The sequence below is a fragment of the Hordeum vulgare genome, chromosome 1H, assembly GCF_904849725.1.
Source record: "Hordeum vulgare subsp. vulgare chromosome 1H, MorexV3_pseudomolecules_assembly, whole genome shotgun sequence".
In the NCBI taxonomy this organism is placed as follows: Eukaryota; Viridiplantae; Streptophyta; class Magnoliopsida; order Poales; family Poaceae; genus Hordeum; species Hordeum vulgare.
The window spans coordinates 508508670-508580758 of record NC_058518.1 but is presented as its reverse complement, the minus strand read 5'-3'; the positions used below and the strand labels follow the sequence as shown (position 1 = coordinate 508580758).

Below are 72089 nucleotides of genomic sequence, written 5' to 3'. Positions count from 1 at the left end.
CGGGCCGCTTCATCCCACAATACCGCCGGAAAAGAATAAGACTAGTAGCGGCAAGCAATTGACAAATCATCACCCACAACCTTTTGTGTTCTACTCGTGCATAGAATCTACGCATAGAAAACCTGGCTCCGATGCCACTGTTGGGTAATGTAGCATAAATTCAAAAAAATTCCTATGCATCTTCAGATCTTCCTATGGAGAGACCAGCAACGACAGAGGGGTGAGTGTATCTTCATACCTTTGAAGATCGTTAAGCGGAAGCATTGCTAGAACGCGGTTGATGGAGTCGTACTCGCGGTGATTCAGGTTAGTTCCATAAACCCAAAAGTTTTTCGATGAGAGTCCACCATACCTACCTATTTGCGGTATCTACCTGCCGTTCCAAGTAAATTTGCATGTGCCACTCTCTAAACCTTCAAGAAATAATCTGTTTTGCATGCCCCAACCGCTCATGTGGTGACAGGGGGCTATTGGTATCTTCCATGCTAGGAGTGTTATCCTCGATATGTGTTTATTCACTGTCATTCACGAGAAAGGGGCCGGTAATTGGAATGCCCAGTTCCACGCTTAAATCGAAAACATAACTGTAAAACAAGACTCCCCCTGAATTGATGATAGTATGGACGGTACCCGAGGATTCGGCTAGCCGTGGAGTGTGATTGATTGGTGGTGGGGGAGTTAAAACTTTACTTTTTGTTTGGGAACTGCCTATAGCATGAGTAGCATGGAAGATATTGAGAACTCTTGGTCATTGCATTGACAATGAAAGCATGCCACCCAAAATTATTATCTCTGTTTTCAAATCTTGAGCTCTGGCACCTCTGCAAATCGATGCTTCCCTCTGCGAAGGGCCTGTCTATTTATGTTCCTGTCGAGTCATCCTCTTCTTATATAAGCACCAATTAGAGAGCACCTCTGTCATTTTTATGTTTTGCTTTTGATTGATATTGAGTATGACTATGACTGGATCTTCGTTGCTACGAATTACAATGTTTAGTCAGCCCTTGATCTTTGAAAGTGCTCTGCATTTATGTTTTGCGATCTCAGAAAGAGCTAGTGAGATACCACCTATTCATATTACTTCATGCTTGTTTTGATTGAAGTGTTGGTATTTGAAACTCATTATTATTTGCTCGTTAGCTGATTATGCCATTGATATTAGTTTACCGTGAGACCTTTGTGTCACTTGCTTATGTGGTTAACTTGTGATCTTGCTGAAATTCTGGTTATGAGTTAGACATAGTTGCAACAACAAGATCAAACAGAGTTTGTCAAAGTTTTTCTTTCTCTCTCAGTTTGTCAACTGAGTTGCTTGAGGACAAGCAAGGTTTTAAGCTTGGGGGAGTTGATACGTCTCCATCGTATCTACTTTTCCAAACTCTTTTGCCCTTGTTTTGGACTCTAATTTGCATGATTTGAATGGAACTAACCTGGACTGACGTTGTTTTCAGCAGAAATGCCTTGGTGTTGTTTTTTGTGCAGAAATCAAAGTTCTTAGAACGTCCTAAAAATTTACGGGGAATATTTTTGGAAAATATGAAAAATACCTACGCAAAGATCCACCTAAGGAGGTGGGCCAGTGGGCCACAAGCCCTGCCACCGCCACCCCCTGGTGGCGGATGGTAAGCTTGTGGGGCCCACGTGGCTCTGCCGCCCCCAATCTCAGCTCTATAAGTTCACTTTCGTCCCAGAAAAATCAAGAGAGAAGATTTCGTCGCGTTTGCGATACGGAGGCGCCGCCACAACCTGTTCTTCATCTGGAGGGCAGATCTGGAGTCCGTTTTGGGCTCCGGAGAGGGGAAATCGTCGCCATCATCATCATCAACCTTCTTCCCTCTCCAATTCCATGAAGCTCTTCGTCGTTCGTGAGTAATCTATTCGTAGGATCGCTGGGCGGTGATGAGTAGGATGAGATCTATCATGTAATCGAGTTAGTTTTGACGGGGATTGATCCCTAGTATCCACTATATTCTGAGATTGATGTTGCTACTACTTTGCCATGCTTAATGCTTGTCACTAGGGCCCGAGTGCCATGATTTCAGATCTGAAATTATTATGTTGTCACCAATATATGTGTGGTTTAGATCCGATCTTGCAAGTTGTAGTTACCTACTATGTGTTATGATCCGGCAACCCCAGAGTGACAATAACTGGAACCACTCCCGGTGATGACCATAGTTTGAGGAGTTCATGTGTTCACCAAGTGCTAATGCGTTGGTCCGGTTCTTTATTAAAAGGAGAACCTTAATATCCCGTAGTTTCCTTTTGGACCCCGATGCGACGGGAGGGATGGACAATAGATGTCATGGCTGTTTGGATTATGACTACCTTTGCCATATCTTACCACATTATTTTTGCCACACTTGCCACACTTGCCTTACTTGAGTTGCTCAAATTGTTAGCCACACATTGGCTTGCCTAAGGGAATCTTGCCACACTTTTTGTGTATATGACATGTGGGGTTTAGTACTCATTAAAAAAATGCTTTCCTTAGGTGTGGCTAGAACTAAACACCCACCTAACTTGGTCAAACTTGCCTAAGGTAAGTTGTGGAAAAGTGTGGCAAAGTGTGGCTAGGAACCGAACATCCCCGTCATGAAAGTTCTTTTCGCTAAGCACGTATGACGACACACGAAATGCATGCCTACATCACATTGACGAACGGGAGCTAGCCACATATCTCTCCGTGTTATAACTGTTGCATGATGAATATCATCCAAACAAATCACCGACCCATTGCCTACGAGTTTGTCCTACTGCTGCTGTTACTTGTCTTGCTCTGCTGCTGTTACTTGTCTTGCTCTGCTGCTGTTACTTGTCTTGCTCTGCTGCTACTGTTGCTACTACTGTCGCTTGCTACTATTGCTACTTGCTACTGGTGTCACTATTGCTGTTCCTTGCCGCTGCTATTACTCGTTACATTGTTGCTACCTGCTACAATCTTGATTCGTTCGACGTTGATGGGAAAAGACAATTTCCGTCAACGGGCAACTTGGCGCCATTGATACAATCATTAGGAATAGTCTGCCGTCAACAGATCATTTCTGACACCGTTGTTACCATACTACTTTGCTTGCAGATACTAATCTTTCAGGTGTGGTTGAATCTGACACATGCAACTGCTAATACTTGAGAGTATCCTCTCACCTCCTATAGGCGTACCAACAAATTTGGGTCGAATACTCTACCCTCGAAAACTGCTGCGATCCCACGCGCTGATGGCCGTCAACAACATTCTTCTAGTTTCGATTGCCGGAGAGTGCAAGCAGCATTCTTCTGGTGCCGTTGCAGGGGAAGGTCCGCTGTCACGGAATCATAGAGGTGTCGGGATGCACGTGGCAAAAGTCGTGTCAAAGCACCCTAGACCTTCCATCACAGGGTTTTGGGTAGGTTCTCACTCTACACCAATCACCGTTGTCTAACAACATGATTTCCATCACAGGGTTGCCGTACCACTCTGGTGCAGAGCGTGCCCTTGTGGACCTTCATGGTTCAGTAGTAACTTGATCCGAAGCTTCATGATCATTATCATTAACTTCCTCTTCAGTTGGTGTAGGCGCCACAGGAACAACTTCCCGTGTTGTGCTACTATCCTGTTCGAGAGGGAGTGTAATTACCTCATCAAGTTCTACGTTCCTCCCACTTACTTCTTTCGAGAGAAACTCTTTCTCTAGAAAGGATCCGTTCTTGTCAACAAAGGTCTTACCTTCGGATCTAAGATAGAAGGTATACCCAATAGTTTCCTTAGGGTATCCTATGAATACACATTTCTCCGCTTTGGGTTCGAGCTTTTCTGGTTGAAGTTTCTTCACATAAGCATCGCAGCCCCAAACTTTAAGAAACGACAACTTAGGTTTCTTGCCAAATCATAGTTCATACGGTGTCGTCTCAACGGATTTAGATGGTGCCCTATTTAAAGTGAATGCTGCAGTTTCTAATGCGTATCCACAAAATGATAGCGAAGTCGGTAAGAGACATCATAGATCGTACCATATCTAATAAAGTGCGATTACGACGTTCAGACACTCTGTTGCGTTGCGGTGTGCCAGGCAGCATCAGTTGTGAAATGATTCCACACTTCCTTAGGTGTGTGCGAAACTCGTGACTCAAATATTCTCCTCCACGATCAGATCGTAGATACTTAATTTTTCTGTCACGTTGATTCTCGATCTAACTCTAAAATTCCTTGAACCTTTCAAATGTCTTAGATTTGTGCTTCATCAAGTAGATATACCCATACCTACTCAAATCATCGGTGAGATTGAGAACATAACGATAGCCACCGCGAGCTTCAACGTTCATTGGACCACACACATCAGTATGTATTATTTCCAATAAGTCGGTTGCTCTCTCCATTATTCCTGAGAACGGAGTCTTAGCCATCTTGCCCATTAGACACGGTTCGCATGTGTCAAATGATTCAAAGTCAAGAGACTCTAATAGTCCATCAGTATGGAGCTTCTTCATGCGCTTAACGCCGATATGACCAAGGCGGCAGTGCCACAAGTATGTGGGACTATCATTATAAACTTTACATCTTTTGGTACTCACGCTATGAATATGCGTAACATCACGATCGAGATTCATCAAGAATAAACCATTCACCAGCGAAGCATGACCATAAAACATATCACTCATATAAATAGAACAACCATTATTCTCTGACTTAAATGAGTAGCCGTCTCGCATTAAGCAAGACCCTGGTACAATATTCATGCTCAAAGCTGATACTAAATAACAATTATTAAGGTTTAAAACTAATCTCGACGGTAGATGTAGAGGTAGCGTGCCGACGGTGATCACATCAACCTTGGAGCCATTCCCGACGCGCATGGTCACCTCGTCCTTGGCCAGTCTCCGCTTATTCCGCAGTTCCTGCTTTGAGTTGCAAATATGAGCAACAACACCGGTATCAAATACCCAGGAGCTACTACGAGCGCTGGTGAGGTACACATCAATAACATGTATATCACATATACCTTTAACGTTGCTGGCCTTCTTGTCTACTAAGTATTTGGGGCAGTTCCGCTTGTAGTGGCCTTTACCCTTCCAATAGAAGCACTCAGTCTCAGGCTTGGGTCCATTCTTTTTCTTCTTCCCGGCATCTGGCTTTCTGGGCGCGGCAACGGCTTTGCCGTCTTTCTTGAAGTTCTTCTTACCCTTGCCCTTCTTGAAACTAGTGGTCTTGTTGACCATCAACACTTGATGCTCTTTCTTGATTTCTACTTCTGCAGACTTGAGCATCGAGTACAACTCGGGAATGGTCTTCTCCATCCCTTGCATGTTGTAGTTCAGCACAAAACCTTTGTAGCTTGGTGGGAGAGACTGGAGGATTCTGTCAATTATAGCATCATCCAGAAGTTCGACTCCAAGTGAAGTCACACGACCGTGTAACCTAGACATTTTGAGTATGTGCTCACTGACAGAACTGTTCTCCTCCGTCTTACAGCTAAAGAACTTGTCGGAGACTTCATATCTCTCGACACGGACATGAGCTTGAAAAACTAGCTTCAGCTCTTGGAACATCTCATATGCACCGTGTTGCTCAAAACGCCTTTGGAGCCCCGTTTCGAAACTGTATAACATGCCACACCTAACCAGAGAGTAGTCATCACTCCGCGTTTGGCAGACATTCAGAATGTCCTGGGTTGTTGCGGGAGCGGGAGGGTCACCAGCGGCGCATCAAGGACATAAGCCTTTTTAGCTGCTTCAAGGATTAGCTTCAAGTTGCGAACCCAGTCCGCATAGTTGCTACCATCATCTTTCAGCTTGTTTTTCTCTAGGAATGCGTTGAAATTGAGGTTGACGTTGGCCATCTACAATATTTATAAAGACAACTTTTAGACTAAGTTCATGACAATTAAGTTCATTTAATCAAATTAAGTATGAACTTCCACTTAAATCGACACCCCTCTAGTCATCTAAGTGATACATGATCCATGTTGACTAACCCGTGTCCGATCATCACGTGAGACGGACTAGTCACCATGGTGAGAAAATTCATGCTGATCGTATTCAACCATACGTTCGACCTTTCGTTCTCTTGTATTTGAGGTCATGTCTGTACATGCTAAGCTCGTCGAGTCAACCTAGGTGTTTCGCGTGTGTAAATCTGGCTTACACCCGTTGTATGCGAACGTTAGAATCTATCACACCCGATCATCACGTGGTGCTTCGAGACAACGATCCTTCGCAACGGTGCACACTTAGGGGAATACGTTCTCGAAATTTTAAGAGGAATCATCTTATTATGCTACCGTCGTTCTAAGCAATAAGATGAAAAACATGATAAACATCACAATGCAATCATATAGTGACATGATATGGGCATTATCATCTTTGCTCTTTTGATCTCCATCTTCAGGCATCGCATGATCATCATCGTCACCGGCGTGACACCATGATCTCCATCATCATGATCTCCATCATCGTGTCTCCGTGAAGTCGTCACGCCAACTACTACTATCACTACTATTATAGCTAACCGTTAGCAATGAAGTAAAAGTAGTAAGCACATGGCATTGCATCTCATACAATAAAGTAAGACAACTCCTATGGCTCCTGCCAGTTTTCATACTCATCGAAATGCAAGTCATGAAACCTACTACAATAACATGATCATCTCATACATCATACATGCAACATCACAACTTTGGCCATATCACATCACATGTCAAACTCTGCAAAAACAAGTTAGACGTCCTCTAATTGTTGTTGCAAGTTTTACGTGGCTGATTTGGGTTTCTAGCAAGAACGCTTCCTTACCTACGTGACGGCCACAACGATGATATGCCAAAGCTATTTACCCTTCATAAGGACCCTTTTCATCAAATCCAATCCGACTAGAGTAGGAGAGACAAACACCCGCTAGCCACCTTTATGCACGGTGTACATGTCTGTCGGTGGAACCAGTCTAACGTAAGCGTACGTGTAATGTCGGTCTGGGCCGCTTCATCCCACAATACCGCCGGAAAAGAATAAGACTAGTAGCGGCAAGCAATTGACAAATCATCACCCACAACCTTTTGTGTTCTACTCGTGCATAGAATCTACGCATAGAAAACCTGGCTCCGATGCCACTGTTGGGTAACGTAGCATAAATTCAAAAAAATTCCAACGCATCTTCAGATCTTCCTATGGAGAGACCAGCAACGAGAGAGGGGTGAGTGCATCTTCATACCTTTGAAGATCGTTAAGCGGAAGCATTGCTAGAACGTGGTTGATGGAGTCGTACTCGCGGTGATTCAGGTTAGTTCCATAAACCCAAAAGTTTTTCAATGAGAGTCCACCATACCTACCTATTTGCGGTATCTACCTGCCGTTCCAAGTAAATTTGCATGTGCCACTCTCTGAACGTTCAAGAAATAATCTGTTTTGCATGCCCGAACCACTCATGTGGTGACAGGGGGCTATTGGTATCTTCCATGCTAGGAGTGTTATCCTCGACATGTGTTTATTCACTGTCATTCACGAGAAAGGGGCCGGTAATTGGAATGCCCAGTTCCATGCTTAAATCAAAAACATAACTGTAAAACAAGACTCCCCCCGAATTGATGATAGTATGGACGGTACCCGAGGATCTGGAGTCCGTTTTGGGCTCCGGAGAGGGGAAATCGTCGCCATCGTCATCATCAACCTTCTTCTCTCTCCAATTCCATGAAGCTCTTCGTCGTTCGTGGGTAATCTATTCGTAGGATCGCTGGGCGGTGATGAGTAGGATGAGATCTATCATGTAATCGAGTTAGTTTTGACGGGGATTGATCCCTAGTATCCACTATATTCTGAGATTGATGTTGCTACTACTTTGCCATGCTTAATGCTTGTCACTAGGGCCCGAGTGCCATGATTTCAGATCTGAAATTATTATGTTGTCACCAATATATGTGTGTTTTAGATCCGATCTTGCAAGTTGTAGTTATCTACTATGTGTTATGATCCGGCAACCCCAGAGTGACAATAACCGGAACCACTCCCGGTGATGACCATAGTTTGAGGAGTTCATGTGTTCACCAAGTGCTAATGCGTTGGTCCGGTTCTTTATTAAAAGGAGAACCTTAATATCCCGTAGTTTCCTTTTGGACCCCGATGCGACGGGAGGGATGGACAATAGATGTCATGGATGTTTGGATTGTGACTATCTTTGCCATATCTTACCACATTATTTTTGCCACACTTGCCACACTTGCCTTACTTGAGTTGCTCAAATTGTTAGCCACACATTGGCTTGCCTAAGGGAATCTTGCCACACTTTTTGTGTCTATGACAGGTGGGGTTTAGTACTCATTAAAAAATGCTTGCCTTAGGTGTGGCTAGAACTAAACACCCACCTAACTTGGTCAAACTTGCCTAAGGTAAGTTGTGGCAAAGTGTGGCAAAGTGTGGCTAGGAACCGAACAGCCCCGTCATGAAAGTTCTTTTCCCTAAGCACGTATGACGACACACGGAATGCATGCCTACATCACATTGACGAACGGGAGCTAGCCACATATCTCTCCGTGTTATAACTGTTGCATGATGAATATGATCCAAACAAATCACTGACCTATTGCCTACGAGTTTGTCCTACTGCTGCTGTTACTTGTCTTGCTCTGCTGCTGTTACTTGTCTTGCTCTGCTGATACTGTTGCTACTACTGTCGCTTGCTACTGTTGCTACTTGCTACTGCTGTCACTACTGTTGTTCCTTGCCGCTGCTATTGCTCGTTACATTGTTGCTACCTGCTACAATCTTGATTCGTTCGACGTTGATGGGAAAAGACAATTTCCGTCAACGGGCAACTTGGCGCCATTGATACAATCGTTAGGAATAGTCTGCCGTCAACATATCGTTTCTGACACCGTTGTTACCATACTACTTTGCTTGCAGATACTAATCTTTCAGGTGTGGTTGAATCTGACACGTGCAGCTGCTAATACTTGAGAGTATCCTCTCACCTCCTATAGGCGTACCAACAAATTTGGGTCGAATACTCTACCCTCGAAAACTGTTGCGATCCCACGCGCTGGTGGGCCGTCAACAACATTCTTCTAGTTTCGATTGCCGGAGAGTGCAAGCAGCATTCTTCTGGTGCCGTTGCAGGGGAAGGTCTGCTGTCACGGAATCATAGAGGTGTCGGGATGCACGTGGCAAAAGTCGTGTCAAAACACCCTAGACCTTCGGTATATAAAGGAGGAGGGGAGGGACCTTGCCTTCAGGCTCAAGGGAGCCTCAAGGGTTCGGCCGAAGGGGGTGGAGGAGTCCCTCTCCAATTCGGTTTGGAGGGGGAGGAGTCCTCCTCTTTTGTCCCACCTCCTCTTTTTTTTTCCTTTTCTCCCTTGTTGGTTTTTTCCTTCTTCCTGCGCAAGGGCCCTCTTGGGCTTGCCCACCAGCCCACTAAGTGCTGGTGTGCCCCCACAAAGCCTTTGGGCTTCTTCCCGGGTGGGTGGGCCCCTCCCGGTAGAACTCCGGAACCCATTCATCATTCCCAGTACGATGCGGGTAATGCCCGAAAACCTTCCGGTAACCAAATGAGACAACCCTATATATCAATCTTCGTTTCCAGACCATTCCGGAAACCCTTGTGACGTCCGTGATCCCATCCAGGACTCCGAACAACATTCAGTAACCAACCATATAACTCAAATACGCATAAAACATCGTCGAACCTTAAGTGTGCAGACCCTGCGGGTTCGAGAACTATGTAGACATGACCCGAGAGACTCCTCGGTCAATATCCAATAGCGGGACCTGGATGCCCATATTGGATCCTACATATTCTCCGAAGATCTTATCGGTTGAACATAAGTGTCAAGGATTCATATAATCCCGTATGTCATTCCCTTTGTCCTTCGGTATGTTACTTGCCCGAGATTCGATCGTCGGTATCCGCATACCTATTTCAATCTCGTTTACCGACAAGTCTCTTTACTCGTTCCGTAATACAAGATCCCGTGACATACACTAAGTCACATTGCTTGCAAGGCTTGTGTGTGATGTTTTATTACCGAGTGGGCCCCAAGATACCTTTCCGTCACACGGAGTGACAAATCCCAGTCTTGATCCATACTAACTCAACAGACACCTTCGGAGATACATGTAGAGCATCTTTATAGTCACCCAGTTACGTTGTGACGTTTGATACACACAAGGCATTCCTCCGGTGCCAGTGAATTATATGATCTCATGGTCATAGGAATAAATACTTGACACGCACAAAATAGTAGCAATAAAATGACACGATCAACATGCTACGTTCATTAGTTTGGGTCTAGTCCGTCACATGATTCTCCTAATGATGTGATCCCGTTATCAAGTAACAACACTTGCCTATGGTCAGGAAACCTTGACCATCTTTGATCAACGAGCTAGTCAACTAGAGGCTTACTAGGGACAGTGTTTTGTCTATGTATCCACACAAGTATTGTGTTTCCAATCAATACAATTATAGCATGGATAATAAACGATTATCATGAAAAAAGAAATATAATAATAACTAATTTATTATTGCCTCTAGGGCATATTTCCAACACATCGAGGAGTGGGGGCGGTGCAGGTGGCCTGGGAGTAGAGTGTATACATGATCGAATCATGGTGTCACTGTCGGAGAGGACACGGGTGGCGCGGAGGATGGGTGTATCAGAGGCGGGGTGCGTACCCTTGAGCATATCACATGCTTCATTATTGTGGCTCTACTGAAAACATAAAAAATGTAGTATGTCAGCAAATCTGAAGATATGTGAATTGACGGAATAAACTCAAACATGAAGATGTGTGCTAAACTTGTATTTAAACAAGGCATTATAAGTAAGAAGCTCATTTGCTAAAGAGAATAAGATAAATTGTACGAAGCATGTTATTTAAATAAAATGTAGGAAGGATGAAAACAGAATAAGACAATATCGTTTAACCGATCAACCGCATATCGACTCTTGAACATATACTCTTGTTTGTCTTGCTTCATTGTTGAGTGTCATCCTGAGAACATACGAGCTATATGTCACGCCCAAGATGCGACCCTATCCTTAATTTGGCACGAGGGCCTCGTCAGGGATAGAAGCGCATCTCGTCGTGTCGCAAGAATGGATATCGTTACAAGTACATGTACTGAAAAGAAGAGATATATAAAGAGTTGGCTTACACTCGCCACAAACTACATCAGAGTCACATCAGTACATTACATAATCATCAAGAGAAAGAGCAGGGTCCGACTACGGACGAAAACAAACGACAAAAGAAGAACGACGTCCATCCTTGCTATCCCAGGCTGCCGGCCTGGAACCCATCCTAGATCGATGAAGAAGAAGCAGAAGAAGAAGCAACTCCAAATGAACAATCAACGCACTCACGTCGAGTAACCTTTACCTGTACCTGCAACTGGTGTTGTAGTAAACTGTGAGCCACAGAGGGGCTCAGCAATCTCATTTCCAAAGGTATCAAGACTAGCAAAGCTTAACGGGTGAGGCATGGTTAAGTGGTGAGGTTGCAGCAGCGGCTAAGCATATATATGTGGCTAACTTACGAGTACCAGAAAATCAGAGGGGGAAAATCTACGCATAACGGACGTGAACTACTGATGATCAAATGAATGATCCTGAACACCTACCTACGTCAGTAATAACCCCACCGTGTCCTCGATCGGAGAAGGAACTCACGAAAGAGACAGTCACGGTTACGCACACAGTTGGCATATTTTTAATTAAGTTAACTTCAAGTTATCTAGAACCAGTGTTAAACAAAGTTTCCACGTTGCCACATAACCGCGGGCACGACTTTCCGAAAAGATTTAACCCTGCAGGGGTGCTCCAACTCGTCCATCACAAATTACCACAAGCCGCATAGAAATCCTCAATCACGAAGCTCGCGATCTCGTCGGATTCCCTAGTGGAAAACCTCAACTCTGAGATTACCCAAAGCATCACCGGAATCCCGATGCACAAGATATCTCGTCAAAGGTAAAACTAATCCAGCAAGGCCGCCCGACGTGTCGACGATCCCGATAGGAGTCGCATACCTCGTTCTCAGGACACGACGGATGAGCTATGGTTACCACGCCAAACGCCGAGTTGCCCCGGGTAGCGTTAATAAGCTGCTCTGTTTTGGACCAACACTCATGAGGAGCACTGGCCCGGGGGTTGATTAAAATAGTCCGCGGGTGCCGGCGGGTCCCTATGCAATTTTATTAGGTGATTAGGCAAATGTAGTACCAAAGTTGGGCCTTGCAGACCAGCTTTACTCTAAAACGAATTATCAAGGGGGTCCCATAACAACCCCGATCGTGTTAGGAGCGCTCATTTATGGAACATAACACCAGTAGCCGAAACTAAGGGGGGTAAAGGTGGAACAAAACACCAGGCTAGAAAGGCCGAGCCTTCCACCTTTTACCAAGTGTATAGGTGCATTAAATTAAATAGCATTTAAATATGGTGATATAACAAGGAACCCATGTTATCACATGGAAGCAACTGCACCTGCAACTAGCAACGCTATCAACAGGGTTAAGCAAGCAGGAACATAGCCAATCAGTGGTTTGCTAGGTTGAACAGGTTGAAGGTTTCATGGCATTGTTTAGAGGCTGAGATTTAACATGTGGTAGGCAACGAGACATAAGCGATAGCATCGAAATAACTAGCATGGCAATGATAGTAATGGTATCTGAGGAAATGATCATCTTGCCTGAGATCCCGCTTGGAAGAAGAATGCCTCCGTGAAGCAGACGAACCGACGTAGTCGAACGGGTCCTCACAATCCGGCACGTGTGCGGAGCTCTATCGAGGCGAAGCAAACCAGAAACACAAATCATCAGACGGAATTCACCACACGATGTACAACACAAATGATGCATGAGCAGCTGAAAACATGCAAGTCACGGCATGACAAAACACACAATCAAACACTACACATTAAGTGAAGTTCAATATGCACGAGTTGCATATTGACGAAACTCCACGTTTAATTATTTAGTTCTATCCCAATTAGATACACGGCAATATTAATGTTGTCAAACATACAAGAGGTGAAGCGGAAATTAAACTACCTATCTAGGCATTTTAAGTCAGGTCGGAATTGACATATAGCACCTCCGAAACGACCTCACATGTCAAATTACAATTCTGTCCAAACCTGAACTAATGCATTTAATTAGTTGTTAAACAGCAAAACAAATAGGTTCACGTGATTCTACGCGTCCAGGCAAGCAATCTACACATAAAGAACATCTCCAACGGAGCTACGGTTCAAAAGTTACAAGCACCGCAAGATATGATGGCATGAAAGCAAAATGTGTGCAACGGCGGCTACGAGCACTTCAACACATGCAACCAGCAAGAGAAAATGAAACTACACAAGATTCTAAGCAAGTTTCTTGTAGGACTCGATCAAAACGGAGCTACGGTTCACAAACTACGAACAAAACAAGAAATCTCTACAAACTGCCAAAATCAGCCACATAGCATCTTCTACACCCCACAACTACGGCTAAACAACTCCGATATGCACAAGCAAGACATGGCATGAAAGAGGGCAAGACGCACTACTACAAACAACTAACAACAACTAGCATGGAAGCAAGGAGCACTAGGAAAAGAAGACACAAAATGGCATCGCACACACTATTTCAGACTTAGTGAAAATTACACCTCATGAAAGTGCAGTTTTCGATCTGAAGCAATATTGAAAGCAGCAAAAACCTAAGCTACAGGTCTCCAATTGACATGAAACTTAACAACATGCTAGAGAAATATAAGGGGTACAACTAACTCCATTGGACCAACCCCAAAAGAGCTACAGATCACAAGATGCAAGCAAGACAAGACAACAACAAAATATAACAGATTCCAGACTTAGAAATATTTCAGCTCCTCTAAAACATCACTATTTCTAGCAACTTGAGAGCAAGCAAAACACACCCAAACATGCATTTCTATTGCAACTAAAAATACCAGGAGCTAGAAAAAACATCCAAGCACAACTTCCTAGTTGACATCTCCGTCAAACGACACACAGAATAAATTCTACGAATTAAACAAAAGGGCAACACGGTAAAGTCTCTCGCGAACTAACTTGCTCAAAAGCTAAAACTAATTGCACAGAAAAATCCATGGGATTTTTCTATCCCGGAAACATATAAAATACGTGGGGTTTGCAACACAAAATAATGTCGCACCTAAATGCGAGAGAGACACCTATATACGGAAAAATAAACTACCGGAAAACCTTACACGCAAAAATACGAGTGACCGCTCTAAAATACATGGAATAATGGCTCCTAAAACATGGACATTTCTATCATGGCATTCGAGCAATCCGGACTCGCGCGGAAAATAAATACGGGCTCTAACAAATTAGGACAGCAAGTTAATCTATGCATACGGCACGCCAAACAACGTCAAATAAATATGCAAGTTGGATAATCGTCTTCTACGCACAAAACTACGCGAAAAGCATATATAACTCATCGCGATCCGATATACGGATAAAAAGATACGAGCGTTTAACTAAATGTCTAAATCCTGAAATTAATAGAATCTCAGGAAAAAAAAACCTAAGCTAACTGGGCCGGATCTAAACGCTAACGGGCTACACGGGCGCAATGTAAAAAAAAAGGCGCTGGGGCGAGGGATTAGATTATAGGGGCTCACCTTGGGGGGGGGGGCTCTTGGGCTGGCCGGAGATGGGCTGGGGAGGTCCTTGGGCCAGGGGGCGCTGGCACGAGGTGCTGGCCAGCGCGGGGCGCGGCCCAGGGCGGGCGGCCACTCGGTCGGCCGGCGCTCTCCCGATCCCGACTGGATCGAGGAGTAGGGACCGGCGGCGGCGCACCTCGCTCGACGGCGAGGCGGAGCTTCGGTCCGGCATCTCCTGTGGCCGGCGCGGGGCGCAGGGAACCTGGATCCGGCGGGTACAGGCCAGCGGGGTCGCGGGGAGGCGAGATCTGCGCGGCGGCGGCCGGCTCGAACTGGGGGTTGCCGGCGGCTGCGAAGGTGCCGAGGCGAGGGATGGCTCGTACGGCGCTGGCAGGTGGCAGAGAGGCACGGGGCAGGCGGCGGCGCCGGACGGAGACGGGGCCGGCAGGGCTCTGCGGGCAGGAGGCGCTCGGGATCGCCGGCGGCGCGCACGCGAGGTCGCGAGAGGGCGCGGCCATGAGAGCAGGGAGCTCGGGGGCGCTCGCGAGCGGCGGCGGCGGATCTGGGCCCGGCGGGCCTCGGATGGGCTCGGCGGGCCCGCGGCGGCTGGACGCTGGTGGGAGGAGAGAGAGAGGTGGTTCTAGGGTTTGGCGTGGAAAACGAGGAGGGATTAGGGGGAGGCTGTCCGAAAATTAGAAGGGGTCTATATATAGGCAAACGGGGGGGGGGGGGCTCGGTTAACCGGAATTTCGTTCTGGACCCAACCGCGGGGTCGGATTCAGACGATTCCGAACGAGGGTATGGGTATGCGGCCGTGTAGGTGGGATATCCGGAGACGAGAGGGAGAATGGGCAGCGCGGCACGAATTTTTAAAACACCGACAGACGTCCGACGGTAGCCCGAATACGGTGCCGCTACGGTCGACCGTTCAGGTACCAGACGGTCTCCGATCGCGACGAAATTCGACAGGCGGCCTAGCTATAACTAATCGTGACCGCATGCCAAGTTTCACCTCGATCAGAGAAAGTTTTAAACGCACTTCAAAAACAGGGTTTCGACGGTACCGCGGGCGCGTGCGAGTGCGGACGGGCTCGGAACGGACAACGACGAGAACCGGCGACTACTAACGAATGCAAGTTTTGAAAACTGGCGGCAACGAAGATGCCGATGCAATGCTGATGATGCGCATGATGCAATGATGATGCGGCAACTGAAAATACCCACACGACGAAAACGGAAAGAAAAGGGGAAGCTTCTGGAACGTCGGCATCGGGCTGTCACAACTCTCCTACACTACAAGAGGATCTCGCCCCGAGATCCAAGAATGAAAGGGGAAGAGGATGAGAAAGAACAAGGGGTAAAAACTTAGTCGCTTCTTTGACAAACGAGTGAAACCAACGATCCTTGAAGGTTGCAAAGAGATTAGGAATGATATGAGAAAGAGGTAAGAATTCTCGGAAAATTTCGGCAGCACTTCGGTGGGAAAATGGGACAAAAAATTCAATAAGATGGTAGAATTAGACAATATTCACAACAAACAAGTAAATAGAGCAAGGGAAGACCATGATCTTGATAGAACAACAAGATAGACCCAAAAGAGCAACATCACAATGCCTCCAGAACAATAGAACATGAACTAGCTCATACGGCAGAAGAGAATAAAGAAAGAAATGACAACTATCATCACGATAGAATTGAAGAGCCTCCGGATAGAGAATTGACATAGTGGTTGGAAAACCGACAACGAAAAAAACAAGAAAGTAGTGGGCTTATGAAAATCATCTCAACAAATATGAGGTGACAAACAACCACTAAAAGAAACAATGATAGATTGGGAGAAACAAGAATCAAAACTTCTTACACCAAGAGGATACGTTGAGAACTCGGATTAATGGCAAGCACCAAGATAGCACAATACCTAGGAAAAGCTTTAGGTGAAATCCAAACCAAAATAGCTCAATGAAGAAATCATGGGTTGAAAAAATCTCACGATCATAGAATTGGTGGGTTTAATTATCTCATTCTCGAGAGGAAAACTCTTCGAGGCTCCTACACTAACAAGAAGGCTATAATACCACCTCAAAGGATAAAGGAAGAACAAATGCACTTGGGAATGCAAGAGAACGGATACTTGAGGTACTCCAACAAGAATCTTAAAGAACACTTAAGAATGGATTGAAACCTTGATGAACCACCAAGAAGGACCTCCGTATACTAATGAATGATGCAAAGATAACAAGGTAGAAAAGAATAAGATTATGACCTTGCCAAGATTTAGATGAAGCTTCACAAAGAGATACTTGATAGAACTTGGAACTTCGGGAAAGAAAGATAAGCACTTGCGAAAAGAATTGATATCATGAGCCACTCCGGAAGAAGAATTCAGATTACTATGAACAAGAATAAGAATTATGTTATGTTTATCCTTCATCAAGTTTAATTGATGACAAGCAACGGATTAAGCATACAACTTATTCCTGTGAAAAGATTGAGGAGAGATATGAGCACAAACCAGAAGAATTGTTGCAAGAAGCACCGGTGAAAATTGAAATGAATGAGCCAACCTTGAATGACTGGAGATACAAGAGAATGAAGAGATCATGATCCACCTGAAATAAAACTAGAACAAGGCACCGGAATAATCGAGAGACGAACGAAGAGACAACAATGGAGAAGAATTGAGGATGAAAGCTGAAAGCTGAGAACGAAGAATCTTCTAAAATGATGGCCTTCGGAGGAACGAGAAATAAAAACCACTCAGAGAAGCACCGGATAGCACGAAAGGGATTACTCATGATTGACAACAAATGAGAGGATACACGAAGCTGAGATGACAGTCTTCACAAGAATGGAACAAGACTGAGAGAAACACTCCTTCGAATTTCCAAGTTGAGAATGATGACGAGAACAACATCACAAAGAATTAATGAGACACTCCGGGATAAGAATATGCAAGGTTGAGAGAAATGAGAATTAATTCAAATAGGTCTTGACGAAGGAATATGACTGATGAAAATCATACTTACGTCATAGTTGAAAAGAATTAAGGATCTCCGGAAAATATTAAGGAGCCAGGTAAGATCCTGGGAAGAACCGGTGGATTATGGGCCCACTCAAAGAAATCACCGTTGAAACAACTGATTATAAGGAGAAATATTGCACCGGTATGAAGAGAACTAGATGAGGTTAGCACCCCGAAATAATTAAAGAATTGAAACGAGAAACTGTGAGACATCTTCAACACTCCGGATGAAAAGAGAGGAATGAATAACCAAGATAGGCTGAAAGAATCTCAAACATAGGAAAGAATTACAAGGATGAATAGGATATGAAGACACAGATAATAAACTGAATTCACCGGAAAAGATAACAACATTGAATAAAGATGAATACGAAGCTCCTGAGAATCTTCACGATGAATCACCGGATACGAAAGGAAGAAGAGATAGCGGAAGCACAATGAAATGAATGCGCTTGGATGAAATCCAATCACCGAAGAAAAAGGGCGAGAGGGTGGGGAAAACAAAGACAACATGGGACAGATGAGATGAACTCCAGAATAAAGAGAGAATGATCTTGCAAAACTCGAGAGGATTGAATTCACTGAAGAGAAGCACACCGGTTGGAAAGAATTGATACGATGACTCCGGTTGACAAGAATTGATAAGACAACTGATTGAACAAAAGACTTTGCGCTCACATAAAAAATATGAGAACACAAATTAGGAAAGATCTGAAAACACCACTTGACATCGAAGCAACTTGAATTACCATATTCAACAAAACAAGGAAGCGGCTTGCAATTAGCCAGAACAAACTCATGAGAAAGATTTTCGTTCGATATTTTCGTGGACAGGATCGCACGGGCACGATTTACAAAAGCCATCAAGTGCAAGGCAGTGCACCTGACATACGAAGCGTCCCCGAGTCGTAGCAAGCTACAAGGACTTTTTAAGACACAACGTGTACCGCTGTAAGTCGACCGTGAACAAACGAATCCACTAGATGTCGAATCCCAACCTAACATCATTTATTTGTTGGAAGATTGTCCTATAAGAAACTACTTGAATTCCCACCTATGAATTCCCGAAATATCTGGTCATGCAATCTGGTACACGGATACAAGGAGTAATAATCACACAACTCCTATACTAACCCGTCACTAGTATCACATCCGTCAACACACGACCAGAATCTCGGACCTTCATCTACAACAGACCCTCGTGATCACAACGATACTAAGTATGGCAGAACTCCCGAACAATCTGCACCAGTACTGGGGACATCGGGGTTATCTCGCCACTACTAGTATTGAAGCAATTACGAACATCCTTCATTCTGAGATATTAAGAAATCTGAATGATAACGATGTGCTCGAGAATCCCCTGGAGATCAACTCCCCGGAAGAAGATCAAGTCAGACAGGAGGCACCAAGACAAAACTCCGTCACATCGACATCATATAGATTCCAAAAATATCCGCGTGATCCTAAAATTTTTTGAGTGGGAAGAGAAGTAGAGTAAATTATTACGTCAAGATTCCTCACCAGAGCAGAGAAGAGGAGAAAAAGAATCCTACTCTCCGATATATAACTAAGACTCAAATAGTTTTTTCACTAGACTCGACTCGGCCAAGTTCGATCAATCAAGGGGGCTCCTAGGTCGGTCCTTGCTCCGATACCAACTTGTCACGCCCAAGATGTGACCCTATCCTCAATTTGCCACGAGGGCCTCGTCAGGGATAGAAGCGCATCTCGTCGTGTCGCAAGAATGGATATCGTTACAAGTACATGTACTGAAAAAAAGAGATATATAAAGAGTTGGCTTACACTCGCCACAAGCTACATCAGAGTCACATCAGTACATTACATAATCATCAAGAGAAAGAGCAGGGTCCGACTACGGACGAAAACAAACGACAAAAGAAGAACGACGTCCATCCTTGCTATCCCAGGCTGCCGGCCTGGAACCCATCCTAGATCGATGAAGAAGAAGCAGAAGAAGAAGCAACTCCAAATGAGCAATCAACGCACTCACGTCGAGTAACCTTTACCTGTACCTGCAACTGGTGTTGTAGTAAACTGTGAGCCACAGAGGGGCTCAGCAATCTCATTTCCAAAGGTATCAAGACTAGCAAAGCTTAATGGGTGAGGCATGGTTAAGTGGTGAGGTTGCAGCAGCGGCTAAGCATATATATGTGGCTAACTTACGAGTACCAGAAATCAGAGGGGGAAATCTACGCATAACGGACGTGAACTACTGATGATCAAATGAATGATCCTGAACACCTACCTACGTCAGTAATAACCCCACCGTGTCCTTGATCGGAGAAGGAACTCACGAAAGAGACAGTCACGGTTACGCACACAGTTGGCATATTTTTAATTAAGTTAACTTCAAGTTATCTAGAACCAGTGTTAAGCAAAGTTTCCACGTTGCCACATAACCGCTGGCACGACTTTCCGAAAAGATTTAACCCTGCAGGGGTGCTCCAACTAGTCCATCACAAATTACCACAAGCCGCATAGAAATCCTCAATCACGAAGCTCGCGATCTCGTCGGATTCCCTAGTGGAAAACCTCAACTGTGAGATTACCCAAAGCATCACCGGAATCCCGATGCACAAGATATCTCGTCAAAGGTAAAACTAATCCAGCAAGGCCGCCCGACGTGTCGACGATCCCGATAGGAGTCGCATACCTCGTTCTCAGGACACGACGGATGAGCTATGGTTACGACGCCAAACGCCGAGTTACCCCGGGTAGCGTTAATAAGCTGTTCTGTTTTGGCCCAACACTCATGAGGAGCACTGGCCCGAGGGTTGATTAAAATAGTCCGCGGGTGCCGGCGGGTCCCTATGCAATTTTATTAGGTGATTAGGCAAATGTAGTACCAAAGTTGGGCCTTGCCAGACCAGCTTTACTCTAAAACGAATTATCAAGGGGGTCCCCATAACAACCCCGATCGTGTTAGGAGCGCTCATTTATGGAACATAACACCAGTAGCCGAAACTAAGGGGGGTAAAGGTGGAACAAAACACCAGGCTAGAAAGGCCGAGCCTTCCACCTTTTACCAAGTGTATAGGTGCATTAAATTAAATAGCATTTAAATATGGTGATATAACAAGGAACCCATGTTATCACATGGAAGCAACTGCACCTGCAACTAGCAACGCTATCAACAGGGTTAAGCAAGCAGGAACATAGCCAATCAGTGGTTTGCTAGGTTGAACAGGTTGAAGGTTTCATGGCATTGTTTAGAGGCTGAGATTTAACATGTGGTAGGCAACGAGACATAAGCGATAGCATCGAAATAACTAGCATGGCAATGATAGTAATGGTATCTGAGGAAATGATCATCTTGCCTGAGATCCCGCTTGGAAGAAGAATGCCTCCGTGAAGCAGACGAACCGACGTAGTCGAACGGGTCCTCACAATCCGGCATGCGTGCGGAGCTCTATCGAGGCAAATCAAACCGGAAACACAAATCATCTGACGGAATTCACCACACGATGCACAACACAAATGATGCATGAGCAGCTGAAAACATGCAAGTCACGGCATGACAAAACACACAATCAAACACTACACATTAAGTGAAGTTCAATATGCACGAGTTGCATATTGATGAAACTCCACGTTTAATTATTTAGTTCTATCCCAATTAGATACAAGGCAATATTAATGTTGTCAAACATGCAAGAGGTGAAGCGGAAATTAAACTATCTATCTAGGCATTTTAAGTGAGGTCGGAAATGACGTATAGCACCTCCGAAACGACCTCACATGTCAAATTACAATTCTGTCCAGACCTGAACTAATGCATTTAATTAGTTGTTAAACAGCAAAACAAATAGGTTCACGTGATTCTACGCGTCCAGGCAAGCAATCTACACATAAAGAACATCTCCAACGAAGGTACGGTTCAAAAGTTACAAGCACCGCAAGATGTGATGGCATGAAAGCAAAATGTGTGCAACGGCGGCTACGAGCACTTCAACACATGCAACCAGCAAGAGAAAATGAAAATACACAAGATTCTAAGCAAGTTTCTTGTAGGACTCGATCAAAACGGAGCTACGGTTCACAAACTACGAACAAAACAAGAAATCTCTACAAACTGCCAAAATCAGCCACATAGCATCTTCTACACCCCACAACTACGGCTAAACAACTCCGATATGCACAAGCAAGACATGGCATGAAAGAGGGCAAGACGCACTACTACAAACAACTAACAACAACTAGCATGGCAGCAAGGAGCACTAGGAAAAGAAGACACAAAATGGCATCGCACACACTATTTCAGACTTAGTGAAAATTACACCTCATGAAAGTGCAGTTTTCGATCTGAAGCAATATTGACAGCAGCAAAAACCTAAGCTACAGGTCTCCAATTGACATGAAACTTAACAGCATGCTAGAGAAGCATAAGGGGTACAACTAACTCCATTGGACCAACCCCAAAAGAGCTACAGATCACAAGATGCAAGCAAGACAAGACAGCAACAAAATATAACAGATTCCAGACTTAGAAATATTTCAGCTCCTCTAAAACAGCACTATTTCTAGCAACTTGAGAGCAAGCAAAACACACCCAAACATGCATTTCTATTGCAACTAAAAATACCAGGAGCTAGACAAAACATCCAAGCACAACTTCCTAGTTGACATCTCCGTCAAACGACACACGGAATAAATCCTATGAATTAAACAAAAGGGCAACACGCAAAGTCTCTCGCGAACTAACTTGCTCAAAAGCTAAAACTAATTGCACAGAAAAATCCATGGGATTTTTCTACCCCGAAAACATATAAAATACGTGGGGTTTGCAACACAAAATAATGCCGCACCTAAATGCGAGAGAGACACCTATATACGGAAAAATAAACTACCGGAAAACCTTACACGCAAAAATACGAGTGACCGCTCTAAAATACATGGAATAATGGCTCCTCAAACATGGACATTTCTATCATGGCATTTGAGCATCCGGACTCGCGCAGAAAATAAATACGGGCTCTAACAAATTAGGACAACAAGTTAATCTATGCATACGGCACGCCAAACGACGTCAAATAAATATGCAAGTTGGATAATCGTCTTCTACGCGCAAAACTACGCGAAAAGCATATATAACTCATCGTGATCCGATATACGGATAAAAAGATACGAGCGTTTAACTAAATGTCTAAATCCTGAAATTAATAGAATCTCAGGAAAGAAAACCTAAGCTAACTGGGCCGGATCTAAACGCTAACGGGCTACACGGGCGCAATGTAAAAAAAAAGGCGCTGGGGCGAGGGATTAGATTATAGGGGGCTCACCTTGGGGGGCCTCTTGGGCCGGCCGGAGATGGGCTGGGGAGGTCCTTGGGCCAGGGGGCGCTGGCACGAGGTGCTGGCCCAGCGCGGGGCGCGGCCCAGGGCGGGCGGCCACTCGGTCGGCCGGTGCTCTCCCGATCCCGACTGGATCGAGGAGCAGGGACCGGCGGCGGCGCACCTCGCTCGACGGCGAGGCGGAGCTTCGATTCGGCATCTCCGGTGGCCGGCGCGGGGCGCAGGGAACCTGGATCCGGCGGGTACAGGCCAGCGGGGTCGCGGGGAGGCGAGATCTGCGCGGCGGCGGCCGGCTCGAACTGGAGGTTGCCGGCGGCTGCGAAGCTGCCGAGGCGAGGGATGGCTCGTACGGCGGCGGCAGGTGGCGGAGAGGCACGGGGCAGGCGACGGCGCCGGACGGAGACGGGGCCGGCAGGGCGCAGCGGGCAGGAGGCGCTCGGGATCGCCGGCGGCGCGCAGGCGAGGTCAAGAGAGGGCGCGGCCATGAGAGCAGGGAGCTCGGGGGCGCACGCGAGCGGCGGCGGCGGATCTGGGCCCGGCGGGCCTCGGATGGGCTCGGCGGGCCCGCGGCAGCTAGAGGCTGGTGGGAGGAGAGAGAGAGAGGTGGTTCTAGGGTTTGGCGCGGAAAACGAGGAGGGATTTGGGGGAGGCTGTCCGAAAATTAGAAGGGTCTATATATAGGCAAACAGGGGGGCTCGGTTAACCGGAATTTCGTTCCGGACCCAACCGCGGGGTCGGATTTGGACGATTCCGAACGCGGGTATGGGTATGCAGCCGTGTAGGTGGGATATCCGGAGACGAGAGGGAGAACGGGCGGCGCGGCACGAATTTTTAAAACTCCGACAGACGTCCGACGGTAGCCCGAATACGGTGCCGCTACGGTCGACCGTTCGGGTACCAGACGGTCTCCGATCGCGACGAAATTCGACAGGCGGCCTAGCTATAACTAATCGCGACCGCATGCCAAGTTTCACCTCGATCAGAGAAAGTTTTAAACGCACTTCAAAAACAGGGTTTCGACGGTACCGCGGGCGCGTGCGAGTGCGGATGGGTTCGGAACGGACAACGACGAGAACCGGCGACTACTAACGAATGCAAGTTTTGAAAACTGGCGGCAACGAAGATGCCGATGCAATGTTGATGATGCGCATGATGCGATGATGATGCGGCAACTGAAAATACCCACACGACGAAAACGGAAAGAAAAGGGGAAGCTTCTGGAACGTCGGCATCGGGCTGTCACACTATAGTATATCAACAAATCTGAAATCGGGGATTACAGGGACTAAACAAGTACGTTTGATTTCTGATGAAAATAGTTGTATAAAGCAAGGCCGTAGAAATAAGAACGCTTATTTGTTGAACACAGTACAACAAGAATGTAGGAAGCATGAAAAATATTTGAACTGGACATTAGAGAATTCGGAATGAAGCATGTATCATTATAGTAGATAAGAAACTAAGACCATTACCATCACGAGGATGCATCTTTTGTGTCGCTAACGTACAAATTGAACTGTATCACATGATGGATAGAAGCAATTTCGTAGACCAATAAAACTATGGATAGAAGCAATTTCGTAGACCAATGAAACTAAATGTTTACAGGAAGCACGAGAAGACTTGATACCTAGGCTGAGAATGGTTCCTTAGGGAACGGCCATGCATGATTGCTTCGTTTCCCAACCGAGACGGAGCTCTTGTGTGTTTGACTTACAGGCCGGCCGCGAGACCCGAACCTGGTAGACAGGACGGGGATGCATGTGAGGGGGGTTGTGAGCCTCCTGATTGCTTTGTCCCCCAACCGAAACGGCGAACAAACATGGTACAGAGGGAGGGTGACCATGGAGGATCTGGTGTGGAACCAGGGCGGCGCTCGGGGGTGGGAGGTCAGAGCAGGGAGCAGGGGCGGGACGACGCACCGGCGACGTGGAGCAGTTCTAGGAATGTGTGGTTGTTGGTGCGGGGAAGAGATGGGGCGGAGGTTGCCGTCGAGGGAGCGATCTCGGCGAGCTCAGGGTTTCTCTCGCCCGGGGACACGAGACAGGGCGAGGTGGCTGGGATGGAGGATGCAAGATTTACGTGGATGGAAGAAAATCGTGTGGTTTCCTCAATTTACGGGAATTAAAGAATTGCTAGGAAAGTATTGGCCGGGGGATTATGGAAGCATCGACAACGCAATAGCGGTTTGAAGAAATCTTCGTATCGGACGTCTGTTAAGAAGCGTTTCGCAAGGTTAAATACCAGTATTCAGACTCGATTTATTACTCCTTTTTCAAAAAGGAGGCATCGCCCCGGCCTCTGCATCGAGCGATGCATGCAGCCATTTATTAAGTATAGTAACAGTTCAACACAAAGTACAAAGTAGACCGAAAAGCTGCGAAAATAAATTACATGGCGATCAACGCCAAAACCGATGGAAAAAAATAGGCGTAGTTGACTAAATCCCTATTCTATCAGCATGACGCCATCCAAATCGGTTGAATATAGCCTGAGCTACCATCTCCCATTGAGCACACCCAGTAACCAAAGGCTCCCTGGTTACCACAGGAGTGAGTAAGGACCACATGCGGATCAATGCGGTAGCCCTGAAGGTGACCTGCAAAAAGTTGGTACATTGTTGTTTGTTAAAAACAAGGTCATTTCTACAATTCCATATAGCCCACAAAAGTGCAGATATTCCAACTCTAAATAGTTTGGCGAAAGTAACATTAACCCCGTCCAGCCATGTCCCAAACAACATGTTAATGCTAGTAGGCGATGAAATGTTAAAAGTGACATGTATTGAGCGCCATAAGATTTTAGCCATAGGACAGTCCAGAAAGAGGTGTTTAATTGATTCAGGGGATTGACAGAAGCTACATCGTCGATTTCCTTTCCAATTTCGCTTGGCCAAGTTATCCTTAGTTAAAACAACTCAATTGTGAAGAAACCACAAAAAGATTTTTATCTTAAGGGGAACTTTGACCTTCCAAATATGCCTTGATTTTGGGATGATTGAATTATCAATAAAATGTTCATACATTGATTTGACCGAGAATATACCATTGGAGGTCAGCCTCCAAATAAAAAAAATCAGGATCATCAGAAAGACTAACATCCATTAACCTTCTGACTAGATGTAACCATGTGACCCATCTATTGCCAATTAGTGATCTGCGAAATTGAATGTTGAGAGGAGTCTCCCTTAACACTGCCGCAACGGACGCCTGTCTGCGCTGGGCAATATTATACAACTGCGGATACTGAAGAGCTAGTGGTTCATCACCTAGCCAAGTATCCTCCCAGAATCTAGTAGGTTCACCATTGCCTATGATGAATTTAGTTCTGTTAAAAAATGCCATTTTTGTCCTCATTAGGCCTTTCCAAAAGGGTGAATCAGTAGATCTCACGGTGACCTGGGCTAAGGTTTTTTGCTGTAAATACTTGTTCTTAAGTATTTGCATCCACATACCTTGAGTTTCCACTGAGAGCCTGAACAACCACTTGCTGAGCAGACACCTGTTCTTCACCTCTAAATTTTCAATCCCCAAACCTCCCTGATCCTTTGGTCTACAGATAATATCCCATTTAGCCAGCCTATATTTGTTCTTGATCTCATCACATTGCCAGAAGAATCGGGATCGGTAAAAATCCAAACTTTTTCGCACCCCAACCGGTACTTCAAAAAAGGATAGAAGAAACATTGGCATGCTAGTCAACACTGAGTTTACTAAAACCAATCGTCCTCCATAGGATAGTAGCTTGCCCTTCCAGCAACTCAATTTTTTCTCAAACCGATCCTCGATACACTTCCATTCCTTGATAGTTAACTTTCGGTAGTGAATAGGTATTCCTAAGTACGTAAATGGTAGCATACCACCCTCACACCCGAAAAGTTGGTTATAAGTGAGTTGTTCTGTTTCTGCGTCTCCAAAACAGAATAGTTCACTTTTATGAAAGTTAATCTTCAGCCCAGATAGCTGTTCGAATAAGCATAATATTAACTTCATGTTTCTGGCTTTTTTGAGATCGTGTTCCATGAAGAGGATTGTGTCATCCGCATATTGTAAGATGGAAACCCCCCCATCAACTAGATGTGGTACCAGCCCCCCTACTAACCCTTTGTCAAGAGCCCTCGTGATCATTAGCGCCAACATATCTGCTACAATGTTAAATAAAATAGGTGACATAGGATCTCCTTGCCTTAGTCCCTTTAGTGTCTGAAAGAAATGACCCACATCATCATTTACTTTAATACCGACACTGCCCTTTTTTATAAAACAATCGACATGTTTTCGCCAAATCTCGCTAAACCCCTTCATGCGTAGAGTTTGTTGCAAGAAAGACCACTTGACTTTATCATAAGCCTTTTTGAAGTCTACCTTAAATAAGACTCCGTTAAGCTTCTTAGAGTGTAATTCGTGAAGGGTTTCATGAAGAACGACCACCCCTTCGAGTATGTTCCGACCAGGCATGAAGGCCGTCTGCGAAGATTGCACCACGGGATGTGCCATCTTAGTTAGCCTATCCGTTCCCACCTTTGTGAAAATTTTGAAGCTTACATTGAGCAGACAAATGGGGCGAAATTGTTCAATACGCGAAGCACCCTCTTTCTTTGGTAGCAATGTTATCGTACCAAAATTAAGATGAAAGAGCTCTAAGTGCCCGGAGAACAGATCGTGAAACATAGACATAAGATCATTCTTAATGATATGCCAACATTTCTTATAGAACTCAGCTGGGAACCCATCTGGCCCCGGCGCTTTACCATTCTTCATACCCTGAATAGCTTGTAACACCTCTTTCTCTAGGAAAGGAGCGGATAAACTCTCATTATCATCCTGTCCGATCTGAGGAATATCCGAGATCTGATGCTCGTCCATAGACACAAAACTATGATCCGGAGCACCAAACAATCGTTTATAATAATTTGAGATGTACAATTTTAGGTTCTCATGTCCTACTATTGTACCCTCATATTGCTCTAGCTGTATGATCCTCTTTTTCTGATGCTTGCCATTTGCAATTAAGTGAAAAAAATTGTGTTGTCGTCCCCTTGGACAATTGCCCTAACTTTGGCTCTAACAGCCCATTTCATTTCCTCTTCTCTAAGAAGGATCCGAACTCTTTGTTCAGCGTCGTTCTTTAGCAACCTCTCATGCTCATCTAGCAAGAGGGTCTCTGCCTGTCGATCCAGATCATCTATAAAATGGAGCAATCTGTCTTGCTCCTTCTTATATACCCCAGAAACATTCTTAGCCCATCCTCTCAAGAATTGTCTCAGATGACGGATCTTATTTTGCCAAATATCAACACTAGACTTCCCACCCGCATCCTTGTTCCACTCCCTAGCAATCATGTCCACAAACCCCTCACGTGTGAACCAACATGGTTCAAAAGAGAAAGCATCTTTTTTCCCTTTGTGAGTTGCCTGGCCAGAATCTAGTAAGAGTGGGGTATGGTCAGAAATAGCCCTCTGAAGTGCACAAACCGTGACAAGCGGGAATTTCTGTTCCCAGTCAACACTGGTAAGTACCCTGTCCAATTTTTCAAAAGTTTGATTATGTAGAGAATTGGCCCAAGTATATTTCCTACCTGAGAGATCAATCTCTCGTAGGTTTAGGATCTCGATAATTGTATTGAACATAAAAGGCCATCTGCCATCAAAATTATTATTGTTCTTCTCATCAGGTCTCCTGATGATGTTGAAATCACCACCTACCACCAGCGGTAAAGTGTCATCGCAGATTCGAACCAAATTAGCAAGAAAGGCTGGTTTTTGCTCTGCTTGAGCCGCTCCATAAAACGCAACCAGAGCCCATTGAAACCCATCTCCCTTGGTTCTAATACGAAATTTGACCGAGAACTCCCCTAGCACCACTTCTCGCACTTGAAGTGTATGACAGTGGACACCAAGTAAGATCCCTCCGGACCTTCCTCTTGGAGGGAGACAATGCCAGTCAAACTCAACGCCTCCCGAAAGAGAGTTTAGAAAATGCGATGTGAAATTATCCCGCCCCGTCTCCATTTGTGCAATGAAGTCAAGACTATGTTGTAACATTGTTTCTACAAGGAACCGGATTTTAGCCAAGTCTCTCAGACCTCTGCTATTCGAAAATATTCCTTTCATTTTTCATCGTAGAATTTTTTAGCCGTCTTGAATCTAGCGCTCCTACGTATAGCAGATACTGTATAGACCCTCCGTTTGTAAGTTCGTTTTGGCTTTTCAGAAGCATACTCCTGGTCCATATAACCAGTCATATCTTTGCCATCAACATTAAGTGGAACATTGGGTTGCTGGGTATGATGCAGAGCCAACTGTGGCTCCTCTCTATCCTCTGGTGAGACTAAATTTTCACAAAGTAAATTTAGACCGCCCATATTAGATATTGCGTCATCATTCATTGGTTTAATTGCAGCTAGGTTGCGAATAATATACAACGCCCTATCGACTTCTAAGTCCAATAAGTCGTTAATAGATTTGGAAACCTCTTTGCTAGTACTACCCAAGTTGACTCCCAGCGAGGTAGCATTATCTATTATATCTTGCGGAGAGAAATGTAGAATGGAATGCTCAGTATTGATAGACATACCTGTCGAATTCTGAACCTCCTTCATTTTAGCAGCCCGCATAGCTTGCCCAATCTGCAGGTCATCCGCATCTGGTTGGGACTGAACCCGTTGACTCACCCGTCTATCCGAAGCCATCGGATCTGGAACTCCTCCAAAAGCTATGACTTCCTCCACAGAGATATCAACTGGCTGTGCTGGATGTACAGGCAGTGGGGTAGCCTCCGAACCTGTCATAGGACAATCAGGCTCAGGCGTACCTTTGGTACACGTGTTGTCGTCACCCAGAACCGCAGCACACACAGCGTCGCCGAACTGCACACCAATATCATCCGGCCGCCCGTTGGCTGCAGTAGCTTGTGCACCTTCATGCTGGTCAGCAGCCACGTTCAAGGGAATAGCAACGTCGGCTGCATGAGAAAACATTGCACCAACAGTGGAGGCAGCTAGCACGCCTGGCTCTCCCCCGATGCATGTATCGCCTCCCATAAAAGTACCAGCAACCTTGGCTTGTTGAGCTTCCGCTAGTGGCTCGTCCTCTGCCGCCATAGTAAAGGGTGCAGCAGCTAGCTGCGCTGGCTAAGGTGCCGCTAGTGGCCCGTCCTCTGCCGCCATGGTGACCGGTGCATCAGCTAGCAGCGCCATGGTAGACGGCTGCTGTATCGCACCTCTCGGCGAGTGAACATGAGTAGCCTCGATTCCACCAGAAGGGCGAAGAGGTTCAGCCTCCAAAGCCGAATGAACGCGCCCACGTTGGTTATGAACCAACTTTGCCTCCGCCAAATACGTTTCCAGGGAAACAGGCTGCAACTTATTAGTAGACTGCAGAATACCAATGTTGCTCCGAGGATTTTTCCCCATAAACCTCGGCAGTCTCGCCCGCGAGTGGATGTCCATGCACGCCGACCTACCGAATTTTGCCGGCGCAGATGCAGGCTCGAAAGAACCAAACCGCAAGGCGATATCGGAATCAGAAACCAATTGTTTTGTACCCGTGCCTGAGTATTGCCCAGACTGAGTGGATGGCGATTGTGCATTGTTCTGAGAAGAGAACTTAGGCCGTGAATCATTTGTAGCATCTGCATTATCCTTGGCACCATTTGCATCATCCCCATCGGCCATATTGGTATCTTTATCTATGTCAGTTGCATCAAAGAGAGTAGGGCTCTCGATTTCCAATTGGAGAGTGTAACGCATCCCTTCATATGTCCAAATAACATCATCTGGAATAAGCTGAATATCTAGCACACTCACCAACATCCTCGCAATGCCTTTGGCTCTAGTGAACACCATATCCACCTCTTCTGTTTTGCCAATAAGTGAACCCAAACTCCATACAACTCTGAAATCATTCAAAGCCCTTGAAGGAGCTCCTGTAAAATGTACCCAAATCTGAGGTAGAGGAACACCCTTAGGCTCCTCACACTTCCAGGCATCAAATTCAAGTACACAGCTAGTGCTAGCCACTCTGCACATACCGAACTTAAGCAGACGAGCCAAATCTTCCTTAGTAGGAAAAACGACCTTAAAGACATTATCTGAAATCAAAACCGGTTCCCACCTGAAGGTCGATGATACAAGCTCCTTGAGCTGTTGCACCACCTGCTCCACAGTCAAGCTCCCCCGAGTTACCGTCATCGTACCCGTGAATCCAGCATCTGGTGTATGAAGTGTCGCCGTCACCGCCGGCGACTCAAAGAACATCAATTCTTGACTGGAAACACCATAAATGGTCACAACCGGCATAGGTCCAATCGTGATAGGGCATTTAGCGGCACCATGCGTAGGCTTAAGACAATACACACAGAGCTCCGCCTTGCATTCAGACACAAAGTGCCCCGCCTCACTGCAACGGTAACACACCATCTTCTCTTTCTTGCGAGCCCACTTGGCAGGTCTGTCCCCTCCATCTCCTTTTGCCACCGGAGGATTCTGATCAGCCAGTCCAGGATGAGCCACCTCATTCACTGGCTCTGGTACAGTCTCTCTAGCAGTCTCAGCAATCTCTGTCCCCGCCTCTTGAGCAGGCATAGGAGGCCTTGGCTTTCTGCCTCACCCTTTGCCCGCCCAATTCTGTCGAAAGGCGCCTCTCTTGTGATACGAAGGACCCGACGTCCCCGGCACAAACTTGCCTGGTGGTGCCGTAAAACCCTGGTTACCAGTCACATTGTTCATTGGCGCATTACCTCGCCCACCACCATAAGTTGTTGAGTGGTGGAATTGATCGTCACCATACATGTTACCTCCATCAGAGCCCCATCGACCTCGCTGCTGAGATTGATGATCTGCTAGCTCCCCCACCTGGCCGGCTAACCTGGGCTGTTTCCCCGCCTGCGCAGCCGCATGAGAGTTTCTCGCGACCTGCGGAGGCGGTGCTGGTGCTGCCCTGTCCGCTTGTCCCGGCGGCCTAAGCTGCGCTGCCGGCGGCTGTTTGTTAGCCCCCTGCCCGCCATACCCGTAACTCCAGTCGGAAGGGGCGGCACCCGTGCTGCACGGCCTGTTCCCAAGGGCGGGAAGCCGTGATTGAGCCGCCTAAGAACCCTAGAGGCAATCTACGTGGTGCATGGGAAGTCGCCAATGGGAGAGTGCAGCGCGATCGGATCTATGCCGCCCAGAGTAGCCCTCTGCACCGTAATACCAGACGGAATAGCTAGGTCCTAGGCCTTATACCCAGTATTAGCAATGTCCAACGTGGATGAGTCCACAACAGGTAATCCCACCTGGACCCTATACCCATCGGTAGTCAGATCCTTAGTATCTGACTCTGACTCCATATGAACCGATCCAACATTATCGCATTGAGAATCTACTTGGGCCATACACCCAAGTTCTAATGAGGCCATCTCTGGATTACAATCATACGGCCGCTATGTCCAATCAGGCAATTCAAACGGGCGTTACGGTTTTCACGGATCGTCAGCTTCTCGACGGCCGTCGGCGGCTGCACCGTACGTGTTCTGTTCTTCTTGTTCTTCCTAGGCTCCTATGAGACCATGAATAAATTCATAATGCACCATAAATAGATTAACCAATATAAACACCATAGTTGCATGAGAGCGAACTAGTGCCCGTACATACACGTTCTACTCCATGCAACTAGCTCTCAAAGGAGTATATGGGAAGATAATAGTATACCATGGGAGCATTACATTATTCTTAGCAAAAAATTAATGAAAACTCTTGCCCAACCGAACTGTCTGCTTTTCATATGGATCGTAGTACTTGGCATGTATACTAAGTTAGTATAGTTTCCACAAGAAGAAAGAGTTCTTTGGGGCTGAATGGCTTGCAAAATTAGAAGTTCTCGCTGTGGAATTCGAACTTTGTGCTGGAATTTCTTGAGAATTCCTTTGAGAGCTTGCGCAACTTCTTTGTCATCGCCGGCTCGCCGCAGTAGAACACTCCTGTGATATCCAGGAATAACAGAATTAGTGTCAATTCAGAAATCAGAAAAGTAATGTCCCTGAATTGATTGAGGCAAGAAGATCATGCCTTGATTGATAGGACTCAGTTAGGCTATAGGGAGATTATTTTAGCTCAACTAATTTATGGTGGTTAACGATAAAAGTACTTCTCTTATGCAGGTTATCTACAGATGTACTCGGACGCTTCGTTTATGGTCCTCTCTACAACGAGTGAAAAATCAAGACCTATTTACGGAGGTGTGTACACAATTGAAGGCTTTGACGAGGGATACTTTTACCTAACATGGGTGTCAGCATGATCTTATGATTGGGTCACCTATGAATTAGGCGCTATACAGATTCTTCACGTTTCTTTGTATTTTGGCTTCTTCTTCCTTTTTTGACTTGGTGGGAGATTTTTTTGGCTGGGTGTATCTTAGTTATGGAGAGGTCGGGTGTAATGCTTAAATCTTTTGAGTAGTAAAGCGCTCTTTTTTGAAGAAGAAAAAACTAATTTATGGTGGAGAATTTGTGATATCTCTTGCATGGATTGACAATTTGACTCTGCTTAAATTTTCTTAAGTGATCATGAGTTCATGACCATCAGCAAGTAACAAAAATTTCTCAAGTGGTTATAATTAACTCCAAGATTGAACTTCTCGAGCATGCCTGTTATGCTACCCATACAAAGCGCGTGGTGTGAGCGGTGAGCCGGTGACTGAACATATATTGCGATCGAGCTAGAGAGAGAGAGAGAGAGGGAGTAGTTCTTAGCTTTGGTACTGACCGACACGTTCATTCGGGTAGTTGACGGTGAAGCTCTTGTAAACTTCGTTCCAGTTTGGTCGGCCGAAGTGGGTCATTACGCGGCCGCCGGAGAGGACGTCGACGCCGTTCTTGGCGTAGTGGAGGGACTGGAGCATAGTGATGAGCGCCGACCGGGCGTCGCCCTTCTCGTAGACGCTAGTGCAGTGGTTGTGGAGCTCGATGATGTGCCTCTCGTCGGCCTCGGCCACCTCGTCCATCACCCCACGGAACCACTCCAAGGAGCCTTGCTCCCGGGTGACCCAGTAGAAGCGGGCGTGGCGCGTTGGGAGCTCGCGACGGTTGCCGACCCGTTTCGTGTGGCTGATGATGTCCTTGATGATCGAGATCATGGGCGTTGCACCGATGCCGAGTCCCACCAGTAGCAGGATATTGTATTGCTTGTAGTCCTGCGCCGGCGCGCCGTACGGCCCGTCGATCAGCACCTTCGGGTACCTGCAGCGCACCAACCACATTTTGCCCATCACCGTAATATAACTTCCAGTAATTAAGCTGGAGTATTAATGTTATTCTAAAAAGTTACTCAAGATGAGATGAGCTCCGGTGCAGAACTGGATATTCACATCATAGTCTTAAAGTTAGTCATGTAAGCTAGTCCTCACATCGGAACAAATGAGAAATTCTGCTGGTTGACGGTCAAAGAGATGAAGGAAAGTGTCCATGGGCTAGGGGTCTTATCAATGTGTATCATATGCACGCCCTCCATTCAGAGCTCTGGCACTGCCATGGCTCCGAGGTATGAAGCTAATAAAGGATATCACGCTCGGTCCATTGCCTAAAACAAAAGACTACGTGCATATTCAGGATGGCATCACCGACGGCTGTGTTTAGAAGGCCTAGTTCCATGGGTCTTTTTTCACCATCATGAAGTCGGCGGTTTGGAGCAACTGGGAGCATCCCAAGTGCAAATTCTTTGCTTGATTGGTCCTGAAGAATAGAATTTGGACGGTGGATCAGTTGAAAAAGTGGGTGGCCCAACTGCGGTGTTTGCCAATTTTTGCAAGGGATATCTAAAGTCGGGAGAGTGATATATATATAGAGAGAGGGGGGGGGAGTGATAGAGAAAGAGGGAAAGAGGGATAAAGGGAGAGGGAGGGAGAGAGGAGTTCGAGATAAGCGATTCTGCTGAGAGGTGGGCTGCGTCCAGAGACCTTCCGTCTTCAGGTATTCCTCGCTCTCCCCTCCCCACCCCTCCGTCCTCCCCTATCAGGCTAGTGCTGCCTTCTTTATCCGATGATTACTTACTGCATGTGCTTGAGGATGTGGGGGTGTCCGTTGATGTGGGTTTTGGGTCGCCGTCTGTGGTTCTTTTCATTATCCATGCTAACGAGATGGCTCAGGTGGCCATTGCGAAGGCTACAGATCTGGCTGTGGCGAATGGGATAGTTGCTACCTCGACGGGTGTGAATGCGGGTGCTACAGGTAGTGGCCAGTCGCTCCCTTCACCTTCTAAGAGCATGGTTAATAGTATAGCCAACTGCTGACTATAAGCAGTCTTATAGCCCACATTATAGCTAGCTTGCATAATAGTTAGCTATAAAAAAGTACTACTTTTATCATATATGGCCCACGTTTTATTCTCACAAAGCGCCTAGGAGCACGTGCTAGAGCTGGCTCTTCACGAAGAGCCCGCTTCCCTTCTCTCTCTCTTCTCTCTCATCCAAATAGTATTTCAATCCTTACAGCCTGCTGACTGTACCTTATTGTACTTGTTCTAAACGGGCTATCTCTAAGCGTAGTATTTGGGCGGGCATCCCGGGGCCAGAACGGACGGCTAGACCATGCATGGCATGGGGCCTCCCGTGCATGCCAGAAAATCCAGTCTCGACTCCCGAGAGAGGTTCTCCATCAAATATGAATGTCATCAATCATTGTGTCGATGCATCGGAGATTGACTCCACTGGATTGGATGGGTTCCCTTCGGTTCACTTTTGGTGGGAAGGTCATGGTTCTTTGGAGGGGACATATGAGTAAATTAATTGCTTTACTTATTATACTGGCCATCCGGGAGCTATGAAACAAACATGATGCTAGGGTTTTCCATAACAAGTCAACATTGCCGGCCATCATCATTGCAAACATCAATGACTAGATGATACCCCTGCGGTGTGATGTGTTGCAATGGATTTCAGTAGTATTTGGTTGTACTATGAAACATTTGGATTAATAATAAATGAAAATACAAATACATATTATATCTTGTATTGGATTATTGTATAGTGGAAAATATTTATTGAATATAGCTAGTCATAATCCCATGCCATGCATGTTGGGCGGGCCTTTGGTAATATGGCATGTGTGCATGTTGAAATAAATAGAATTAGTGATACTGAAAAATAATTCACATGCATGTTGGTGTGGGTCTTTGAGATGTGGCATCTGTGCATGTTAAGAGAATAGAAATGATGAAGATGAACTATATAGGATGATGCGCAGCTTTGGGCCCGTACCGGTGCGAAGAACCTGAGTTCACTTGTACGCCGGGCAAGTAGAGTTTTGTTTATCCATTTGTTGAGGTATAGTTGGCCTCACATAAAACTATATTTACTTTTTGAAAATTCAAAACCGGAACGAGCGGGTTTTAGTTTTTGACAATGAAAACGAACAGAGAATGGTCGCCTACGCACCTCGGGCTGAAGATGATGTCGTGGTGGTCGTACTCCACTTGAATGATCTTGTTGGACTTATCCACCTCAGGCGTCGGGTCAACCTGTAATTCGTACACGGTAAAGATGAATGGCCGTTGATTTTGGAGATCTAAGGGTTGTTGATGAGGATAATCGCAGTGGTGCATACCCTTAAGAAGGTGTCCCAGAGCTTGCCAGTCCAGTCGCCGAGCACCTTGATGTGTACGCTGATGTAGTCGTCGTCTGGCGCTGATGTGATGGAGAACGGGTGCCTGCACATTCATTCATCAGACGGACAGACCGCTATCCAATTAAGCGAGGATGTCGTTAGTTGGAGCATGCATATATATACCACTGGAATGGCGAAACGGCGGGGCATTTGACGTAGATGTACTGCCCGCTCTTGTAGCTGAAACCCTGCGGCTTGGACAAGTGCAGCGACAGCGAGGTCGCGGGGTGGGGGTGCACGGTCACCTTGATTTTCCTCACCGACCGCACGCTCGACCGCAGCGTCCGGGTTAGCCGCTCGCACGCGTACACCATCATTGGAACCACCAAGTACATCCACGTCTGCACGCGCGTAGTACCAAACACATATACAATCGCTACTACTTTAGTTGTCAGTCGAGAAGAGTTTTTTTCTTTGATCATCATCATATGCGGTGTACCGTCCATGTGTTAACGTACCGACTTTTTCTGCCATCTTTTGGTGAGGTAGAGAAAGTGTCCGTGGACGATGAACAACGCGTAGACGATGAGGAAGAGATGGTGTGTGTACCAGAAGGCGTTGTATCCAGTGAAGCGTTTGAGCGAGGCGTTGACGAAACCAGTGAAGCGGCTGCGCGAGGTGTTGACGAACCCACTGCAGCGGTTGAACGGCTTGGGGAGGCTCTCCAGCTCCTTGGGCTTGGGAAGGCGGAGCGTGCCCTTGCGGAGCCGCCCCGGGGCGAAGGTGAAGGCGATAGCCATGAGCAGCAGCATCACTAGCCCCGTCCATCCCTCCGTGCCCTTCACGAACCACCAGTAGTTGGGTGGCTTCACGTCGCCGAAGAATGGCTTCATGGGTTCATATTCGTCGACGGTGGCGTGAAGAAGCCTCGGGAAATCGCACGCCAGGTGAGAGATGATGTGAAGCCCGGCGCCGATGGAGATCCCCACGGCGATGACCTTGTGAAAGTTGAGGTTGTCGTTGAATGGCACAAACTGTCCCACTGTGGTGCGGCTCCGGAGCCACGTGATGGTGTTACGGCACACAGGAAGGAGAGTGAGCGCCATGTTGAACTTGAGCGTCTCGGCGCCGCCCTTGGCCACGCAAACGCAGTAGCCCATCACCTTGAACACGGCGCGGTGACGGTACTGCTCGAACTTCCAAGCAAAGAGACCCACACAGATGGAGAGCCACAAGAGCATCACCCAGCAGCGGCGCCAATTATCCTTTATGAAGTATCTGGCACGGCTGTACCATCGCCGGAGCGGGTTGGGATCCGTCTGACGCTCGCTCAGCAGCTTGCTCAGCTTAGGACTTATGGTCATTCTCCCCATCTGCATCCACTCGTTCGACGGCCGTGTCAGCAGCGCCTCGAGCTGGGCCACCTGGAAATTTCCATTTATTCAAGTATGCATGAGTATATAATCAGCAACGCAGACGAACCTTGCATGGCAAATAACTCATCTGGAATATCCATAGAGCTTAACATCATCATAGGTAAGGTCTTTTTACGATGTGGCAAGAACTAATAAAAATACCGTAAGATTAAATGAGCATGAATCAGTAACTCATGCATAAACTTCAAAGTGGAAGAGAGCAAAAATTTAAATTCTCATACCTCCCATTACCAACTTAAGATACATCCATATGACGTGGAGTTTGTGAGCATGAGTTCACATGAGCTTAGATAAACAGTACTGTCGTGATTGTTTTTAAATTTAATGAATCCTTAATATTTTTAACAACAAACATCGATGTGTGTTTTACCTGGGTGCAGACTTTCATGAATGCCATTCTCATCACAGAAATTTGCATGAATGTGGAACACACGTCGATGTCTGTTGCACAACAATACATCAGGATTTTTTATTTAAACTAATTTTTCATGATTTTACTGTTCATGCAAGCTTATGTGACCTCATGTGCACTTTCAGGAGTATTTCAATGATATATTGTTAGTGGACGAAAGGAACAGTTCTATAGACAAATTAACAAACAAATTGTCCGAGATGCTATAAGAAAATTGCATCATTGTTAATTACCTCGATGTAGCGACGGTTTTTGGGGTCCAACTCCTCCATGATGAGCCGTGTATACTCCTCTGACTTCTGTGCGACCATCTTTAGGTTGTTAGCTGACGCGCTTAACGTGATGATCTGAGAATAACAAAAATGATAAATATTTTATTATCAATTTGCTCATGCAAGATCTTAAATGAAGAAATGATTAAGCTAGTTTATTCCAAAACACGTGAAAGAATTAAAGATTGTGGTCTGGTTAGTACATGCGAATTGTAGGAAAACGATCAAATTTCAGTTTATTAGGCTCATCAAGAAAATTCAAAGAAAAATTTGAATATTTGTGAACATTAACGAATACCACACTGTATTATGTTTAATATTGGTTCCCAGTCTACAAGCAACCAACGGGATGGAGGCCATTAAAGTTAATAATAAATAAACCCTAGCCACTACTCTGTATTGTGATTCTGGAAATGAATAAGCGAAGAGACAATATAATACTGCTCCATCCGTTTCAAAATAAGTGACTCGACTTTGTACTAATTTTATACTAAATTTAGTACAAAATTGAGTCATTTATTTTGAGATAGAGGGAGTAGTATACATCATACTACTCTATGATACTTCTCACTACAAAGATGTCTTAGACTTGGTTATATTCTTTTTTTGGTTAAATGAGTTTTAGGATATATATACATGACTTTATGATTTCCGTGATTTCAAATAGAATGCATGAATAGGAAAAAAAATATGATTGCAATGCCTTGCCCATTTGAATCCTACATGATTTTCATTTGTTTGAGTGTATCATAGGAAAAAGAAATGATTCTTTCGCAGAGGTTTTAGTGGATGCTAAAATCTCTATTACCTATAGCACAAAGGAAAATTAGAAAAAGTATTGGATTCAGTCATAAGATTTAAATGACTAACATAGAAAAACAATCATATGAAAATCCTCTAAATGAAAGCGGTTCTATAAACTAAAAAGATGGGAGTGAAGCGTTAAAGTAATCCAATTAGAGAACACCACCATTGGAGAATAAACCAGCGCGGACAAAACTTCTCTGTGCGGGTGCTACTTCGTGTGTGGCATATAGTGATATAGGGCACTGTTTTGGGTAGGTTCTCACTCAACACCAATCTGGCTCTAGACTTCCTGTCCTTCGAGAAATGGTTGAACAAGCATAGTACTAATAATCACCTTTTGCCAAATAGGAAGTTGTTTAGCAAGGTCGTCATCAGTGTCTCGTGAAACGTTTGAAAAGAAAGGAACCTTAGGATTTTCTAGAATGCGTCACTGTGAGCGGTTGATGTTTATTTTTTGAAACGTGGTCTCGACCCGATTTATTAAAAAAAATAGAAGCGAATTGCTTGATTAATTTATGGAAACCCAGGTCCGGCATTACAACACGCCGATAAGAGGGCACCCCAGACAACCTGGCTACACAAAAGACCCACACACACTGCCAATGAAAGGACACCGTCGAGATTGCATGCAATGTTACTTCATCGCCGACGAGAAATGTATCGGCCTATGCCAAAAAGTTCGCTAAACACAACGAGGATCAGGCAGCTTCGACTTCACGCATTAGCCTGGCAGGATATCAAGAAGCACAACTTGCATCAACACAGCTTGACCAATCCAACACATGTCATCGCTGCCACAACTTCGCCCCGCAACACAAACTTCTACTTCACACAAAGGACATGTTGAACGATCGACGATGAACGGCATGCCGCGGCCCCACCTCTCTTGCCAAACTCAAGTTACCACACAAGTCGCAATGCAAACTCTGACACCATCGAAAATGAACGTGGTCAAGATTTAGACTACTCTCAGTATGAGCTCTTGGGACTTAACGTGCGAGTGCGGCAGAGGGCTGAAAGGGTAGCCCGTTTTATTGCCTCTTATCATGCCTTTCGGCGTCCCGTAACGCATGTTGATCTTCAAAAGGATCTCATCGAGGAAATGGCCGACAGAGAGCATCTTGATTTGTGCATTTGATGTTGTGTTTTTGAACTATTTGTTGTATTAAAAGATAAAGTATTTATTTAAGTTGTAAAAACTATTTGTTTGAGTTGTAATGAAATTGAATTATTTTTTCTGATTTTTTTAGTATGTTTGAACTTTTTTGCTTGTGTTTTAAGCGTATATATTGTTTGAGTGATAGCGTGCGCTGTATTTTAACGTGCCTGCTGGAGCCAGCGTTGGCCGCCGCGCTAAAACAGACGAAGCGCGCGCTGCATACTGATTTTTAACGCCACGTGTTGAACGCCTGTTGGAGATGCTCCCTTACTAAAGTAGAACGCCTTGTTATTTTATGTTAAAAAAAAGTTGTTGGAACTTACATCTTTGACCTCCTTCTCGTCGAGCACCCCGTTCGCATCTTTGTCCACCCTGTTGAATTTGAATTAAAAAGGCGAGACTCTTAGCTTGCTGGTTCATTTATGGAGTATATAAGAGATTAGTGTATGGATTGGCCGGTGTTTATAATTAGCTTTACATGTCGAAGAAGATCCCCAGGCGGCTGTCGAAGCTGGTGTCAGAAATGTCCTTCCAGAACACGCGCAGCTCCTCCATGTTGATGGTGTCTCCGGAGATGTTCCGCCGCCTTGACAGCGCGTCGAACAGCGCTCCGGCGAACGCGACATCACCGGCGCGCTCTTTCATACCTTCAAAATTTGTTCAATTACAGTGAGCATGTACGTGGATACCCAATTGATTTGGTTTGATTGAGACAAGACGACGCCAGGCGTAGTGTTTTACCGATGCACATGGCGAACTTGGAGCGGTGGAGGAGGCCATCTTTGGTTTCTTCCCTGAAGCACTTCTCGACGTCGGTCCACTTCCACCCGTCGGAGCCGTCAGTCTTCTTGCTGATGAACTTGAGGCCCTCGAGAGCGCGCGCGGGGACGGACCTGTCGATGCTGCTCGGGCCGCGATTCCATCCCCGGCGGCTCAAGGACTTGAACCGCTGGAGCTCCTCCGCCACCTGCTTGATCCGCGTCTTGGCGTTCTGGATCACGCTACGGCCGTGCGAGGACTTGCCGCCCGCTATCGGCTCCATGCTGCGCACCGTCGCTGTGTAGTCCTGTATGTCGATGGTGACCTCCACGGCATCGCCATAGCCGTCGTCGTCCGCGCACGGCGCGGATACGGGCTCGGCGAAACGCGCGGTCTTCCGCGCCGCGGAACGATTTCCCGGAGGCACGCCGCCGCTGGCCTCCACAATCTCCCCCACTCCACCGCTGCCCCCGGCGTCGGCGTCGTCAGCGCCCACCCGGCTAGGCATGTCTAGCCACCGGTTCTAGCTCGTCCCCAAGAAGTCAGCCAGACAACCAAGGAAACGCACCCAGCCTAGCTCCGGAACTCCCTGCCGCCGAGGAGGAGAAGCGGTAGCTGGCCTGGAAGAGGGATTGGATGCGTGTGTGATTAGCTGGAAGAGGAAGGGACGGGCGGGAGATTGGCTGTTTTATAGGGGACGGGTGCTTGATTGATCTAGCCATCGTGAAGCATTTAGAGCATCTCTCTAAAAATATTATGCGTAGTCAAAATAACGTTTTTTTTAGTGCGCTGAAGGACTTGTTTGCTCTAACAAACACGACGTTTGATCCATCGATTCCATATACAGCAGCTCAGAGTTTACAGCGCGCGAAAGCAGACACATCAAATAAACAGCGCGCGATGCCGTTGAAGCTCCCGAAACGAATGTGCGCATGCGCAAAAAAAAAGACGATTTTTCCAACGCGGCACTAAAACCGCGTGTCTCTTAGAGATGCTCTTAGCCGTACGGTATGAAATGTAGGTTCGAACTGAATGTTGACCTGTCATTGTGATCTGTTGCTTGTTGCTTCATGATTGAACGGAATGTTCGACTTGCTTGAATGAAGTACATGATCGAAGTGGACCTAATCCATGTTTTAGTTCACCTGTATTTTATGTCCACGCTCTGGAATTACGCTGAGGCCATAGGTTGAGGCAAGTCTCCCTTCGTTCCGAATTATTTCTCGATTAAATGGATGTATCTTAGTATTGAATGAAGTAGCAAACAGGGTGCCCCCTACCCATTTCCGCTACTGAGTATTGTTGCTAGTTGCTACACATGAAAACCTAAAAGATCTAAATAGGGATTGTTTAACAAATTTATAGAGTTCATATTTCAAAAAGATATGTAAAAATCCAAGATGCATGTTGATTTAGGGTTAGACCAAAAGCTCGAAGCTCGTGAGCTTAATGAGTGCTTGATTGCTCAATTTGTTAAGCTCGTAGCTCGTCTGTTAATGATCATAGCCAACTACGGATTTTAGCCGGTTAAACTTAACGAGTTTAAGGAACGAGCTGATGAGTTCTATGAGCAACTCGTTAAGCTCATTTTACAACACAACACATGTTTTTATCGTACATGACAATACTCTCATGGTACTTCAAACCATTTATTTAGTTTAATCGACATATCCTAACCCATAGAAGATTAAAAAAACTAGTGCAACTTCGCCTATAGTCAGCATTTTCTTTAATGAAAAGTACACTCACACTGCCGTAACAGATCATAGTCTCTTAACAAGTGCTTATGAGCTTAACAAGCTTTAAATACACATAGTTGAACGTCATCTTTTGCGCTAAACAAGCTTAATGAGGTGAGCTTTAATGAGCAAAAGGTTTATGGACTGAGCCTTAGGGCCAGTTCTTTTGGTGGCTCTTGTGAGCTTCTAGAATAAGCTGCCCCCTACCCAGGTTATTCTCGAAGCCCAACCAAAAATATATTTTTAGAAGCCTACTAGTCAAGTATTAACTAGTAGACTCTAAAAAAATAAATTTGATTGGGCTTCTAGAATAAGCTGGAATAGGGTAGCTTATTCCAGCTTATTCTAGAAGCCAGCAAAAGAACTGACCCTTAATGAGCCTGGCAGCTTGTTAAACCACCCCTATTCTAGATGCTATATTATGTGACAGCGAGACAAGGAGTATTAGAAATTACGCCCTCCAACTCAATGAATAAGGCGCAAACGGATTCTAAAATTCAAGTTTCACCATAAATTAGACCAACTATTTAGTAGGATTAGATGTAAATCAACATACCATTAAATTTCTATTGAAAGTAAGTTTTACAGTGTACTATTTTGAAGTCACAAAATTGTATACTTCCTTTGTTACGGTTTAGAAGGCACCCTTCAGATTTCATGCATTTCCAAAACTGAAAAGGATTAAAGCAAGTTTCATTTATTGCTTAGTACTAGTACACCATAATGTGTAATTAGGAGTACTACTACTATTGCATGCAGCGTGTGAACGTGGTGTGAATCCATCCGGTGCAAAAGGCTGGAAGGTTTACTCCATAATAAAATCTCAACTAATTAGGCGCGGGGGGTTTACTCGATGTAATAAAATGAGTTAATCTCTCGCTACCTTGGTCCCAACGATCTGGGCTAGGTGCCTTCTGAACGTGATGGAGGAAGTATTATTAATCTAATTTATGGTCAAGTTGAATACTTATTAAAAAATGTGGGCACCTTATTCATTGGAATGGAGGGAGTAAACACAATCTGATTGCGCTCACATGCATATGCTAACTGATAAAACATGCAACATCGAAGAAACCCAAAAGGGAAAGTAAAAGAGCAAGTCCTAACAATTACTTGGAAGGAACACAATCTGTCTAAGCAGCTTCTGCATACGCTGGCATCTCTCCCGATTAGATGACAAGTGTTCCAGACTCCCGGTGCATTGACTCATATGATTTTCTGCTACGACAGTTGCAACCTACCTGCACAAACATGTGTTCTATTGTGCATTCATTCTAATCAGAGAAATTAAAACATTTGATTAATTAATATACATTTCTGTATAGTCACTTCAAGAATTTTGGGCAAAGAGTGGATTTTCAGCACCCGGGTGCCTAGGCACCCTCTATAAACAGTAACATCAGAACAAATAGAAAAAAGAAAAAAAACTGGAAGTTTGTAAGATCAAAGATGATAAAAAAAATTAGGTTCTTGCAAGTTTTCATGTCAAAAAAACATTTGAGAAACTCTACACAGGAAAAATATTTTAGTACTTTAAATTTTAAGCATTTTTAACACTGAAATCTGAAACTTGTTTGTACACGTTTCTCTACAAGATATTTTGGCATGAAAACTTGTAAGAACCTACAAAGTTTGACTATCTTATATGTTGCAATTTTTTTAATTTTGCTGTTCACATAGGGTGCCTAGGCACCCGGGTGTTGTTACACCTTTCACTTTTGGGTATCATTAGCTGCTAATACGTAGGATTTTCTCTTAATCTTTAATGTTTTTATGTATGTCCTTCAAGCTAGAACTGATTGTTTAGTGATAACATAATGGTACTAGTACAATCCAAATTTATTTCTGAGCCTACCTATGTCCCTTTGTTTTTGTTACTTATGACAACATGTCTTGAACTCTTGATATACAGCAACTTCAGAACATTTTAACATGCGCACCTGCTTTGTAGCACTTCCTAATTAGATAAAGCCAGAGGATAACTGAGTTTCTGAAAGATTTTTTTGTTTAGATGACAGCTAGCAGGCAACTACTATACTTGAAGAGTTGAAGACTTTGGGTGTTATGCGAAGTCTTCCTATTCAATTTATAACATTGCTTAGGAACCCATCCTATATTGGACTTGGGTAGTACCAACTGCAGGCCGGTTAAGCTATCATATTCAATCTGCAATGCATCAGCCAGGGGAAACCCGATGCGTGGAAGTCGACTGGTTCGAAAGTTTGTTGAGAGTCGGCATCAAGACCGGTCTAGTCAACTGCACTTCTGTCAAAAAAGCATCTTCTTATGATCTTATCTGATATGTAACTGAGCTATTTTATTCCATCATCGTGCCTGTTCATACGGCTGCGAGATTTGAATATTACACCTTGCTATCTCGAGATTAAAATTTTAGTTGATGACGCCATTTGATCTGTCGTGTTCCATTAGTCCTTTCTGTGAAACAAGTCTTAATGTGTCTTACAATATCTTACAAAATCCTGTTCATCAGGAGGAGGAAGCTACGTGATGCTTTCGGAAGTGAAAGAAAGGTGGTACGCGCTTTCCATGCTGCACAGGGCACGCGGATATCATTGCAAATCATTGTGAAATCATCTATATGACTTTTTTTTATTTTGCTAACCTCATGTACCATGGGGTATTTGTGAAATCATCTGGTAGAGCTGAGTTCATTGTTTACTGTTTTTGAGATAGCTTACCATCCATATCAAATGGTCTGTTAGAGCTGAGTTGATAAGTCTGAATTGGTGATGCCTCATGTCTGGATCGATCTTATTGCCACCGAAGTAAATTTATGTGCACATGGTGGCAAAATTCTATATTGAAAAAGAGCTCTTTTTCGTGGCACCCTTTATATAATTACAACTTTTATGGTGATTGGCGATTTTAGGAGCCGTTCATCCACCCTAATCTTACGGTAGAAAAATAGAAGTTACAAAGAGTTACGAAACTAAAATTACGGGAAATTACATGTAACGGTGGGACCCAATACAAAACTTTGACGCAACCAATGCTTCTAGTTATTTTTTTATATAATAATACTAAAGAAAATATTGTTTCTGTCGGTTCATCGTTGGGGCGCTTTTGTAAAAAAGCCTCTAATCTTTTTGCTATCCAACCCGCAGTACGTTTTAAGTGATACAAACAAAAAATGTTTCATTTTTACAGAAATACACCTGTAGTTATCGGAATTCAACTCGCACTCCTGGCCATAAGTCAACCAATCGTTACACGCGACATAAAGGAAAAAAGAAAACCCAGCCACGCTCACGACCCTGCCTCCCGATCCCATCTCCATCTCCATCACGTCGTCCCGCCCCGCCCCTCACCGCGCGCGCCCGCAGTCGCTGCACATCCCCGTCGCGTTGCCAGCTCCTACAATGCCCCGCCCCGCCCCAGTTCACGGCGCGTCGCCCGAGGTCACTACATATCCCCGATGCGTCGTCACCTCACACATCGCCGACCCTCCACCATGCGTCCGCGATGGAGCGCCGGTGGGCGTCCCTGTCAAGGTGACTCACCTCGCCACCGTCGCACCTCCCCCAGCATCGCTGCCATCGCCTCGCGCTGCCGTGTACAAGTTCGAGTACTCCTTTGCGGCCATCATCTCAGTGTGGTTTGTCCTCATCGCCGACATCAGGGTGTAGAACCTCACCCCCATGATGCTACCATTCTCAGGGCACTCAACCCTAGGTACATGGTTGACTACTTTCGAAGGAACGACAAGGAGGCGTGGCTCTCTTTCGGGGGCGTCATCCTCTACACCACAGGTACGTTGTTCAACTTTAGTATGTGAGATGCCTATCTTTCTTTATACTCGTGATCAAATTCGCTATCTGCTATTGATAACGGGATCACAACATTAGGAGAATGATGTGATGGACAAAACCCAAACTATGAACGTAGCATATGATCGTGTCAGTTTATTGCTATTGTTTTTTACATGTCAAGTATTTGTTCCTATGATCATGAGATCGTGCAACCCAATGACACCGGAGGAGTACCTTGTATGTATCAAATGTCGCAACATAATTAGGTGACTATAAAGATGCTATATAGGTATCTCCGAGGGTGTCTCTTGAGTTGGCATGGATCAAGACTGCGATCTGTCCCTCCGTGTGACGAAGAGCTGTCTCAGGGCCCACTCGGTAATACAGCATCACAATGAGCTTGCAAGCAATGTGACTAAAGAGTTAGCCATGGGATCTTGTATCACCGAATGAGTAGAGAGACTTGCCGGTAAGATTGAGCTAGGTATGGAGATACCGACGATCGAATATTGGAAAAGTAACATACCGATGGACAAAGGGAAGTGCATACGGGATTGATTGAATCCTTGACATCGAGGTCCAACCAATAAAGATCTTCGTAGAATATGTAGGAACCAATATGGGCATCCAGGTCCCGCTATTGGTTATTGACCGAAGAGTGTCTCGGTCATGTCTGCATAGTTCTCGAACCCATAGGGTCTACACACTTCATGTTTGGTGACGATATAAGCATAGCCGAGTCATTGTATATATTGGTGACCGAAGGTTGTTCGGAGTCTCAAATGAAATCCCGGACATGACGAGGAACTCCAGAATGGACCAGAGGTGAAGATTAATATATATGATGAAGTTCATCGAAGTCTAGAGGTGTTCCAGGGCATACCAAGAATGTGATGGAATACCGAAAGGGGTTTCGGGAGGCCCCGACAATTTTTTGGGGGGCTCATGGGCCAAGGAGAAGGGGCGCAGTAGCCAACTAGAGGGTTGGGCGCTGCCCACACCTCAGCCCACTTCGGCCAAGGGAGAGGGCCTCAACCCTAGGGCGTCGTCCAACCCAACTTGGGTGGTACCCCTAGGGCGTCGGCCAACCCAACTTGGGTGGTACCCCTAGGGCACCGGCCAACCCAACTTGGGTGGTACCCCTAGGGCACCGGCCAACCCAACTTGGGTGGCAAGACACCTAGGTGGGAGGGGCCACCCCAGCCCTAGCCTCTGCCGGCCCCTAGGGGTAACCCTAGGGTGCCCTCCCCTCCTCCCTTCCCCCTATTTATAGAGAGGGTAGAGGGAGGGCAGCAACACAACAATTTGCCACGATGTTGTTCCTTCGCTCCCTCGTAGTTCTTGTCCTCTAAATATCATGCAGTGAAGCCCTGCTGAGCTATCACCACCATCACCTCACCACGCTGTCGTGCTGGCGGAGGACTCGGGCTGCTACTTCATCATCGCTCGCTGGATCGAGGAGGTCAAGACTTCATCAAGTCATACGTGTGTTTAACGCGGAGGTGGCGTCCGTTCGGCGCTTGATCGGGAGTTCGTGGGACGGATCGTGATTAGATCGCGAAGACGTACCACTACATCAAATGTGTTCCTTTAACGCTTCTGCTAAACGATCTACAAGAGTATGTACATAAAATATCTTCCCTCGTAGATGTGCATCTCCTAGATTGATCTTGGTGAGTGTAGGGAATTGTTTTCCATGCAATGTTCCCCAACACTAGGTGTGGTGGAGATGCGCATGTTGAGATGGATGTGTGGCCATACAAGGAAGGACCGAATCGGGAATCATGATATACGACAGAGAGTTGGGGTATCACCAATTGAAGAGAAGCTGGTCCAACATCGTCTGAGATGGTTTGGGCATATTCAACGCAGGCCTCCAGAAGCTCGAGTGCATAGAAGACGGCAAAAGCATGCTGATAATGTCAAGAGAGGCAAGGATAGACCGAACTTGACACGGAAAGAGTCCATAAAGAGAGATTTAAAGGATTGAAGCATCACCAAAGAACTAGTCATGGACAGGGGGCATGGAAGCTTGCTATCCATGTGCGAGAACTATGAGTTGGTCACGAGATTTTATGGGTTTCACCTCTAGCCTATTCCAAGATGTTTGGGACTAAAAGCTTTGTTGTTGTTGTTGTTGTTGTTAACATTTTCAAACATTATTTAAGTGGGAACATATTATAAATTTCCCGAACATTTTCAAATCATGAACATTTTTAGAATTAGTGAATAAAATTTGAACAAGTTTTGGTATTTCTAACAAGTTTTCAATTTGTGAACAAACTTTTAAAAAACAGAAAAATAATTACAAAAAAAATTGAAACGCTAACATTTTTTGAAATTTCAGAATAAAAGTTGGAAACGCGAACATAAAATTTAAAAACATGAATATTTTGAAAATTTGTGAACAAATGTTCTTTAAAAATGAACAATTTTTTAAAATGGGAACATTTGTTAAAAACTATTTTGTAACCTTTTTTGAATTACTAAACGTTTTCTGAAATGAAGTGAACACATTTTTTATTTCTGATGTTTATGAACAAAATTTTGTAAAGGGCAGCATTTTCTTTAAAAATGAACAAATTTGTTGAAATACGAACATTTGGCAACAGGGAGCGCGGGTTGCGGCCATCAGGGTGGCGTGGCCTCGCCAGATCTGGGCCATGGCGCCTTGATCCACGCTCCAGCGATGGCATTGTGCGGCTCCACGACGGCTAGGTGGGCTCCGTATGGCTCGTGGCTGGGCTTTCCCGGTGTGGGAGCTTCTACAGCGATTGCCCTGTTTTTGCCAGATCTGACTAGTGCGGGAGATGATGGGATCTAGAGCTGCTGCTGCCCCATGATGAAGTTGCAGCGGGGCATGAGGACGATGCTTTGTCGGCGGGGCGTGAGGCCCATGGTTGCCGGAGTAGCTGCCACGGGATGGAGTTGTGGCGGCTTCAGTTGTTCATTCATGGCAATACCGGGAGCTGCGGATCAGGATGGTGGGCGGTGGATTTTTGTGGCGACAAGTCATTTTGGACACTAGGCTACCAGTGATCGGACGAAGGTCGGGATGAGATGCCATGACTTTGGACAAAGGTTTTCCCTTTTATAGAAACAACATGTTGCAATAAATCTCAGAGAAAAGTAGACGTGGTTTTTGGGGATAAACAAATATGTTTTGAACTCGCAAAATAATGCCATGATTTATAAAAATAGTTTGACAATTTTTAGATCAACAAAATAATTCACCTGGAACAACATTTGGCACTGTTTTTCACAAAAGCCACAACAACAAAATATCCAAATTCTACCAAGTGTTACTTTTAAAAATACCTAGCAGAAAATTAGCTAGAGAAGCAACATTTCTAACAATTTAGTTGAGCAAGTTTTAAACCACACATATCTATTAATTGAATAAGTGGGGGTTTTCATAGCTTGAAAAGGACTTGGCATAGGACCAATTCACACCACATGCAAGCACACATCACCCACAACACCACAGCACGTCAACAAGCATGCTGCAACTTATGACATGATGGTTATGATGCCATGATGCAAAATGACATGGGGCAAAAAATAATTATTAAACTCAACCACATGGCATAGTTGGAAGGTTCAAATCATGCAATACAATACAAATAAGGTAAGGGGTGCACTTGGGCTGTTACACATATGCTCTCACTCGAAAGGCACCTAGGCAACCTCAAACAATAAACCTGGATTTTGCAAAAAAAAAAAAAAAAAAAAACTAGAGACCGGACATAATGGACATATTTTGACTTGCATATTTATATGTTACAAACACCATATGTCAAGATGTAAAAGCATACTTTATTGAGTTTTTTTATGTAAAACCATTTTGGGGAAAAATAGGTAAAACATTGTAAATATATCGTGTTCAATATACATAAGGGTAAGACATCCAAGTTTCCTTTTGGTTGACTCAAATTATCTCTGCTATTAAAGCAGGATCGAACGTCGTGATGGTTCAACCTAGCGATGGTTCGACCTCTCCCAGCGATCTCACCTCCTTGTACGGCCCTGCACATAAAAAAAAGAACGCACCCACGAACGCACGATCCCCTCCTGCGATGCTCCCAACTGAGCCTCCTGGATCTCCGCCCCCCTCTCTCTCTGTCTCCACCTCGCTCGATCCGCCAGCGCAACCGACGCCGCCGCGATCGATCCCCGGGATCCATGTCCATGGCCGCTGTCACCAAGAAGAAGAAGGTCATCATCGACACCGACCCAGGGATCGGTCCGTATCCACCCGTCCCACGCTCTCACGATCCCCTCCTCTCTCGCGCGTTGACCGCGGCGTCATATCGCCGTCGCCGGCCTCTGTGGTCTCCCCAACCCCGCAGTCGACGGCGACCCGGATGCTTGCGCGCAGCGCCGTCCCCGGCCACCTCCTCCGCTCCGCCGCCGCCACCGCCAACCCCGCAGTCGCGACGGCGGCGCTACTGCAACATCGCCGCCGACCCGGATGCTTGCGCGCAGCGCCGTCCCCGGCCACCTCCTCCGCTCCGCCGCCGACTCGGATGCTTGCGCGCAGCGCCGTCCCCGGCCACCTCCTCCGCTCCGCCGCCGCCATCAGTGTACCTTTGATTTGTTCCAGCAAAGCATCAAGGTGGATTTTTATCTGACTAGAGTTCAAATGGCTCCTCCTCCTGCAGGACACTGGACAAGACAATAGGAAACTTGGAGACTAAGCTTCCGGCTGCAAGGACACTGCAGGAGTCATTCCTCAACGGCTCTCCGGTTTCACAGGAGTATAAGGCCTTCGAGTCGTCTGGAAGGCACAAGTACCTCATGATCATCAGCATCAACACGGCTTTCAGCATCTGTAAGAGGAGGGATTCCATCCGCAATACCTGGATGCCACAAGGTTTTTTTCTCCCACATGGAATTGTTCGTCCTTCTATTCTTGAGGCATTTTTGTGGCATGAGTTATTCATGGTGGAATGACCATGGAAAACAGGAGAGAAGAGGAAAAAACTGGAGGAAGAGAAGGGCGTCATAATTCGTTTTGTCATTTGTCACAGGTGTGCAACATGATTATTTTTCAACCTCGGCTTGTCTCACATTTTTCAGTCCAATTGGTAATGATGAATGGTTATTTGGCACAATTGCAGTGCTATTTCAGGTGGAATTGTGGATAGAGCAATCGCGACAGAGGATAGAAAACATGGAGACTTCATGAGACTTGTAAGCTTGAATTTATCTGCTTTACTAACAGTTATTAGTCGTTCCTACAAGAAAGTTGTTAGCCACACCCGTGGGAATTGCCAATGTAATTGTTACGCACGGGATTGATATCGCACTCGGTTATTATGTTTATTCTTTGTGATGTTTAGGCTCTGAACATGGTCTGATGTTGGGCCAAAGATCCAAGGTCTGAAGCGTTCAAGCGGCATCTTGCCAGGGTACCTGACTTCCTGTGGATCTCAGAAGATGGCATGAAGGTGCAGGTATGGTGATATTTTGGTTTTCATGCACTTCTAGGTACTTTGTTGTGTTGCGCTGTTTTTGTTTATGTTATGTAGTGAGAAGAGAATATGTTTTCATTACTTTTTGCCCTGATTGGATGATTCATGGATGCGCTACTGCTATCAAATTAAAATCATGCTAATTTACAGATTAATAATTGAGAGGGAGAAAATCATTGCCAGTTTTACATTCAGTGATGCACATTGCATGTGCAGGAATTACAAAAGCTAGAAAAACATATCGTTTTTATATTTACCTCTGAAATTACAGGGGTGTGTTAAGAAAAGGTAACCAGTCCATATGTGCCTGGTAAATTATGAGTTAATTTTTCAGCATAACTTTGATATTTGGTCGTGTAAACTGGCAGCACGGATACTGGTACAATCATATGAACCTTTGTTTACAATACCAGACGCCTTCAGTTGTTTCAGAAAATTGCTATACGTATCTAGAAGTTCATCGTGTCGCCGCCCCTGTTCAATTGTTTCAGTTACTGTACATGTCGCTGCCCCTGTTCTCTGAATACATGCTTCTCATTTCTGTTCTCCCTATGCAGGCTAGAAATAAGAAGTTGCAGATGGAGTTCATCATGTACCAGGATTGGTTGAAGCATGATTCACTAACATGGATGAGGCCTGCAGCATCCTACAAACTAGAACCAAAGTCAGAGTCTACTACTCAAGTCTGTGTCCATGAATTTATTATAGATTGGTAAAGAAGAGGACCTCATGTTAGCTTTGATCTTAGCAGAGCCGGAGATAAGCTTCAAACTGAATTTAGGTGTTCAGTTTTTAGGGATCAGTAGCCTCTTAAACCTTGGGCCTTGGTTCCGAACTGTTAATCGGTAAATTGAACTAGCAATTGGTGAAATGGCTTTATGGAGTATCCCAATGCTCACTGCAAATATGGCAGTATTCGGATTTCTAACTTCTAAGCATATGTCCATGCAAGCTCTGGGATGCACTTTGCCAACGTTGTGTCATGTGTTTGCATCTTAGTATCTTGTGTTATTGGACATATGGATGAAGATCATGAGCCAAGGAAAACCCCTCTCCCCTGCATTCAGTGCCTTCCCATGGGGCTCTCCCATTCATGGTGATAAGCTGTCGGCCAACCGTGTGTTTAATACGGCTATGACAGGAGAAGAGCCTTTGCCGGCAAAGCGAGGCGCACGACTCACGTGCTCGAGGGAGGGGATGCGAGGTGGTCTTTGGGTCTTTGGTGCCTTGCAAGTCCACGCGGTGGCTGTAAGCTCGGACCTTCTTTCTTCCTGGCCTCTCATGGCTACACAGAGGTACATATTACAGAGCGCACTTGCAAGCCTTTCGTGTAGAAAAACATTTATCGGAACCAACTGATTCATGGTACCATCTTGTTACTCTTGTTTAGACATCGTCCAGGGGAGACGTAATTTAATCTAGCTGATTTTTAGAGTTATAATCTCAATAAGTGAAATATTAACCTCATGAGATCTCTTCACTAATTTTAGAATTGAATTTTAGATCCAAACAGATTTAGTCCCCGTAGAAATTTGTGAATGGTGTACGTCCAATCTGCTTTCGGCCATAGCAACATGCACATACAAGGGCTTGCAAGCAGGAATGATGATCGACTTTTGGGAGACTAGCATGCACGAAGAAGCTAGCTAGATAAACTTTCGGCCGTAGCTAATAAATATACTCCAATGCATTTCTTCTCTGTTGAACTATTTATGTCGCATTGCAGATGCCTAATTATTGGAACTATGAGCAAGTAGATCATCTTTACAATCTCAACGATTCAGTGATGTTGAAGCTAATCACTCGACTTCACTAGCTTCGCAACATATAAGGTATTGCACCAATTTTAAATTTGAAGTTAATTGGATTGATAACTTGGTACTGTAGACATAATGACTAGGTATTGCTAATTTTTCCAACAAAGCAAACTTAGGTTCATATGTTCCGAGGAGCCGTCCGCTGTTAAGGAGGAGGCAGTCGAGCCGCGGACGCCCGTGGCCTGGGCCAAATGAGAGCATTTGTTTCGTTTATGCTTCCAGATAAAATTCATTTACATTTAGAGTTCGTGTTGAAGGTGTGGCGTTGGCCTCTGCTTGAGATGAATTGCCTCTAGGTTGTTCGTGTGTTGTGTTGTTATTGTTCTTTGAGTAGCCGTTGGTTCCCCTTTTCTTTGTGTGTGTTTGTTAATTACTTCCGTTTGTATCTGTAAGGAAGAATTATCTCTACTTTGCCGTGGCAATGATCAAGCTTGACCGGAATATCTGTCACAAAAATTCTCAGTTAATACATATTTTATAGAAGAAAAAAGCTGACATATTTACAATTATGTAGCGTAATGTTAGATTGAAGGTGAGGAACGAGGCCCAAATTGTGAGCAATCCAACCTTCATTCTAATGGCGGTAATGTGTTATGAACCCTTATCATGTGTATATTTGAATTTATGTGCAAGCAAGGACATATTTGACTATTGAAGAATAAGGTTTCAGCAATCACAACATTTTCTCTCCTTTTCATTGTTAGTATGATATGTCATTGATTGCCTTTTCTTTCTCTTGAGCAAGGATAATGATTCATATCTGAATGCCCATGTAAATCTCTAGCATGGATGTAATATTGTACTGTAACCCATTGGTAGAAAAGTCAACACTAGGAGTCAAGCCGTTCTGTTTAAAACTTTCAAAACCGCTATGAACTCTGGTAAGTGATTATAATCCAGTCGGGCAATGCATCATGACATCTAATTACTGAATATGCAGTACACAATCAAAGTACCAACAGAAGTTCTGGTTTGCTGCCATCTATTAGCCTACTGAAATTGTGATATGTGTTATTTACTCGTAGCAGTTTCTGTAACTGTTAAGCTCACATTGTTGTTACATTTTCATTTAATTGGAGGTGATATTTTATTTGTGCAGGTCCCTCATTTGATCTTATTCTCTGGTGCCAGTGCTTTATTTGGGGGTAAGTTTTTGCAATGAAGTTCAGTAATCATTTTCTTATCTAAAAAGGTTCTTGAAATTAGCATCTATACTAAATATCCTTTGTATAGAAATTTGAATATTATAGCTGAAACATGAAACATGTTATTTTCTTGTTTTGTTTATGCATTGGTAATCATTGTAAATCTACATGGCCTGCACACATTTCTGAAGGGTGCATGCAAATCCTGTAGTGAGGTTGATAAAGATTTTAGGTGCAATAGAAAGGAATTATTTGATCAGGGTGGGACTGGACATGGGGTATGCTTCATTTTAGCATTCTTTAAGCATGGTATCTACCTTGCCAATTTCTGTTGTCCTCACAAAGTAAAAATTAACAGCTGAGCAATGTTACACAAGACATATCGTATTCTTGCCAGTTCTACGAGTCTTAAATTTCTTAGGTTAGCAAGACACGATCTCGAACAGGAAGTGGGTCATGTGCACTTTGGCAGATTAGAGCGTATGATACATCCTGGCTTGTTCCAAATATCTGAAGTCTATTTTGTATACTTAGCTACATGTTGCCAGTCATGTTGCCAACATTAACTAGGCGCACTAGCAAAGAATGGTTGTTTACTTTCTTTTTATCCTCTGCCTGTTATATTGTAAATTAAAAGTACTCCTGAATACTCACAAGCCATATGGTGGAGCGTGTAATCAAAGCAATTGCATTTTTGAGAGACATAATGCCATATAATGCCTGATCATCTGTTACTCTGTTTCTTGCAGCATATGCGCTCCCAACGTTTTCTCAACTCACTGTGACATCTTATTATGCTGCATCAAGTGCCTCTCACCACGCAGTTTCACATATCACACGCCACATCGAGAAGGCCCATTTATCTGGCGCTGCTGACGAGAAGTCTTGATTACCTGCTTGCATTGAGTTTGTTTGGTGCACATGCCATGTACATGGTATATATGGACTCCCTGCTTATCCGAGACTACAAAAGAACAGAAAGGAAAGAAAAGGCGGAACGAACCAAGCAAAAGAGGCACGACAAAGAAGGCTACGGCACCCTTAACCAAGTTGTCTGGTGAGAGCGAGGACAACAAATTTGTCATGGAAGAAGCGCAGCTGATGACGGTGGAGAAGGTGGTGTTGTCCGATTGCACGCCGTCCCGCAGCATTGCGTCCCAGAGCGCCTCCGTTTTGCTCCAGCGCTGCCGCTTGCGCAAACACCTTGAGCACGACGTTGTACAGGATGACCTTGTTGCGGACCTCCGCGTTCTCCAGGAACCAGCGCAGCGCGAGCACAGTGGTAGCCGGGTTGCCGGCGGCCGTGTTGAGCATGATGGCCGGTCCTGCTCGGAGGGGGCCTCGGGGAAGGCGGCCTCGAGCGCAGCAGCGACGGGTGCCTCGGCGGGCTCGCACGCGGCGAGCGCTACCGCGGCGGTGGTGAGGCGGGCCCGGCGTCTAGATCCGGCGCGCGCGCGGGCGAGTTCGGCGGCGCGCGGGCTGTTGGGGTTTACCCAGAGAAACCTTGCAGTGCTGGAAATCTTGGGGTTCTGGCCATCGGTTATATTAGGCTCGATGGTGTATCCGACTTACATCGGTTAACAGTAAGTCTGTGTGATGTCGGTAGCACCAATAACGACGATGATAACAACGTTCATCTCGTCTCCAGGTATATAATTTCTTTTTTAGTTAAGGTGGTTCCTTGCTTTTTTATTACAATATTTCTTACAGTAATATGAAGGTGTGGTAATATGATTCTGTTTCACAATGTTGCTATTCCGTTTACAGAGGTTAGCCATATTATAACATGCTTACGAGCTTTTATTTGCCAAACCATAGGAAGTGGTATTTGGTGCCGCTTTGCAGTTGTAGAAGTAGAAACACACCCCCACAATCTAAATAATTAGTGTTTAGTTGCAAATATGTTCCTAAATTTATACTCCCTTTGTCCCATAATATAAGAGCGTTTTTTGTATTAGTATAGTGTTAAAAACGCTCTTATATTACGGGACGGAGGGAGTATAAGATATTTGCTTTAGATCACTTCCTTACTGTCCTCGAACGATATTGTGAATTTGTTTGGAGGAATAAATTGGTGCTTTTATATTTTTCTGTGTAGTTGATTAGTTATCTCTATGTTCTGAATATTGCAGGCCAATGCATGAGATAGCATTAGCATTTGCATCAACTGATAAGCCAAAGCTACTTAGTCAGTTAAACAAACGTAGCAGGACAAGGCATAATCCCCATCTAAGTAGGCCTCTGCTGTCATGACATTGTAATTTTATTTACAGAGTTGGTCAACCTGCTATTAGCACAGCAAACGAAATTCAGTATATGCAGAAGCTGGCAAGTAGTCGGTAAGAAATGAAACAAAAAAATAAATGAATAGAAGAAGAATTTAAATAAAATAAAATATAAGAAACAAGCTATCAAGATGCATTGACAGCAGAAACATAATGTGCCATGGTAACCCAAATGTGAATTAGCTATCATGAAAACCACTTAAAAGAATTATTGTAAATTTTGTAAATGGCATTATTGCGGATCTTAAAGGTATCATTGTAAATTAGAGTATCCTTTTTATATATCTTCTTTTCACGAGACAATTAAACTATCTGAGACAAGCGCATTGCATATCTATGTGTTTAAACTAGGAACCAATAAATCACTTGGTTTATTTGACTGCATTTTAAAACTATGTGTTTAAACCAGTTTAAGATGCGCGATGGTGATGACATGGACAACATATGGAGTAGTTCGTCACGGAGGTCAGTGGGCAGGAAGTGCCTTGTTTCCTTTGAGCTGCTCGAGAGAGTGACGAAATCGGTGCCCATGATCCACGCCCACATGGTGTTTTTCGAGCTGTCTCAAGCTGGGGGAGATATGTGTCCTATCTGCTGACGCAAGGTGTCAACTCTGCTAAATTAGTGATTGCTAAAATCCAAGGTGCTATGTGATTCTTTAAAGGCATCACAACTTTATCTTGTTGTCAATGAGATTTTTTTTCAGATTTATATTATTTTTCTTTGGATTGGTGAAGTTTTTTAAAGTTTTACAATGTATTTGATGCAAACATAACACTGTCAAAATCTTGGTTTTCATTCAAAGGAAAGATGTGCCTGGGGTACTTTGTTAATCCCCTTTTCAAATATGATTACATGATACTGTATATTTCTTGATCAATTAATGGTGTATTTTTATGCGTGGTGCTATGAGAAATAGTGGATTTTGTGTATTCGAAGTATCATGGTCATACATGTCTTTCCATATCATACAACATGGGTCATTTTATGATGAACACACAATAAAAATAAAGCAAAGCAAAGGGAAAACAAGAATTTGTTCTGAGATAGTCATACATCGGTAACATCGCATACACATTAGCCTCAGTATAGACATTAATTATAAAACAGAAAATGCAGGTAATCAATCTGTATGTATAGTTTTTAATAATAGAGATTCCGTGGCAACGCACGGGCAGCCAACTAGTTTAAAGTAACTACAATATTGTGCTTGGCTCTGAGGGGATAAGAACCAAATTAAATTAGTTGTGAATAAACTGCATTCATTAATCATCTCTGAAGTCAAAGGAAAATATAAATACTGAGCCACAAAGACCCCATGTCTCTACAATTATGTTTGTGAATGTCATAGTAGTAGACTTTTTGATATATGTACAAAACATAATACTTTGTGAGTACTACATAAATGTGCTCTATGTAGAAATTATTAGCCCTCTATTTTTCATAGACCTCGTTATCCACCCTTCTTGCACTAGGCCAGGAACAAACTTGATAGTAAATGACACATGAGTAAAAAATATATTGATGGATGTGAGCAAAAACCATTATTGTTCAACATTATTTTAGGCGCGACAAACAACAACTTTTATTTGAGTAGGAAAATCATAACACCTAAGTGAGGAGTCGAAACCACCTTGAGAAAAAAGCCTTATGCTCGTGAATAAGAAGTTTTGGTTTCAGGGATCCATGGAGCTCTTCATTAGAAAAAACAATGAGTATATGTAGGACTCAAAAAAATAGCCACAAGGGATTCTCCAAAAGTGGTAACTTTTGGCACACTGAATTTTGTTTATGACGTGACAAAGAATTAACTTAAAAGAAAAGGGTAAGAACCCGCAATCATTGATCAAGCTCCTAGGTGGAATAAGAAAGCAACCGCACATATATGCGTATGTACTATTATGTCCTATTGAGCAATTTAAATACAATGAGTTGTTGGTTGATGATAGGGAAATCCAATTCAGCTCTTGCGAGCATACGGTACTGCCAACCAAAAATGTTTTTTGTAAATGTCAAAAAAAATTGAAAAATAATTGATGTGTTCTTTGTCACACACAAATGCTATCTTCAATTTTTTAGTGAAAAATCATAAGCATTTTGAGCTGTGTGAAAAAAAAATCAAACGCCAAATGTTACACATAATTTTTTATTTCATCGACGAAGTACCGCTATCCCGTTTTGCATGAAAATTGTCAAGACGCTTGTTAGACTAAGATGAACATCCATACAAAAAAGTAAATTTTAAAAAATTTGTTTATGAATTATTTTAAATTAACTATTCATCAGGGAGCATATGCTCCCAAGAGCCGAAACGGCCCTCCCGTTGATGATATGTCTACCTTTTCCAGCAAACTACAATACAAAGTATTAGAGAGGCTCCAACAATTTAAGCATATGTATACATCGGAATGAGCAAAAATATGAAGAATATTTTCAGCCGTGACTTGTATAGAAAGGAAAATATCCTGATCTAAAATAGCCAGTAACACAACTTCCGTAGGAAGCCAGAGTAGATCAATTGTTTTTTTTTTTTTTTTTGAGTGTAGAGTAGATCAATTGCTGAACTAGTGAATTATTTACAACTTTTTGATGCAAACCAAAGAAGATGTCAAGAGACGGCACATGAACACGCGGCTCGATTATTACCGTTAAATAAACAAAACACAGCCTTGGTTATTTAGTATTTACAGCCGGAATCCGAAGCGGAGGAAGAAGAAGCAGAGCCTGGCGAGGACGACGAGGGACTCGATCACCCACAGCAGCCGGAACACCACGCTCTCGTACAATAGCCGGAGGAGGTGGACGCGCGGCAGCCGTCTCCTCTGCCGCCGCAGCGCCGTGGTCAGCGCGCGAACGCGCAGCAGCGACCCGCCACCGGCCGCCGCCGTCATCTTCTTCCGTATCCAATCCCGCTTCCTCCCGCCGGCCATCGGCGGCAATCGATCTTCAGGTCGCCGGTGGTCGCACGTTCGCCTCCGTTTCACTGTTTGGATGGTACTAACACGGTTGCTCTGTGGACTCTGGGATGTCTCGAGTCTTTTATGCTAGAGTGCGACGCGGTTTTGCACTTGCATCAACACAATTTTTAACATCTGAATATGGATTGAGCCGGCAGATTGACCTGACTGGATGTGCTGGTTCAAAACTGAGATGGTCAAGAGCGTAAAAGTCACCACCCGGCAACTTCGTGGAGGATCATGCGCCAGAGCCGTGTCATGTGCAGTGACGATCTCTCGTGGAGGTTTTGGCTTTGACGTTAGCCGCAGGTAGGGTGGACCGGAGACAAGTATTCGTTTTGTGTTCTGGCCTTCCTTGTGCAATTGCTATGGTGCAGTTGGTGGCTGATGGGTGGGTGGCTTGGTTGGTGGTTATTCTGCTCATGTTGCTGACCTGGTTTCCAATTTTGCTATGTCAACTGTTTTTAAGGTCATGTTTGGAACCACTCAGATTGTATAATCTAGTTTTTTTTTAATTTATTTTGTCTTCAAACAGAACAGATTATGGTGTAGATTATAAAAAGTAGATGGACAGATTATAAAAAACTCACAATCTACTCTACCCAGCTAAAATTAGATTATGGATTGCTAATGACTCATTACCCTTGTAAAGTTGAAGATAATTACATTTCTGCCAACGCCACCCTCCTCTTTTGAAAAAAAAACAGAGGACAGACAGGTCAATATGCAATATAAAACCTGGATTACAGTTTAGATAATCTGGTTTCAAATATGCATACCTAAATTATTTATATAAACCAGATTATATAATCTATCTTCATAATCCAGATTATCATAATCTATTATGGTTTCAAATAAGGCCTAAGTTTGCTTAGAGCCTGTACAGCCGGCTGCCCCAAACCCGTCGTAAACATCCGAACGGACGGACCGGTCACAAAAAAGTTGACCCACCCGGTCTCAAATCGGCTTACGTTTGGGTTGTTCGACGCCCCTCATATCCAGCCCAAATCTAGGATGGATATAAGGCAGCCCGGACACGCCCGTGCACGTTCACCATGTCGGAACCGACATGCCCGACCCACCATCCCATGGATGTCCCACAAAATCCTCAATCTGTCTCTTCCTCCGAACCCTAGCTCACTTACACTCTTATTTCTCCTCCGTACCCTCTTTCCTCTCTGATTTCGTTTGAATCGGGCGTGATGTCGGGCTTCGACGGTCACTCCGGCTCCGACCTCGACTATGATGAGGAGCTTATTCTCCGCATTGCCTTGGACGGTTCAAGGTGGACACCAGGGACAACTCTGGACCTGCACTGTTGTCGAACCCTCACCAGCACAGCACGGAACCCGGCGAGGATAAGTGGACCCTCGCTCGGGCGTATCGCTGGTCGCTGACGACGACGGACACGGATGCTCGCCTCCTACGGCGGAAGAACGTGAAGGTGCTCCGTCTTTCTATTGAGCAGTCGGAACACGAGACAAAGGAGGGAGCGGAGGAGGTGGCTCTCGTCGCCAAGTTGAAGGGGCAGCAAGGCAGGGCCATCCGTCGGATGAAGGGGTTGATCATCCCCTCTGATTCCTCGTCCGGTGACGGCGGCGACTATAGCTCCACCTCTTCCTCCGACGACCAGGATCCTCCATCAAATGCGGACGCCTACAACTTCGTCGGTGACCGGAAGGGCAATGGCCCGATGCGGAGGTGGTGATATCGCTCCTCCTCATATGTTTATTACCTTTTTAGTTGTTGAAGTTTAAGAACTTGTCCGGCGACGAACTCCAGTGATCTTTTGGATGATGTAAAGCTTGCTTATGTGCATTTGGTTGTTTGTTTGATGCAAATTTCGTTGTTTGTTGTTTCATCATGTAGAGTAGCTCATCATGTTGCACGTGTAGTATGTATACAGGATGCCGGATATGAGGTATGCGAATTTGGAGAAGAAAATATGAGGTGTGCACAGTCAGTACCCATGGACGCGCCTTGATGCGTCCACAGGCGAGGGACCGAGTTAGCTCATCACGACTGTAAATGCTCTTAGACAGATTTTGTTATCTGCCTATCTGCTGACAGGGTAGACGCTATATTATCCAGTTATTATCCTAAATAGTTTTTTTTTACTAGTCTGCTCTGTTAATACAGAAATAGGTAAAATTGTACTGCATTTGTCAACTTACCAGATATTTGGTGTTTTAAGTTTTGTTTTGTTTTTCAACAATGTCACTACCCGATATTGGTGTCGATCGTGAGCCTTGACATGCGGGATTAAACCATCGGTTTGCTGTTAGAACGAGCAAATCTGTGATCGATGGCCTCAAAGGTGGTTGTTATTTGAGATTTTCGTTGATTTGTGGTTGTTGCATGTTATCCTAGACTCAGTTGTGATGGTTTCATGTAGTTACCTCACTATTGTACAACACATTAAAACAACTAATATAGGTAATATTTTCTTGATGCAGAGAAATAGAGGATTGAACTAACTGATACCAAGTAAACCTAAAATAATAGGTTAACTACTAAATAAACAATGGAAATGAAAGGTACCAATCTAGAACATAACAAATTGAACCCTTGAGCTGCCATGTCAAAACTGGGCACAAAATAGAATATGTGGAAAAGGATTTGTGACTAGGTTTTCCAAACCGAAGTAGCAACATTGGCAAGTTGAGGAGGGGTCGGGCGGCAACACGTAGAGTACGACGATTAGCGTCGTCTCCTCCCAAATGCGCGAGTCACTCAAGGGCTATGAATTGCATGGGTTGGAGAGGTTTTCATGGATCGATGGTCGCTAGCCCAGGGAAACTCTATCCACCAAATGACCTCGCAGGGATTTCAAAACCGTCCATGCAGAAATAATCCCATCAAAACCGTCCTAATCCCTTTCTACAAAACGAGGTTGAAAGGGGTAATTTCTAACAAGGGCCTTGAGCCACAAGTTCTGGAAAAAAAAATCTTCTAGTTGCTGCCTGGCTACTGAGGGCATGGGAATTACTGATTGCCTCTTTGGAGATCATGATTTTGGGGCACATTGAATGTAACGTGGTTTAGGACTGCTCGTCAACTACCTATAATTGTTGGAGATGTTAACTATGATCCCTTATTCCCTTTTGGATATGGGGTGAAAATGTTCACAAGTGATGATGGTTTAACATAAAGAATCCCCTATTTGCCACATTTTACGGCAAGTAGTCGAGGCTCCACACAGGGGAGATCAAGCGATCCTTCTAACTGGGTCGGCCCATTCAAGTGGAACATCTCCATGCTGTTTTGCTGGTTTTGGGAACCTTCTAGAGGTTTCCACGCGGTTTTTTTCGGTTTTGGGAAACCTCTAGAAGGTTTTCTGAACTGGTTTTCTATTTTTTTTTCTTGTTTTTCTTTTCTGTTTTTGTTTTAAAAATGTTCTGGATTTCAAAAAATGTTTTGGAACCTTCTAAAAGTTTCCAAAACAAGAAAAAAGGATGGCAGCCTTCTCAAAACCGGGATCTATGAAAAGTCCTATTGGGCCAGCTTGTTAAAATCGGTCGCCTCGTCTCTCTTGTGCGTTTGTCCGACAACTCGCCGCTACCATTTTTTTTCTTTTTTTTTATTATTCTTTATTTTATTTTGCGTTTATCTTTCCCTTTTCCCTAAAACTTTTTTGATATTTTTTGAATTTCTGTAACTTAAACAGCTTTTGTATTTATGAAAAAATGGAAATATTTTTGAATTTCTGAACAAATTAAAAATAAGAAAAAAATTAAAACGGGAGAATTTAAAAAACTTAGAACAATATATTTAAGAAAATAATATTTTTTAAAAATTTGTAAACAATTTTTAAAGAGGGAACATGTTTTCAACTTATGTGCACTTTATGAAATACGAATATTTTTTGAGCTTGCGTACATTTTTGGAAAGGCAAACATTTTTTCGAAAATGAAGAACATTTTATAAATACCCAAAAAATAATTCATGAAGATTTATAGAATCGGTGAAAATATTTGAATAACTTTTGAATTTGTGAACAAATTTTAAAAATAGAGAAACATTTTTTGTAAAACAGAAACCATTTTTAAAAAATGCGAAAACAAGAAAACGTTCTGAAAATTGTGACCGAATTATGAAAAAGGGAGCATTTTTTGAAATTTGTAAACAAATTTTGAAGCGTGAACATTTTTTCAACTTATGTACACTTTTTAAAACACGAAAAAAATAGTTTTGTGCCGCCTTCATGATTTGGACATGAAGAATGTTGCCTTGCTAAGCACGTGTTTGTTTAAGCTACACACAACTGATGGAGTGTGGCAACAGTTGATACGCAATAAGTACTTATGTAGTAAGTCTTTGTCACAAGTTCAGTGGAGAGATGGAGATTCACACTTTTGGGCTTGCCTCATGAAAGTGAAGAGAGATTTTCCCGCTTTGGTACTTTCGCGATAAAGAATGACACCCAAATCAAGTTTTGAGAGGACAAGTGGTTGGGTAATATCCCGCTCCAGGAACAATATCCAAATCTTTACTACATTGTAAGGCACAAACATTCTACTGTGTCAGATGTCCTCCAAACTTACCCCTCCCCTCCCCCCCCCCCCCCTGTTACAATGGAGGAGAGACCTTGTCGGGCCAAAATTAGTAGCATGGAATAATTTACTTCTTCGAATTGCTAATATTGTTCTTACACATGAGCAAGACGTTTTTCGCCGAAACTTAACTCCTGATGGGGTGTTCTCGGTCAAGTCTCATTATCTTGCTTTTGTGCATTATGATGTTCCCAATATCAACAAAAGCATGTGGAAAATTAGGGTGCCGTTCAAAGTTAAGATATTTCTTTGGTACTTACGATGTGGAGTAGTTCTAACAAGGGATGACTTGGCTAAACATAATTGGCAAGGCAGTAAAAATTGTTGTTTTTGTCACAAAGATGAGACTATCCAGCACCTTTTCTTTGAATGTCGCTTTGCATGAGCCGTTTGGTCTATTATACATGCGGCTTAAGGGTTGTTCCCACCTCAAAGTATGTTACATATGTTTAGTGGTTGGCTATGGGGCATAAAGAAGGACCTAAAACGACAAGTCCTGTTAGGGGCGGCAAATACTTATTGGTCGCTTTGGTTATGCAAAAATGATGTAGTTTTTAACAAGAAAAAAATTCATCTCCTCTACAGGTTATTTGTTCAGTTACTGACTGGCTCTGTACCTGGGCTATTCTTCAAAAGCCGGGTACTCAGAAGTTGGTTGCAGCGGCGTGTCAACATTTGGAGCGGATGGTTAAGGAGTATTTTACCCAGGAGCATGGGTAACGGTCTAGTCTAAGGATTGACGGTCCATAACTCTTTTGTGTTATTCCACTTGTTATAAAACTCTTGTGTGTGTAGGTTGTCTGCATTCTAGTTATGCAGAGGTCGGGAATGATCTCAACATGATTATATCATCTTGATGTAATGATCTGTGTTTACTAAAAACTTTCCTTTATCAAAAACATCAGCCCGAGACCGAGAGGCGCTTGTGGCCGTGGTCGGCGACCGTAATCTGGCGCCGGCTATGCGACGGAAAGGCAGCGGGGGAGAGACCGAGAGCTGCGAGCGAGAGAGAGGTCACACGTAGAGGGTCTCAAAATACGCAACATCTCAAACATTTATGGCTTTTTTTATGTAGAAGAAATGGGGACGGGGCAGTAGCCAAATGGCTGTCATCACAGTGCTCCGGGTCAAATATTAATTCTGTTTCTCATTTATTTTGCAAATTTCCAACGTTGCAGGGAATTTTTTGTCTTTTGCTAATTTTTGGACTAAGAGCGTCACCTATTCTGTAATTTGTTGGACTCTTGACAACTTTGACAACTTTAACCGATCCCTAAAAGACTTATATTTAGGAACGGAGGGTGTAATTGATACTGTAGGTGCTGCATGCAAAATACAATACATGTTATTCTAGGTTTACTTGCATATTTCTTAACTGAATTGTGTTTTCAGGATTATCAGACACTGGCTGAACTTTTAGCTGCATGTTCTTAGTGGGAAAGTCTATATTTATCACTTAACTAAAGAGACATTGCTAAGAAAAATCCTGTCTGGTCAAATTGCTGAAATATTTAATTAAGAAAAAAAATATGACCTTCGCATTTGGCAAGGTTTGTTGTGCCGCTGGAGTTGCAGCCAGGGACGGTCTTGAGATTTTAGGGGCCCGGGGCGAAACTAAATCTTGAGGGCCGTTAATATAAGTGCTATAATATTCGACGTATATGTAATCACTGTATATAAGATGACTTATGGAGAAAATAAACAAAGGAGTGTCGTATATCCATGACAAGAAAACTTTAGCAACACAAACAATAAAAAATTTCACAGCAGTGCAAAGCCATGTTTAGTGTCGGGCTTAGTTTAATTATATGAGTACATGATATATTTGAGGTGCCGAATGGCAGAAAATGGTTAAAAATAAATATGTATAATCATTCTAAATAGCAATATCTAAAAAATTAAGAAAGATAAGCGAATTAATATGAATGATATGCAAATATTACTCCATATCGATGTTTTGAAAATCAAATCAAATAGTGCTAAAGTTAGGCTTATTTAGTTGGGTAAATGAGTAAATCAAGAGTTAATTACCACATCTATATGGTCACTCGGCAGTTCGTTTTAAAACTAATCAAGATCAGCATCTAGAACATCACTATGTTCATAATCATTTTGAGATATACACTACAAATATCGTTATTAAACTACGAAAATATAACGGTTCATGAGGCATACCGTGGAAGACTCGGTGGCCCGCCGAAGTGTCCTATTCCTTGCAATCGGGGCCTCTCCTCGAGCAAAGCTTCTTTGGTAATCTATGACGATCTAGACGAAGGTGAAAGGCGTCGGTGTTAGGTTTGAGGTGCGTGATGTTGGCTCCAATAATCTCGTTATGTTTGATCCTAATTGATACCACATGCCTTGCTTAGCAGATTTTTTTTGAAGGAAAATTATGTACAACTAAGTGTCAGGCCCAATAACCAATTTTTAAGTGCAAAATAAGAAACATCCGTACATGCCCAATTAACTTCGGGTACATGCCCAATTAACTCCAGCTACCTGCGATCAGCAAGAACGAAGACAACTAGTACAAAGCGTACCGGATTACAGCCACTCCTTGTTGTGTTATGCCTGGAGGGGGGCCCTAACTTGGCGGGGGCGCAGGGCGGCCGCCCCTCTCGCCCCGCCCCCTCAGGGCCGGCCCTGGTTACAGCAGCCGAGCTGCAACGACAGGCCTAGCGCCAGCTCGCTCAGTTGCGTCACCAGGAACTCCTCGTTCATCGACTGCACACGGTTTCAAAGATCTATTAACGTGGAATCTAATTTTAAAGTTGTCGACACAAGAATTACAATGGCATAAACGGTTTACGACTTGGATGCACGATTTAAAAGATAAAACGTTTTGAATAACGAATTTATGAAAAAAGAGAAAACTCACATGTTGAGACAACTGACACACATGCACTGCGCCACTTATCACAACCTGAAAAGGTGGGAGTGACCTTTGCAAGGGATATCCTTAACAAGTGATGCTAGTATGGCGTTTCATGACATGCATGGTAGATTGTTTAATTAAAGATGGTCTTTAGGCCTATATAATAAAATAATTCTTGTAACTTCACAGAAGCCCGTGTGGTTTTCATGACATGGTGGGAAATTTCACACGCCTCGCTTCCGGCTGCCATCTTGACGATGAGAGGTGGGGGGGCTCGCATCTTCAAGAGTTCTACATTCTTCGTCATTGTCTATTGATAATCGTATTTTATAAGAATAAATTTACTCTCATTCTTTCGGTGGTGCCATGAGGTTAGAGAGTTTTTTTGTCCTTGCAGATCCAATTATTTGGATCTGCTGAGTTTTTGTTGGTGTGTCAAACTTTTTTTGTTGATTTAATTCTTTGTGAAGTTGAAATCCTTCGTCGACAACACGGTGAAGATATTGTGATCTGAGGGCCTGCACTTCTAGGGGATCATCCCGGCCAAAGTACATTTAAGGCTTCCCATCTTTTTGGATGATTTGCTCAAGACGCTTTCAAAAAACATTATTGTTATTATCGTGTGGGTAAAAGAGTGAAAACTTCGTTGCTCCTGTCCAATTGCAACCTCTTCACCGAAGTCTTTGAAGTATTTTTTTCTAGCAGAGATTGATGCAATGAAGAAGGTGTTTCCAAGAGAATTCACTGTAATTCTTAGTCATATGAGTTAACTTTGTACTTTCTAGGATCCTAGATTCAAATCACCGTACCTGTAATTGGTATGATTATGAATAAAACTCGACGATGCTTCGAGCGTTGAGGCGAAAACCTTGTTAAAAAAGTATGGATAAGTGGTAGAAGACTAAAATTAATGCAAAAAACAAATATAAAACTTTCTTACATGACTTAATTTCCTATGAAAAAATAATGCATGAGGTGGTATGTTTTGCATGAAGAGATTAATGGAAAAAGTAACTTATGACTCCATGCATGACTTGATGATGTGGCATTGTTGCATGGAGAAGAAAATTAGCTAGTGGGTTATAGCTAATTAAGAATAGAGGATTACATGTGTTTCTCAAAAACAAACGGTTGTGGAGGAGAGTTGAGATACACGGCGCCTATTGGAGGCATTGTCTACCCTAGCCACCAATAGAACAGATCACATCTGCTCTACCTACTCGTGTTTCAAAATCACTATCTTTCCTCTTGCTTTGTTGCTTCCAACCAATTCCATCCCGACTACCGTGTGCACTGTTGTTTAGGGAACAGATCTCCGGCACCCCATCCTTTGCGATCCTACATCGGGAGAAGGGCGATAAGGTTTTTAGGGAGCATTTTGGAGCGACTACTTGCTTTGTTCGTCTACTATGACTGCTTCCTCAAATTCCTCACCAATGCCACGATGAATGTTGCTGGAGCTGCCGCTACGGCTATGTCCTTTCCAATTGGAGGATATGATATATGCATCCCTTATTTAGTAGTTCATGTGTTAGCCATATACTTGCTACTATCATAGATTTACCTGTTCTATTTCTAGTCATGTTCTCACGTGTAACTTCCAATAAATGAAATTAATATTGTGAGCGCTATCATTATGATCTATCTATGAATGAAGTTAATCAGAAAATTTCTAATGTACCCAACATGTGCATCTTTATACATAGAAACTAGATACGCCCGGTGTGACACTGTGATTTTATCGGCAATGAACTTATCAAAAGTAAAATTAGAATATATTTGAGTAGTGTCGTACCACATTCAACCTAGAGGTAAATGGAGGGTGGATGCATGCTATATTGTCTTGTGACATTCAAATTAAATTCTTTATTGTTGAAAACAAAAAATTTAACATTAATGATGTGGATGTCCTTCATGTGTTTGATGATGTGGAGGGTTTGCGTGTGGTGCAAAGTGAAAAGTGGCTAGTTGAGTGCTTGCATGACCTTTGATGATGTGGAGGATGTGCATGTGGTGGAAAGTGAAAAGTGAAACATCGATTGATTGCATGCGCTTGATGATATGGATGGCCTGCATGTGCATTTAAACAGAAGTCAGACATGTGTGCGGGATATTTGATAAGGTGGATAAATTGCATGTTAATCTTAATAAGACAGATTGGATGAACTAAAAGGATTGGCGTTGAACTCTTGTATATATGTAACAACTTGAGGCAGCAATAAATTTCAATAAAGCTTCTGCATAATAATATTAAAAATAAGAAACCAATAAAGATAGTCTGACTGCAATTGCAACAAAGCTACTGCATAATAATACCAAAAGAAAACATAGCACATAACTTTACGGACGCGGATTTTTGGCTCTCGGGAGCATATGCTCCTTAATGAACAATAAAATTAAAATAAATACTAAATAAATTTTAATTTTTTAATTTTTTGTAGATGTTCATATTAGTGTGGAAAGTGTGCTTGTTAATTTTCATGTCATATGGGATAGCGGTGTATAGTTGGTGAAAAAACAAAATTAAGTGTAACATTTGGAGGTAACATTTGACATTTGACTTGTTCTTTTTGCACAGGCCAAAATGCTTAAGTTTTTCACGTGCAAATTTGCATGTACCATTTGGGTGTGACAACGAACACATCTATTTTTTTTATTTTTTTGACATTTGTAAAATCCATTTTTGACGTGTAGGAGCATGTGCTCCCTAGAGCCTTGAGTTGATGGTCCGACTGATGTGGTAGGCGTGTTGTGTACAAGTGGTGTGTATTCAAACGACATCGGTCATACGTCCGGCGGCTTCCAGGCCCAGCCCACTGTTACTGCTCCGCAATTATATTGCACCCATTTGCAATAGAGAAGACCTTATCCTAGTCTTTGTACTGTGTATTGGGATCCAGTCATGCGTGTTTCTTTATATCTTTATATAAAGCATGGTTCATAATTGGCACTATATAAAGTGAGTCTAGGTCAGTACCACTAGCCTATGGGTTTATATATAAAGAGAGCGAGTCATATAAGTCCTACGCATAGTATGGCACGGAGTCATAAACTATTACACCTGCGGAATCTCTTTCAAACTACCACATTCAGATCATCTATTAGGACCAATCTAAAAATAGATGATACCTATATTATCACAAGTGTCGTTAGTAGTGTTCCCGTTAATATATAAAATACAGCGAGTCTTTAAGCATAGTATGGCACCGAGTCATCAACAACCACCGCACCTCCCTGAATCTCTTTCAAACTACCCACTCAGCTCATCTGAACCTAAAACACGCTATCACCCAACTTCATATGGAAAAGCTCAAATGGGCAAAGGATACAGCCTGCGGGAATAAACCCATATAAGCAGTTCAAAAAAGAAAAATGATATCCAACGGGGCCGCATGCATCTTATTGATGCATAGGCTGGAGGTAAGCCTCCTTTTCTAAAAAGAAAACAAAAAAAGGAGATAAACAAGAACGGCGCGATGTTCTCGGATGCTCAAGCAACTCTGCTGCGGGATTTCATCGGGCAGCTGAACAAGAGACGTGGGGAACTCCTGCGGATCGCATGGAGATGATGCTGGGAGGGAGCAAGGGGATCTAGTTGGTGTAGTTCTGTCTGTAATGAAAAACTTATGTTGATTTTGAGCCTGTCTGTTTAGCTGCACTTTGAGAATCTGCCTAAGTTTGTTGGATGGAGTCTTTGGTTGTTTTCGTTTTTGCTGGTTTGGTGGTATGTAAGACTCTACTTTGCTTCATTTTAATAAAATGAGGCATGGGGAAACCCCTTTCGTTCAAAAAAACAAGAACGGTGTGAACTCAAAGCCGAGCATGAAAATATAAGTCGCCACAGCTAATAACACAATGAGACCTAAACCACTGAACATGAAAGGAATTGCTCTGCCATGGGAACCATCATACCCCGTTGCAGCGAACACACCAAGTTATCACTGAAGAGGGCCGCGTACCCTCTTGCTCCGGGGCGCGTGAAGCACTGATCCTGCCAGCGTATAGCAAAGACCAACAATGGTAATAACAAGGGCACGTGTAAAAGATGTGAGACCAACAAATCCACTCCATGCCTGGGATCAAGGCAAGCCTGAATACGCTAACACACTACAACCAGT

At 44.1% G+C, this 72089-nt stretch overlaps 3 protein-coding genes across 3 annotated transcripts; 1 reads left to right on the top strand and 2 right to left on the bottom strand.

Moving 5' to 3' along the window:
- Positions 1-32507: 32507 nt before the first annotated feature.
- Positions 32508-42010, bottom strand: LOC123420753 (respiratory burst oxidase homolog protein B-like). The gene is made up of 10 exons (XM_045107427.1): positions 41339-42010; positions 41076-41244; positions 40921-40969; positions 38593-38706; positions 37030-37935; positions 36695-36912; positions 36512-36614; positions 36343-36425; positions 33678-34150; positions 32508-32890 (listed from the first exon to the last, which is right to left on the bottom strand). Exons 1-10 carry the CDS (start codon positions 41862-41864, stop codon positions 32781-32783), a joined length of 2751 nt encoding a protein of 916 aa, XP_044963362.1. The 5' UTR covers positions 41865-42010; the 3' UTR covers positions 32508-32780.
- Positions 42011-51229: 9219 nt separating this feature from the next.
- On the top strand, positions 51230-52480 carry LOC123402694 (probable beta-1,3-galactosyltransferase 3). The gene is made up of 5 exons (XM_045096637.1): positions 51230-51480; positions 51527-51738; positions 51832-51895; positions 51986-52058; positions 52208-52480. The coding sequence occupies exons 1-5, from the start codon at positions 51230-51232 to the stop codon at positions 52223-52225; spliced, it is 618 nt and encodes a 205-aa protein (XP_044952572.1). The 3' UTR covers positions 52226-52480.
- Positions 52481-60016: 7536 nt separating this feature from the next.
- Positions 60017-60582, bottom strand: LOC123420737. Its single transcript, XM_045107424.1, has one exon. The coding sequence runs from the start codon at positions 60514-60516 to the stop codon at positions 60271-60273; it is 246 nt and encodes an 81-aa protein (XP_044963359.1). The 5' UTR covers positions 60517-60582; the 3' UTR covers positions 60017-60270.
- Positions 60583-72089: the final 11507 nt, after the last annotated feature.

Coding starts and splice junctions, on each gene's coding strand:
- LOC123420753 (XM_045107427.1), bottom strand. CDS start 41,864: ATGCCTAGCCGGGTGGGCGCTGACGACGCCGACGCCGGGGGCAGCGGT. Junction 36,913..37,029: donor AAAGATGGCAGAAAAAGTCG/GTACGTTAACAC, acceptor ACGCGCGTGCAG/ACGTGGATGTACTTGGTGGT. Junction 32,891..33,677: donor CTACCCGAATGAACGTGTCG/GTCAGTACCAAA, acceptor TGGATATCACAG/GAGTGTTCTACTGCGGCGAG.
- LOC123402694 (XM_045096637.1), top strand. CDS start 51,230: ATGCTTGCGCGCAGCGCCGTCCCCGGCCACCTCCTCCGCTCCGCCGCC. Junction 51,481..51,526: donor TGTTCCAGCAAAGCATCAAG/GTGGATTTTTAT, acceptor CTCCTCCTGCAG/GACACTGGACAAGACAATAG. Junction 51,896..51,985: donor CGTTTTGTCATTTGTCACAG/GTGTGCAACATG, acceptor GCACAATTGCAG/TGCTATTTCAGGTGGAATTG.
- LOC123420737 (XM_045107424.1), bottom strand. CDS start 60,516: ATGGCCGGCGGGAGGAAGCGGGATTGGATACGGAAGAAGATGACGGCG.